The sequence below is a fragment of the Myotis nattereri genome (assembly GCF_964212035.1).
Source record: "Myotis nattereri genome assembly, chromosome: 2".
Lineage (NCBI taxonomy): Eukaryota > Metazoa > Chordata > Mammalia > Chiroptera > Vespertilionidae > Myotis > Myotis nattereri.
This window is the reverse complement of record NC_138076.1, coordinates 8,182,544-8,243,491: the sequence shown is the minus strand read 5'-3', so window position 1 is coordinate 8,243,491 and position 60,948 is coordinate 8,182,544. Positions and strand designations below refer to the sequence as shown.

At 43.4% G+C, this 60,948-nt stretch overlaps 3 protein-coding genes across 5 annotated transcripts in view; 2 read left to right on the top strand and 1 right to left on the bottom strand.

The window, feature by feature from the left end:
• Nucleotides 1–2,156: 2,156 nt before the first annotated feature.
• On the top strand, nucleotides 2,157–19,143 carry CENPU (centromere protein U). The gene is made up of 11 exons (XM_081084083.1): nucleotides 2,157–2,268; nucleotides 3,658–3,763; nucleotides 6,439–6,499; nucleotides 6,995–7,141; nucleotides 9,022–9,088; nucleotides 11,477–11,585; nucleotides 13,324–13,402; nucleotides 13,601–13,648; nucleotides 14,678–14,739; nucleotides 15,680–15,836; nucleotides 17,844–19,143. The coding sequence occupies exons 1-11, from the start codon at nucleotides 2,226–2,228 to the stop codon at nucleotides 17,955–17,957; spliced, it is 993 nt and encodes a 330-aa protein (XP_080940209.1). The 5' UTR covers nucleotides 2,157–2,225; the 3' UTR covers nucleotides 17,958–19,143.
• Nucleotides 18,259–53,129, bottom strand: PRIMPOL (primase and DNA directed polymerase). 3 transcript variants are annotated; one of them, XM_081084080.1, is made up of 12 exons: nucleotides 52,683–53,129; nucleotides 49,944–50,041; nucleotides 49,143–49,272; nucleotides 46,856–47,003; nucleotides 41,372–41,668; nucleotides 32,338–32,500; nucleotides 29,818–29,906; nucleotides 27,508–27,597; nucleotides 27,322–27,430; nucleotides 21,905–21,987; nucleotides 21,777–21,823; nucleotides 18,259–18,652 (listed from the first exon to the last, which is right to left on the bottom strand). In XM_081084080.1, the coding sequence occupies exons 1-12, from the start codon at nucleotides 52,944–52,946 to the stop codon at nucleotides 18,401–18,403; spliced, it is 1,770 nt and encodes a 589-aa protein (XP_080940206.1). In that variant the 5' UTR covers nucleotides 52,947–53,129; the 3' UTR covers nucleotides 18,259–18,400. The 3 variants fall into 3 exon arrangements, with proteins under 3 accessions (XP_080940206.1, XP_080940207.1, XP_080940208.1); XM_081084081.1 differs by having other exon boundaries at nucleotides 18,336–18,652; nucleotides 27,508–27,594; XM_081084082.1 differs by lacking the exons at nucleotides 29,818–29,906; nucleotides 32,338–32,500 and having other exon boundaries at nucleotides 18,336–18,652.
• A 5,118-nt stretch (nucleotides 53,130–58,247) lies between these two features.
• CASP3 (caspase 3) overlaps nucleotides 58,248–60,948 on the top strand; it is a 16,963-nt gene continuing 14,262 nt past the window's right edge. Inside the window, exon 1 of the mRNA XM_081083837.1 lies at nucleotides 58,248–58,340. The gene's annotated coding sequence lies outside the window, so the exon portion shown is untranslated. The remainder of the gene's footprint in view (nucleotides 58,341–60,948) is intronic.

Sequence of the window (60,948 nt, the reverse complement as noted above, 5' to 3'; positions counted from 1 at the left end):
AAACCTCAGCCCCCAGCCCAGACTTAGGGACTCGGACCCTGTGGGGCGGGCCTGCGGTCGGGTCCAGCAGGCCCTCCAGGTGAGTCTGACGCCCGGCTGTGAGAGCCACAGGTGTGAGCAGTTTTCCCTGCTACTTCGCCTGTCAGTAACATCACAGCTAGTGCGCACGCGTGTTCATACGTAACCCGGGGTTTAGGCACGCACTGTCCGGTGCGGCCTTTGGCTCTCTTTATGTCCTTTTAGCAGTGCTGGTGAGACAGGGGCTCTGCTTTCTAAACGATTTTGTCAGAACCTGAGCTTCACTGGGTGCACGCTGTTGATGCAGGGAACGGGAAATGGGGTTTGGAAAGGGTTGCAAGTTAATGGTGTTTTCCCAGTTGTTTTAAAAATCTTTCCTAACTTTTGTGTGTGTGTGTGTGTGTTTTTGCCGTTAAATAGTGCGAGATATTCCAAGAACACTGTAGGAAGAACACGTTCCACGGGAGGTGTAAGTTATCTTTTTCTGTTTTCATGTGATTTTTCTCTTTTTTGACGACACGAATAACTGACATTTGGGGGGCGCCTCGGAGCCACGGAGCGGTCACTGGGCGAGCTCGTGTTTTGTTGTGGTGACGGGGTGTTTTCCTCTTCCTACGGCTTCTTCCACGTAATGGAGAGAAGGGTTTGGGCTTTGAATCTTTTTCCCGGACCGAGCCTGGTTTTATTTTCACTCGGCTAACTGGCGCTGTTTAAAAGTATACAACTTTCTGTGTGTTGCTGTTTTCATTTGTGGCCATTTCTCCCTGTATTATCGTTTTAAACAGCTGTGTATGGTTTCACGGCATCCCACTTACCCACATTACAGCTTCACTGTAAGGGAGGGTCTTAGACATTTCTTTAGCACTCTGGGTAGCCAGTTTCAAATTACTCTCCGGGGTTGCCCGTTTGGCATTGGCAGTGGACACTAGGACGTAGGGACGGTGTAGGCGGGTGCCTGCTTGCAGGGCGCCGGTCAGGGAGCCGCTCTGCTCTCTGCCCCGCCCTGGCTGGCTGGCTGGCTGGCTTGTGTGGTGTCCTGCCTGCTGCCCGAAGGCCCCCAGAGGGGTGCTCCTGCAGGGGCCCCTCAGCTCTCCACTCCCCCAGCCCTAGGTGCTCGTTCTGTGCATGGATTTCTCTCTGCCCGAAGTCCGGTGTGCGGGCGGGATTTCTCTGAGTGCTGCCAGCCCCCTTAGCTAAGTCCCGAGAGCCTGGGACGGGTTTCTTCAGCTCTCCTGCCCTCCCCTCCTGTGGAAGGCAGCTTCGCCTCAGGAGGATGGCGGGTCTGCCTCTTCTGGGCATCCCACCCCAAACACTCCTTGAATAATTTCCGGCGGGGGGGGGGGGGGGGGCGGGGAGCTGTCAGTGATCAAGTTTTTGTTCTGCCAGCTTTCCTCCATCTTGTTTGTATCTTCCAGAATTTCCTCGTCTGTTTTCCAGAGCTACTACGGGCGTTTTTCTCATTTTCTCTGATTTGGTCTTTCGTGAGGGTTTTGGGTAGCAAAGTTCATGGGGCTTATCTATTGAACTGCAAGCCCTGGACTCTGCCTCGATCAGGGTTCTAACCCTGGGTATCCTCAGAACTGCTGATGGCCCTTCAGACCTGTGGGGCTGTTCTGGGTCGAGGCCCATCGCTTTCTGTAGGTCAGGGGTTGGCAGACTGCGGACCGTGGGCCCCTGCTTGTGTCCAGCGCTGCAAGCTACGGAGGGCTTTCACGTTGCCAAACGGTTGGAATAAAGGAGGAAGTATCCCATGACCTGAGAACATGCTGTGAGTTCAGGTGTCAGGGTCCATAGTGAAGTTTATCCAGCACAGCCACGCTCCCCCTCTGCACCGTCCCCGAGCTCGCACGCTGATGGCTGAGCTGAGTCACTGTCGCAGGGCCCTGTGGCCTGCCGAGCCTCAGGTCACTACTGTCTCGTCTTTTATGGAAAAGTGCGCCTGCTCCTGCTGCAGATGATCAGAGGGGTCTGTGTGCGTCTCCCCCCTGCACCCCCGACCCCGCTCCCAGAAGTGTGAAGGGCGCTTCTGTCGGCCGCAGCGCCAGCAGGGGTGTCCTTGCTGACAAGTCCATCGGATTTGTGCTGTTCTTGTTCGTAAAGCCAATTCCGTGACTGACTTCATTCACTTTCAGAAAGCCGGCCAACCCCACAAGCCCACTGACGTGTATGATTTTTCTGAGAATTCTGGAATCTCGAGCGTGGGCAGGATGAGTGAAAATGAGAAAGATGAAGAACCTTATGAATCCTTCGGTGAGTATTTCAAACCTTCATCCTAAACGCTTTAGAGTAGTTGAAGCAATAACATTCAGGCTAGTTAGTAATGAAAAGATAGAAGTATCTTCAAATATAAAACTCAGTTGCCTGCGTATGAATAGAGTGTTCGGGGCAGTTCTTGGTGATTTGAATTAATTTTTCTCACTTCTGAGTCGATTGGAACTCAGAACTCCACTAAACATTACCAAAGTAGAACTCTTCTAGGAGCATCGGTCCAGCCAGTCATAACCAGTTCACCTCGTATAGTGTCTGTAAAGGGCCTGGGTTTAGGGAGAAGAGGGGGGTAAGTTCCCCTTTTCTTAAACACAGCGAGGCAGAGGATGCACCAGAGAGCCAGGGAGAGCTTCCCTGTCCTGGTGGGAGAAACCGGCTGGTGCCTGGCTGCCCCGCAGTGTGTCCGGAGGGACGGCTTCTGTCCGCATCACTGCCCACTGCAGAGGCCAGAAATGGTACAGAAAGTGGGGTTATCTTTTCACTGTTGAGTTCTAAGAGTCCAGCTTGTATGACTGGTTACATAGGGAGATTCAGGATTGATCTGTTCCTCTTGTTTTCCTTGTTATCCCCAGCAGTGAATCAATCCCTTTGCCTGGTGGAGGCCAATACAGAGTATATTGCTAACTTTAAAATGGTGCAGTTGGTGAGAAGTTCATTATTTAAGCAGCTGTTTGAAAAGATGTGTAAATTGGCACTGCCGTGCTAAAGTTTGAGCGTGAAGAAATGGTTGTTTGGCTCCCATCAGCATCCTTCTGCCGCCATTCAGCGCCGCCACCACGGCCACCAGCTTCCTTCCCCGGGACCGCCACCGGCCCTGAGCCCCACCCTGCCAGCTCTCCTGTTGGCCCTCTAACAGCATCTCCGTCTGCGCCTTTCCACCGCGGCCACTCGGCCTCCTCTTAGGTCTTCCCTATTCGGGTTAACTTTTCATGTGAGCTCAAGGCTCTAGCGAAGGGGGGGGCGGGGGGAGGGAGGACTGGAGTCCGTCACGAACACTCAGTGCCCACCCTGAGCGGCCCGGGCCTTGGAGTTGATAGTGCGGTGAGCGTGGCTCCTTCAGGGGAGGAGAGAGATGTCAGGCTTCCTGTTCGTAGTTACCTTTCCTCTCACGGAGACATTTTCATGCAGGTACAGAGATACAGGCGATCATGGGTAAAGGCCCTCTGATGGCTAATCCGATGTGTATTTGTGAGTGAGATGGTCTGCATTTTTCATTGTCGAGATGTGAGATCAAAAGCATTTGGGAAGTAGGTGGTGTGATTGATTATTTTGTTAGCCATTTAAACAAAATCACTTCGTGCTCCATTGTAAAGGAACAACCTTAAACCCGCCCAGGCAGACTTTAACGTTGCATCTTAAAACCTTTTGTAGAGCCTCCTCTGCACAGCACTGCTATCTACAGCGAGGAGGCTGAGCTCTCCCAGCACTGCGGGTCCTTTATCCCTTCACCCCCGCGAGGACAAGAAGCAAGAAGGAGGTACGCTCGTATTCCAGCACCTGTTTATTTCATTCATGGCTAATGGGATTTCTGAGCTCTTTAGATGGGGACCACCCTCCCACCCCCCCCCCCCACCTCCACCCCACCCCAAGATTCATCCGTCTGCTCCATGCTTCCATGTCTCTGGAGAATTATGTGTTCTTTTATGTTTTTTACTCATTTGACCAATATGAATAGATTTACTATAGTAAACCATCTTTGCATTCTGGGATAACCTATTGGTTTGACCTCCTTGCTGATCTTAGTATTTTTTTTTTTCTGTCCTGCGTTTTTAAACTTTGTCATTTTGTTTGGGATGTATCTTTGTTTGAAGTAATGTTGTTTGGCTTCTTTTTTAAAAAAGTTATTTTTTAAAAATCTTATTTTCATAAGAACACTTAACATGAGATCTACCCTCTTAACACATCTGTAAGTGTCCAGTGCAGTGGGTTAGCTATCGGTGCAGTGCTGTTCAGCCGATCTGTAGGACTTCACTGAAACTTCATGCCACTTCATGTCCCCAGCCCCTGGCAACCACCATCCCCTTCTCTGGTTCTGCGGGTCTCCCTATTTCGGATCCCTCCTCTAGGTGAAGTCATGCAGTGGCTGTCTTTCTGTGGCTGGCTTATTTCACTCTGGATCACGTCAACTTCAAATTCTTACATATGCTCCACCTCAGGGCCTTTTCGTATGCCAGTTCCTGCGCCTGATGGCTCTTCCTCTGTGATCTGCATGGCTTGCTCCTGCGCTTCCTTTTAGATTTCAGGTGTCAGCACAGCGCTCTACTTGGATAAAATTCATAGAGAATACCACCTTTCTTCACCAGCACATCTTTGCTGCTCTTTTTCTTACGGCATTATCTCTACCCGACCAATGTTTTATGTTCATTTTTAAATGTGTTCATTACGTCTCCCCAGTAGGAGCATCTTTTTTAAAAAGCAGGACTTCGTTCTGTCTGTTCACTGCTGTTCTCCGGGTGCCTAGAACGTGACCCTGGCACACGATAGGCATTCAGTGAATATTTGAATTCATTCCTGTTCACAGTGTCGTGGTTAAGGTGACGGGGCCTCAGCCCGTTGTGCTGGTTCAGATCCGTATTCTGCCACTGTCAAGTGCTCGGCCTGGGTCCGACATAAGACATTAACTTCTAGGCTCCCTCATCGGGAAATGGGATGATAATACAACCTGCCTCATGATTGTTTCAAGATCAGTTTATACTCTCAGGCTCTAAATCGGGTTGGCATCTAGTAAACTTTGAAATGGTAGCTTTTTATTTGGCATTTTTCCAACAAGCATTTATTGAGCACTAAGTACCAGGCACTGTATTAATAACTCAAAATGGGCGTAATCCTGTCTTCATGGAGCTTATGGAATAGGAGGTACTCACAAGGAGTCACTGGCAAATCACTCGGGGGGGCGTGGCCTCTGAGTTGGAATTAGGTGGGTGAGCGGTGGGGAGAGGAGTGGATGCAGGTGGGTCCCGATGGCACAGCCGCTGCCGGCTGTTGACCAGCTGAGGGCGCTCTGGCTGCGTGGCCAGCTCCCCGGTCCCATGTTGTTCTCCCCCAGCATTGCCGTCTCTGTCACAGCATATTCCAGGTACATGCCGTTGTTTCACACCACCGTGCCTTACACTTACTTTTCCTTCTACCTGACATACCCTTTCCTGTTTCTTTTTTTTTTTTTTCGTGTAGATTTTTTTTTAAAATATATTTTATTGATTTTTTACAGAGAGGAAGGGAGAGGGATAGAGAGTTAGAAACATCGATGAGAGAAACATCGATCGGCTGCCTCCTGCACACCTCCCACTGGGGATGTGCCCGCAACCAAGGTACATGCCCTTGGCCGGAATCGAACCTGGGACCCTTCAGTCCACAGGTCTACGCTCTATCCACTGAGCCAAACCAGTTAGGGCATTCGGTGTAGATTTTGTCTTTATTCAATGATCTTAAACAAGCGACTGTGAAACATTAAAGAAAGAACCGGCCATTGTTCTTTCCTGTGTTTCTTTGCCTGGAAAAGTATTTTTAAAAGTCAACTCAGGTGTCAGAGCTATGCTGTCTTTTCTCATCCCCAGCCACCTGTCCTCGTCTTCTCTGGCCATTGCTTGCCAAGTCATCGCTTGGCATTATCTTTCATCTTCCTGCCACACAGGGAACCTTCAAAGGAAGACTCTGAATTTTTAAAGTAATTTTATTCACTGTACTCTGCATTTTGAGATTGGTGTTAAATGTTTGTTGTATTGAATTGAATGCAGAAGATGAAAGAACTCATCTATCACCGGAGGTTCAGGGTTACTTTTTCTAAGGACAAAAGGAGTATTCCCACTTATTCCACCTAATGATGGGCCTGGTGTGTGCAGGTCTGCTTTTAGTACACGTGGTAGACCTGGGCGTGGTGACTCGGAGGAGGGTGCAGTTCTCAGATGTGACCACAAGGTGCTGCTGTAATGGGACGCTCAGCAGTACTTCCTACCAAGGATAAACGGATGTGGCCTGGGGGTGACAGGGGTGACGGGGGAGACGACCAGCGCATCTTGGCAGGTGGCAGCCCCCCCCATGACAGGCGGGAAATTTCACTCAGTGGTGCTTATTCTCCTGTTGGGCAAGCAACTTAAAACATGTGAATGAAAATGAAATGTGTGCAAGATGTTGACGGCTCATTCTTTGGCACAGTTCGAACGCTTCTGAAACTGAAGACAGTGAAAACGAGCCTGTGAAAGTTAGTGCGAAAAAGGTATGTCGGGGTGTTCTCTACCTTAATTTTTAGGGATAGTTCATATCCTGCTTAGATTGGCTGACAATAGAGAAAATGTTCCATAAAATATTCCATATCCTGTTTAGATTAGATGCAGATTTAAAACAGTTCTGTGGCAATGTTTTCCATAGAGGAAGAGTATTATATTTTAGAAGGTACTTTTTAGATAAGTGAAATGTTTTTATGTCTGAAGTGTTTTCCATGACAGAGGTCTCATATCTCCGTGTACCTTGTCAGTTGTAACGTTCGCGTACTGTGTTTAGATTGTGGTTTACAAAGACAGACTGGTGTACTGGGAGTATGTGGAGCTTTCTTTACTCTGGGTTGCCTGTCCTACCCCCTAATCTTGTCATCTCCCTGTTCCATCTTGAAGTTTAGAAATGGGAAGTGTGGGCTTGATGGTCAGCTACTGTTACGATAAGAGTGATAAGCATTTGTATTTTCTAAAGCAGTAATGCTGTTTTCTTGGCATAGCGAGGAAGAAAACTCAAGCCCATTAGTGATGAATCTGAAAGCTGCAATGAAAGGGATAAACCAGAGAAAATAGGTAGCCAGCGACCTGAAGCTGTGTCGCCTTCAGAACTTTCGGAGAAGTCAGCTGAACTTGGCACTTCTGAAAAGGTAGGACCTCCTGGTGCCAGCTCCTCTGTTGAGAAAGAGACCCGGCAACAGAGAGTCTACTGGTACAAGTGTCTGCCATTTCCTTGGCGCGAGAGAGAAGTTGATTGGAAATGTTTAAGAGGGTCCTAGCTGGTTTGGCTCAGGAGATAGAGCATCGGCCCAAGGACTAAAGGGTCCTGGCTGGAATAGATTCCAGTCAGGGTGTGTACAGGGAGGCAACCAATCGATGTGCCTCTCTCACATCTCTGTCTCTCTCCCACCCTACCATTTTTGCCAAAAATCAATGGAAAAATATCCTCAGGTGAGGATTAACAACAACAACAAATGTTTAGGAGGAGAATAAAACATGTTTCTCTTTCCTCCAGTTTTTAAGAGACTTTTTATATCTTTTATTATAAAATACTAGAGGCCCGGTGCACAAAAATTTGTGCACTCGGGGGGGGGGAGGTGCCTCAGCCCAGCCTGTGCCCTCTCACATTTGGGACCCCTCAGGGGATGACCACCTGTTGGCTTAGGCCCGCTCCCCGGGGGGGGGATTGGGCCTAAGCTGGCAGTCAGACATCCCTCTGGCAGCCCAGGAGCCCTCAGGGGATGTCCACTTGCCAGCAGGGTGCAGGCCTAAGCTGCAGTTGGACATCCTTAGCGCTGCTGAGGAGGCAGGAGAGGCTCCCACCACCACTGCTGTGCTGGCAGCCGTCAGCCTGGCTTGTGGCTGAGCAGAGCTCGTGGGAGCGCACTGACCACCAGGGAGCAGCTCCTGCATTGAGCATCTGCCCCCTGGTGGTCAGTATGTGTCATAGTGACCAGTCATTCCCAGTGGTTCTGCTGTTAGGGTCAATTTGCATATTACCCCTTTATTATATAGGATAGAGTCCTGGTGCATGGGTGGGGGCCGGCTGGTTTGCCCTGAAGGGTGTCCCGGATCAGGGTGGGGCTCCTGTTGGGTGCCTGGCCAGCCTGGGTGAGGGGCTGAGGGCTGTTTTCAGGCTAGCCATGGCCCCCAGCCACCCAAGCTCCCAGTGGAGGCTGGCTGGAAGCAGGTATCTGGGATTTATTTATCTTCTATAATTGAAACTTTGTTCCCTTGAGCGGAGGCCACAGCTGGCCAGAGCAGGTGGGAGGCTTGGCTTCCTCCATCGCCAAGGCAACCAAGCCTCCTGCTTGCTCCGGCTCTGTGGCTGCCGGCCGCCATCTTGGTTGGGTTAATTTGCATATAGTTGCTGTGATTGGCTGGTGGGCATGGCTTGGGGAGTAGCGGAGGTGCAGTCAATTTGCATGTTTCTCTTTTATTAGATTAGATTTTTATTTTAGAGTATTTGTAAAGTATGGAAAAAAAGATAAACTATCGTACAATTCTATCACCCAAATTTGGCCTTTAGTTTTTTTACTAATTTTTTTCTCATTCTAAATAGGACCAACTGCTTTCAGAGTTGTTTATGGCAAGAGCTGTTACTCCATCGTAACCTGAAAGCAGCTGATTCCACACATTATCTTAAATAATAAAAGTTCAACTTCCTCCAAGGCAACCGTTGTTAAGTATCCGCTGGAAGGTTGTTTTGGGGGTTGGGGGAGACAGTTTAATTTCTTTCAGTGTTTCCTTATATCAATTTAGATAATTTGTAGAATTCACTAATATTAACTTAGAAGTAAATAAGAATTATGGCTATAATAGTAGCTGACAGTGTCTGATAATACTGTCTTAATCCTTTTAAGAAAAAGAAAACAGCATTTGTGAACTTGCTTCCCAGCAATTGTCATGAGCTTGGCTCAAATAAATCTTACACTCACCACCCCCCCCCCGCCCCACCCCCCCAACCCCCGCAAAAAAAAAAAGAAGATGAAAAACTTAAGTAAAATTCTTTGCTGTATTATTTTTATAGAAAACTCAGAAAAAGAAGGCGTATCGTGGCAAAAGAAAGAAATCAAGAAGCGAAGCCATGGACTCAGGTACAGAAGAGTGGGTTATGTTTGACAGCTACTCAATGATTCCATTTAAAAATCCTTAGTTCCTTATAGGAGTTAAAAACATGTGACTTTGGAGTAACTTTTTTCCCCAGCATCTATCATGAAAATTTTGAACAAACAGCAAAGGTGAAATATTTTACAATATATATATATTCAGCACCTAGATTTTTCTATTAAAATTTATTCTCTTTGCTTTGTCAACTATCCATTAATCTATTTTAATTTTTCATCATATAGAATATACTCATTTTAGACATAATTTAGCATGTGATTTTTTTCTATAAGACTTCCTTCATTTAGCATAACTGTTCTCAGACTCATCCATTTATTTTGCATCATTTTTATTCACCCAAAAAGCTTATTGAAAAATGTTTCAGAGGAAAATAAAGCATTTTCTATTTACTTCAGTTTTTTTAAAGGAAAAGTTATATATTTTTGTTATAAAAATGATTATTTTAGAAAATTTACAATATATAAGGAAAATAAAACCATCTAATTCCATCACCCCAAAATAAATACCATGTTTTTTGTCTGTATTTTTTAATACTTTTATTGAGCTTTCTCATCTGAAATGGGATCATATTCTCATCATATTTCACTATATCCTAAGTATTCTACAATGCCATTTTAGAAGATATTTTGTTCAAGAATATGCTGTAGTTTTGTTAGAGATTGACATCTATGCTAATAAAGGGTAATATGCTAATTAGATCAGGACACCTTCCGGGAGACCTTCCGGACATCCTTCTGGACAAAGCCGTGGTGGCAGGGTAGAGGCCATTAGGGGTGATCAGGCCAGGGGAGGGCAGTTGGGGGTGATCAGGCCGGTGGTGGGGGGAGAGCAGTTGGGGCAAGCAGGCCAGCAGGAGGGGCCAGTTGGGGGTGAGCAGGCTGGCAGGCAGAGTGGTTAGGGGCAATCAGGCAGGCAGGTAGGTGAGCAGTTAGGAGCCAGCGGTCCCAGATTGTGAGAGGGGTGTCCGACTGCCGGTTTGGGATCGGGCCTAAACCGGCAGTCAGACATCCCCGAAGGGTCCCAGATTGGAGAGGGCTGAGGGACACCCCCCCCCCGCATGAATTTCATGCACTGGGCCACTAGTTCTATATAATAAAAGCATAATATGCAAATCGGCCGAATGGCTGAAGAGCAGAACGACCATCCAAGTGACCATGTTATGACACCCACTGGCGCCAGGCCAGCCAAGGCAGGTGCGATGTGATTGGTCGGGGGCCTGGCCATCGCCCCATGATCGCCCCACAGAGGGAGGCCCAGGCCACCAGCTGGCAGGGTGATCAATCGGGGGGCTCCACGATTGCCCCAAAGGGAGGTCCAGGCCACTAACTGGCAGACTATGGCGGGTGGGTGGGGCTTCCCTCTGTGAGGGAAGTCCACGTGCTGGTGGCCAGAGGGAAGCCTGGGTCCTGGGTGCCAGAGTGAAGCCGGTGCCAGCAGCTGGGGAAAGGAAGGCCTACTCTTGCACGAATTTTGTGCATCGGGCCTCTAGTGTATATATAACTACAAGTGTCTAAATCGGTACACTGAGCATCTGTTTGAGATCTAGAGGTGGCCTATTAAGTAGAGTAAAAAAGAAAGTATGGCTACAGAGAAGAGCTCTGGACCAGTGGTGCTAGACCAGCCGTGGGCAAACTACGGCCCGCGGGCCGGATCCGGCCCGTTTGAAATGAATAAAACTACTGAAAAAAAAGACCGTACCCTTTTATGTAATGATGTTTACTTTGAATGTATATTAGTTCACACAAACACTCCATCCATGCTTTTGTTCCGGCCCTCCGGTCCAGTTTAAGAACCCATTGTGGCCCTCGAGTCAAAAAGTTTGCCCACCCCTGTGCTAGACGATTAAATAAAGGCACAGCACAGTGATGAACAGGCAGCGGTGCTTCGGGCTGCTTTATCGGAAGTGAATATGGGAACCACTGAGACAGCAGTTAGGGCAGTGGTTCTCAACCTGGGGGCCGTGACCCCTGTGGGGGGTGGAACGACCCTTTCACAGGGGTCGCCTAAGACCATCGGAAAACACATGTATAATTACATATTGTTTTTGTGATGAATCACTATGCTTTAATTATGTTCAATTTGTAACAATGAAATTGGGGGTCACCACAACATGAGGAACTGTATTAAAGGGCCGCGACTCAGGAAGGTTGAGAACCACTGAGTTAGGGTGACGGTATAGACGGGCTTTGGGGCCTGCGCTGGAGCAGGAGCAGTGAGCATGTCTCCTCCATCTGCTGCTTCAACTGCCGCTAGTGAGCAGTTGGTGGGATGATTTTTGTTGTAGGCTTGCAGAGCCCTGGACTAGAGCCAAAGTATTGATAACCCACATATGACATTGGTTTATCTTAATGTTCTAGGTATGCCTGACTGTGCACATATTTGGTGTCTACAAGGAAAGCAAAGCAGTGACATCATGGACTTAGATGTTGTTTTGTCAGCATTTGAGGAAACCCTCCCCGAGTATAAGTAAGTGTTGATGGCATGTATGTACCCGATTTCCCCTGAAACACCACTTTTGCTTATCCCACAGCTTTTGATATGTAGTATTTTCATTATTCAGTTTTACAGATTTTTACACTTCCATGATAATTTTTCTTTAACCCTGTGAATTACTTAGTAGTATGTTTATATCCAAATATGTGACTTTTTAGTCTATATTTTTGTATTAACCTTCTATTTTATTTCAAATATGTTGTCAAATCTCATGAACTGGTGATACCCATCTTTTTAAATAGTGAGGCTTTCTTTCTTTCTGTTTTTTTTTTTGTTAATCTTCACCTGAGGATATTTTCCCATTGATCTTTAGAGAGAGTGGAAGAGAGGGGGAGAGACACAGAGAGAAACATCGATGTGAAAGAGACACATGGATTGGTTGCTTCCTGCACACACCCCGACCAGAGCCGGGGAACAAGCCTGAAACCGAGGTATATGCCCTTGACCGGAATCAAACCCAGGACCCTCAGTCTGCCAGCCAACACTCTATCCACTGAACCAAACTGGCTATGGCTGTGTCAAGATATTTTTAAATTTCCCTTGATATTTCTTTGACCCATTAATTGTTCAAGACTGTGTTGTTTAATTTCCATATATTTTTAAATATTCCTTTTGCTAATGATTTCTAGTTTTATTCCATTGTGGTCTGAAAAGGTACTTGTATGATTTTCATCTTGTTAAACTGGTGGCTTATTTTGTCTCCTCACATGTGGGATGTCGTGGGCGTGTTCTGTGCGCTGCGAAGGACGTGTGTTCTGCCGCTTTGGGTGGAGTGTTTGTAAAGGTTTCTCAGTTCCCGTCGGGTCAGTGTTCAAGTCCTGGCTACTGTGTGGTTACGTCCTTATTGACAGTGTTTCCGTGTGGCTGTTCCTGCACTTGCCTGGCAGGCTGCAGCTCTTTACGTGGTTTTGGGAACGCACATAAAGGCTTTGGGCCCGATTCAGCTGCTAAGTTGGTTTCCCTGTGGGGAATGAGGTCTGGGGCTTCCTCTTTCACTGTCTTGCTGATGCCACTAGAAATACTAGTTAACACGCATTTCATGAGAACTTTGATACAAAGGTCTGTACTGAAAGATGCAGCCGGCTCTTGTGCACTCGTCGCTTCTGAAGCATCACAAGGGCACTGGACAGTGTCCTGTGTGCCCAGGCCGAGCAGGGAGCCAGCCGCAGCCTGGCCGTGTCTGCTGCTGACTTGGTCCCTGTGCGTCTGCCACTCGCCATGAGGAAGCCAGGCTGGGAGACCGCGCTCTTCTCTCTCGTCCCAGGTCCTGAGTCAGTGTCTTTTTCAGGGTCCGCTTTATAGTTTTCCAAGAATGGGCAGCTGGCTTTTGGCTCCTTACTTGTTGGTCAGTCCAGACGTGTTACACAAGTACTCCTCCAGCTGTTAGCAGGCAGGAGCTGAAGTCTGCTGGTCATTGATCGGGGGCAGGAAGACCGCATGTCCACATCACGTGGCATCACCTGCAGACATGGCCAGGGTCAGGATGTGCAGCTGACCGCATACCCGCGGGTTTTCGGAAAAGTGTTTCCTGTTCTTTTTCTTTTGTTGAGACATTTCCAGTATTTTTAAGCCTGCGAAGGACTGATCATGCCGTCCTAGGTATTCAGATGCTCTATGGAAATTGTGTTGATGTGATAAGCAGAGGAAACACACGCTTTCCAACCCTTTTTTTGATACCTAGTGTGATCCTTTTTTTAAAATTCTGTTACAGACAAAGCATAGAATCTAAAATTTGCCAGGAAGCAGTCGGCACATTCCATTCTAGGATGAAAGAAGAACTCATCAGAATGGTAAGTTCACTGACACACATTTTCTGGTCTAAATCTTTTTTACTAGTCCCGAGGCAGCATACAGATATCGTGGAAGGACTGCATGTGCTGGCAGTGTGGGAATTAGCAGTATTTCACATGTGTTAAAATAAATGTGATTATATTATAGACTAACATTTAATTTTGGAAAATGTCATGCGGATATTTTGTTTCGTGTAGCTTGCGGAAGTCCAGATGTTGAAAACTCTGAGGAGGAGGAATGCTAAGGTAAATCACTTGTGATTAGAAGCTCATGTCGCCGAGTAGAGACTTGCCGGGGTTTTATGCCCTTCTGTTTGTGTAAGGTGTTTATCTTTTTAGTCTGGCTTTTATCTGGTTGGTCTTGTGGTTGAGAACGGTTAGTGCACGCTAAGGAAGGGAAATGGCTATGAAGCCCCAAATGGGTAAGGCCTGAGTAATGCATGTTTATCACTTTCGTGGATGTAAACAAGCAAAGCCTTTAGAGTAAAGAGCTGTCCCACGTCCCAGGTGACGGACAGCCTGGGAGAACACGGGTTGAGGGTGAGGAGAGCTCATTTCCTGTCCTGGCTCGGCTGCTCGAGTGTTGCACTGCCTGAAAACTGTCCGCCAGCAGGTGTGCCAGGAGGAAAGCCAGGAGCCTAGGCCCCGTCTGCTTATGGACCCAATGACCCCGAGGTTCTGGCTGTAAACTTGCATGAATCGGGAGTGGGAGAGCAGCTGCCCCTCTGCCTTTACGGTAGAAATGGGCTGGAAACATACACCTTTGCCTGCCAGTGACGACAAGGCTTTGCTCCTGTTTTATCCTATCATTTTAATCTCTGGTCAACTCTGCATTGCCTGTACGTGGGAACAGTCTGAATGCCCAGCCGTGGAGTATTACGTAGTGACTCCAAGTGCTGGCTACAGGAATAAAATTGATTATACTGAAATGTTCTAAAAGTGCACCCCGACCCTGCCAACCCGTTCCAATGTTTCCGAGTGTGTCAGGGTAAAATCGAAACTTCTCTGTGTCTCAGTGAAGCTCTGGCCCCACGTCTTTAAAGCCCTGGAGTAAATAGCCGTGCTCTTCTCCCGGAGTTCCCTGCTTCCCTTCAGAGCACATGGTCAGAAGTTGTAGTCACACACTGTTTGTGTGTAATGTCTCTTTCCCGAAAAGTTCCATGACGGAGAGAATGGGGTCTTGTTTCCCACTTACTTCCACTGTACCACAGTGTACTCGGTGGCACTCAGATATTTGTGAACTTAATCTAACAAAGGAATTTCTGTGTCACTTAGACGATTTCAGATATTGAAAAGAAAAGGCAGCGTTTGGTTGAAGTCCAGGATGAACTGCTTTGGTAAGAGAACGTCAGAGGCCTGAGGACTTCCCTGGAGGGACTGGGACGTGCCCATGGGCTAGAGGATCTGCTGCTGGGCTGTGAGAACCCAGGTTTGCCCGGAGCTCAGGAGCAGCTTTTAGCAAAGGAGAGTCGGCACTGCTCTCTGCCATCAGAGCTCAGCCTGGGCTGCGCAGACTCCAGAACCAAACTGCCTGGGTTTGAATCCAGGCTCTGCCACTTACGGGCTGCACAACCGTGGGCAGGTTCCTTAACCTCCCAGGGCCTCGCGCCTTCATTTGTAAATAAGCGTAAGACCTTCCCCTCACAGAGTTATGAGAACCGAATGGATAGATATACAGGAAGTGCTGTGTGTTCACGGTTGTTGACGTTACTGTCGCAGCGTGTGCCTTGGCGACACTCGTGCAGATCCATTCCCCAGCTTTGGGAAGCCAGCCGCCGAGAGAAAGCCGTTTCCCCAGGCACGGGGCAGTTCCCCCCGCCCCCTGGGTATTTTTGGACCTTGGAAATGGACAAGATTGTGATAGGGCAAAAAGAAGGCTTTTTGTCCATGCTTTTGCTGTTGCCTGTCTATTCCTGCCTGAGGCTTTTAATCCCATAGTCCCCAAGACCCTAAAATGAGTTTTAGGCTATATAGGCAGGTCGCCAACCTTTCGGACCTCACGGACCACACGTTGGCAACTGCTGACATAGGGCATATTCTTCTGTGGACTTCATCGTGCATCATATTTCAGAGTTTTAAACAGAAAATTAGAATCTTTCACACATTCATAATTTCAGAGCCAAACATGCCTTGAACTCTCCAGTCCATCATCCCTGTTTTTTCTAACTTCGCTCAGTATATCTACAACCCAGACTCATACACTTTATGTAGACTGTTACTATTCTATGTCATTTATTTTTAGGGAAACTTTGTGTGTGTGTGTTTGTTTTGCTTTAGTTTAGAACCACAGCTGAAACAACTACAAACAAAATATGATGAACTTAAGGAGAGAAAATCTTCTCTGAAGGATGCAGCATGCTTCTTATCTAATTTAAAGCAGCTTCATCACGATTATTCAGATATTCAGGAGAGACAGCCAAATGTAAAGGAAACGGTAAGTTCTCTTTACTTGTCACTGTGCTTCGTACCAGAAGCTACGAGGACTTGAGAAATGTAGATGCAACATAACAGTCTACTCAAAACCGCATCGCTCTAAATCCTTGGAAATGTGTTTGATCATTGCTGCTTTAGCTATTTAATTAAGGCTAGAGGAGTAGAGAAGGCTCCTGAAACACCTATTTTATAAAGGTACTAGAGGCCTAGTGCACGAAATTTGTACACAGGTAGGGTCCCTAAGAGGCTGCCAGTTGCAGTGCCGGCCAGGGCCTGCCTTTGTTCCACGCCACCCCCTGATGGTCAGCGCACATCATAGCAAGTGGTCAAACTCCTGAGGGGACACTGCATATTAGGCTTTTATATAGAGAGATTTACATTTCAGAGAACCAAATCCCATTCAGGGAAGTAACCTGTTTGTACAAATTTCAAATGAACAACTAGGCTTTATTGTAATTGTTATCATATAAGACCACCCAGACATGTTTTAAAGACAGGCCTGTTTGTAGGATTTTTTTTATTTGAAAAACAAGTCATTATCCCATAAAATGGTAGGTGTAATATTAGAAGTTGAAAAACATAAAAAGGAAATGTAGAAGAAAGTGTGATAAATTGTTTTAATAAATTTTATAGTTGCTTCTGGATTTTTGCTGCAGACTGCTACTGTTAGGAGAATCAGCTCATATTAGGAATATTTAAGTTTCAGAAAGAAAATTTATATGTATCATGTACATATAGCTTATGACCATATTTTATTCTTCACTTCTAAATCCAATTTTAAGGTTTTAGTTTTTTTAAATTCTCATTCGAGGACATATTCATTGATTTTTAGAGAGAAAGGGAGAGAGAGAAACATCAATCAACTGCCTCCCTTACGTGTCCCAACTGGAGATTGAACCTGCAACTTTTTGGTGTATGGAACAACACTCCAAGCAACTGAGCCACCCAGCCAGGTCCAATTTTAGGTTTTGACACTGGTCTAAAAGTTAATCCTCCTACAATAAGGTTTATTTGTAGGTTAAAGATCTGGAAATAGAACATTTTTATGTTATTTTTTTCCTGTGACAGTACCCAGCTAGTCTAAAGGTTGTCCTTGGAGATTTAGCTACTAAATGTGGAGAAATTGAAACTGAGATAGTGACTCTACCTTGTTTGAATACATTACTCTGTTTCTGTTGTAGCACCTGTCCTTGTTTATAGAGTATAGTTACTTGGGTATATATCTTACCTCTTTTCCTAAACTAAAGCTCTAGTATAAATGTTAGTTCTTCCCCTTCACCCCTCCCTGAGAGCAGGTGCCTCCTGGTAGCTCGAATACCTTAGGTTCTCAAATATGTAACTTAATTCCATTATTATGTGAATGGAACAGTCTGGCAGCTTTTCTGCTCAATTTTCATGTCTCAGAAAATCACAATCATAATTATAAAATTCTGTAAGGGGAATTTAATTCCTCTTCCATAGATACAGTTTACAACATGAAGTTTGGCTTTGTTAATTATTTTAAAATCAAGAGTTGGGGTTTTTTTAATTTTATTTTGGGTTTGTATTCTAATTTTTTTAATCATTAAGAAATTTGGATTGGCAACTTTTAAGACATTCAGTTGATCTTCCCAGTAAGTAATTTCTCCAGGTGATGGCTTTTTTCCTTTCATGAACTTTAACTTTTATGAGCCTGGAGTGCTCATTCCTTCGGTTCTTACAGTGAAAGTAAATCTGCCTTACACAGGACGAGATCTAGCAACTTGTTTCCATAATTCAAAGGCCACAGTTCTTGGAACAACTGGTCTGGTATGAGGTCAACTCAAGCCTTGCAGAACAGTTCCCTTGAAACCTATTTATCAATTATGTCCTAAGAAAATGGGTTAAAACAAAAGGAACGATCCTACCTCAAAAGATGAGTAGTTAATGGCTAGCTCTATTAAAATCGGCATTGACCTGTGTGGAACAAATAGGGTTATAATATAAAAGTTATTAGTATTTGTTCATCTAAATGATTTTCCTTCAACAGTATGACTCATCCAGCCTCCCAGCGCTGTTATTCAAAGAAAGAACTCTCTTAGGAGCTGAAAGCCATCTGCAAAATATCAACCATCAATTGGAGAAACTCCTTGCCCAGAAATGAGACCAGTCTGCTAAAACGTGCGGCCTGGGTACAGATGAGTCCCACGCTCCTGCTTATCGCTGAAGCAGCACTCTTGATAGATGTAAGAAAGTAAACGTGTCTAGGTGTTCAGGCTGATGTGCGGCCGTGTCACCAGTTTGACTGTACAGTAGCTCGAGAGGACATAATTAACTTGCCAGGTTAGTGTCCTGAGTGATAAGTTAACCTAGAAATACGCAAAATTAGCTGATGTGCATACAAACTAACTTTGGTTAATCAATAAGAGATTTCTACTGAATTTAAGTACACTGAATCTAATTTTCAATAAAACTGGTTTACTCCAGTAAAAACCAAGAATTGGAATGCAAAATGATAAAATTAATTGATATTAACAGATTTAACAAGATACTGTAATTTAATCTGTCTTCAGGCAAATTACAACCTGGTTATAAGTGCATAGTTAATTAGCTATTCTGTAATACTTCCACAATTACTTCGTCAGGAATTTCATCCACTCCACCATTATAACTGGGAAGGCTGTTCTCTGCAGCTTCTGCTAATTCAGCATCCTCAGTAGCTTCCAAGAAATAAGTATCATCAGGACCACTGTCCCAGTCAGGGTCAGAGCACACACCTCCTGACGATGCGCTGGATGATGGCACATGAAGGCTCTGGGTCCCAGCGTTCATGGTTTCCTGTGTTGCAAGCTCTTCTTCCTTTAGTTCCAAAGAGAAGGACGGGATAGGAGAAAACACTGTATTCATTCAGAGTATGTGACGATTTCATGGAGCAACCTGTGTTGGATTAAGGTATAAGACCAGTACAGCAGATATCCAAGTGACTATGCTACATGGTGGTGCGTTTGATACCGTCACCTTGAGAGTGAACTCTTGTTCAAATATTGCTGCCACTGTCGCCAGAACACTCTGGAAATGCCTGCAGTTCCTACGATATATCCTGTTCCAAAAAAAAAAACACCAAAAAAACAGGCGGCCTAGAGCAGGGCTAGGTTAATTTTTTTTTTAAAAGTGGATAGCCCAGCTGAAGGCAAACTGGAAAGTAGATCTATCTGAACAGACTTAAAGAAACAGTTTAGACAATTGTCAAAATGTGACTGGATTGTATATTATATAATTGTATTGTGTCAACATTAAATTTTCTGAATTTAATAAAATGCTCTTATTCTCCAGCTACATGCTTAAATATTAAGAGATGAAGGGTTTGAAGTTTGCAGCCTTCTTTCAAGAGATTTGTTAAAATTGACTGTTAAATCCTAACACCCCACATGATGGTATTTGGAAGTGAGGCATTTGGGATTGGATACATCATGAGGGTAGAGCCCTCATTAATAGGATTAGTGCCCTTAAGAGACCCTCAAGAACCCTCCCTTCTGTCACGTGGGACGTAGAAGCAGGTGCAACATAACAGCTGCATCTCTCTGACCGGGAAGCTGGCTCTCATCAGGCAGCACCTTGATCTGAGATTTCCCAGCCTCCAAAACTGAGCAGTAACGTCTGCTGTTTAGAAGCCACCTGGTCTGTGGTTATAGAAGCCCCACATGACAGAGACATAACTTTAAAACCGAAACCATTTATATAGTGACTAGGGGCCCGGTGCACGAAATTCGTGCACTGGGTGTGCGGGGGGGGGGGGGGGGCGGGGAGTGTCCCTCAGCCCAGCCTGACCCCTCTCACATACTGGGAGCCCTCAGGCGTTGACCCCCATCACCCTCTGATCGCCTGATCGGCCCCTTGCCCAGGCCTGACGCCTCCGCCAGAGGTGTCAGGCTTGGACAGGGGACCCCCATCTCCCCCTGATCACTGGCTCTGGCCCCCGCCCAGGCCTGAGGCCTCTGGCCCAGGAATCATGCCTGGGCAGGGGACCCCCATCTCCCTCTGATCGCTTGCTCCACCCCCCGCCCAAGCCTGATGCCTCTGACCCAGGCTTCAGGCCTGGGCAAGGGGACCATCATATCCCCCCAATCCCCGGCTCCGCCCCCCACCCAGGCCTGATGCCTCAGCCAGAGGAGTTGACCCTCATGACCCTCCGATCACCAATCACCGGATCAGCCCCTTGACCAGGCCTGAGGCCTCCGGCAGAGGTGTCAGGCCTGGGCAGGGGACCCCCAGCTCCCCGCGGTTGCAGGCTCCGCCCCTGCCCAGGCCTAACGCCTCTGGCCTAGGCGTCCGGCCCAGGCAGCGGGGACCTGCAGTGGCAGCGGGGGGCGCCGCGATCGTGGGCTTCGCTTTAGGCCCAGGCAAGGGACCCCTAGCTCCTGGGACTGCCAGCTTCGACCGTGCCCAGCTCCCATCGCTGGCTCCACCCCTACTTCCTGCTATCACTGGCCAGGGCGGCAAAGGCGCCTGATTCTCCGATCATGGCTGGGGGGGCAGGGCAAAGGCGGCCCCACGGCCGCCTTTGCTCTGCCCCCCAGCTCTTAGCTCCCCCCTGGGTTTCTGATCACTGTCAGTGGCAGGGGGCTTCTTCCTGCTTTCCCTTTGGCCTCCCTGCATTGTGCCTACATATGCAAATTAGCCGCCATCTTGTTGGCAGTTAACTGCCAATCTTAGTTGGCAGTTAATTTGCATATAGCCCTGATTAGCCAATGAAAAAGGTATCGCTGTACGCCAATTACCATTTTTCTCTTTTATTAGTGTAGATAACACTATACCAAGAGTACTTCCATCTGGCATTTTTGAGGGCTGACTAGATAAGCAGACCCACTGAAACCATAAACATGCTCAAAATAATACTCCAGGTAAAACAAGGATGCTATTCTTCCTCTTAGAGGCAGTTTATTTTTTTATTTTTTAAAAATTCATTTATCAGAGACTCTGACACCAGCTATTTAGCCCAGCTGCTAGAGACCAGGAATGAGGCCACATTCTAAGCGCTCACTTCGCTGACGCTGGCTGACCTTTGTTCTGACCGCGGCACTCAAGGACAGGCTGACGGAGGGTGGTGGGAAACCACCAACACCAAGTCTGCAAGGTAACGTGGCGCAAGAGTACTTAAGGCCACAGAGAAGAAAAGTGGACAGTTCTAGGCAATCTATTAAATCTGAAAAAAGTTCAACTTCATTATTAAATTAAGAAATGTAAAGTAAAACAACTAAAATACCACTTTTTTGCATAGTAGGTTGGTAAACATTAGAAAGCAAAATGTAGGGTAGCAGGTGCTCTCATAAACTGAAGTGGAGAGCAATTTGGTAATATTGAAAATATTTCTGATAGTTTAGAAATAAAAGCTTACAAAACTGTGTGTGTGTGTGTGTGTGTGTGTGTGTATGAGTGCATATGTATATGTCTATTGTATACATATATACACACACATACGTATATGCATACTCAGATACAAATTCTGCAAGATACATACCAAAACATTTACATCAGCTATATGCTATATATATAAGTGAGGATGATTTTCCCCCCTTTTAATTTTTATGTATTTTCTATTTTTTACAATGAATGTAAATTATTTTGGGTAAGAAAGTTTTAAAAGGAAAAATGCTGGTTTGGCAATCTACCACAATTTAAAATGTGTACATTCCCTTTGACATAATTCTACTTCTAGAAATTCTTCCTGCAGATTTATTTGGTTTAAAGAAACACAAAGATGAGTATTTTTGTATACTTTGTGGAGCAAAACTTTGCTAACACTTGGGACTGGTTAACAGATATGGAGCAGCGCAAAAGGATGCGGTGCGCTAATATGAACAGCGCTATACCTCGTTTCCCACAGTGTGTGTAAAAACTGGGCACATTTGGGTGAACACTACTCATAGCTTTTATACGTTGTACCAAGGACTAAGTCAGGAGAGAAACTAAAATCTGCACTTACCTCTTTGAGAAGAAACGGGAGGCATATTTCAGCAGGTAAAGGAAAACCTGTGTCGGAAAGAGAGTGGAACTGTTTTACACAGACATCTAATCTTCAGTTTGTGGTAAATGTAAAATTTAATAACTCACGGTCAGATTTGAAGTTTTCCGCTTTACATATGGGGTCATGACATTTTTGATACCAAACTTCATTTTTCAGATCAACCAAAATCCTTTATGTTAAAAAAAAAGTTATTTAATAGCCAGAATAGATAGAAAATTCAGCTACATGCTCTCTATAAGAGCTATGCTAACTCTTAAAGATGGAGAAAACAAAAATTTAAAAAGTAAAAAATATACACCAAGCAAAAGAAAACTGATTGCCAAAAATATACAAAATACATCTCCCCAAGAAAAAATACATTTCCTACTCTGTACCCAATTAAAATAGCTTCAAAGTACAGGTGGGGCAAAAGTAGGTTTACAGTTTTCATATGGAAAATAATACAATAGTAAACTCGGTTTTTCACATACTCAACTGTAAACCTACTTTTGCCCCATCCTGCTTGTGAGCAAAATTGACAATTTTAAGAATAAACCTTTTACCATAAGTTGAGATTTAAAAAAAAAACATTATTTTGATAAGTGACAACAAATAACCAATCAGTAAGGATATAGGAAATTTGAATTACATAATTAAAAAGCAATTAACGGCTCGGCCAGTGTGGGTCAGTGATTGAGCGTCAACCCATGAACCAGGAAGTCACAGTCTGATTCCCAGTCAGGGTGCACAACGCCCAGGTTTCAGGCTCAGTACCCAGTAGGGGGCGTGCAGGAGCCAGCTGAGCAATGACTCTATCATCATTGATGTTTCTATCTCTTCCCTCTCCCTTCCTCTCTCTGAAATTTAAAAAAGCAATTAACAGATTTGATGTAATAGTTATATATGAATACTGCTTCAAATAATTAAAAGCAGCTCTTTATAAAACATTTATAAAAATTGACTGCTAAAAAATTTATTTAAAAATTGCTAGGTACAGTGTGAATTTTACTAAATTTAAAAGTATTCATTCATACATGTTCCCTCTTCACAAAGCAAGTTTAGAAATAAAAAGATAGCTACTAAAATCCTGTAATTAGAAATTAAAAAACTTGTAAATAACCAGTTGACCCAAGAAAGAAATCATGGTAGAAATTAGTAAATGGTTAGAACTGAATGGAATTGAAAAGACATACTCAAATATGTGAAATGGATCTAAAGTTATCACAGAGGGACTTCAGATCTTCAAAGCTTATTTACAAAAATTATCGGCTAAAACAAATGAGTAACAATGGAAAATGAACAATAGGATAAATCCTAATAAGAGAAAAGGCAGGAAGTAATAACAAAATTTTTTAAAAATCAACAAAGGGCCAAAATGCGAAAATTGGTAAATTTCTTGTGAGATTAATTTAAAAAAAAAATAAGGTATACACACAAATGTTACTAGAAATTGCAGTAACTACAAATGTAAGTTATACTAAAAATATAAGAATATTATGAACTTTTGCCAGTTACATTGAAAATTTTGGTAAAGTAGGCAAAATACTAGATAGAAATATACCAAACTAAGCAAACTAAAGCAATCCTATAACCACTAAATTTAAGTAGTGTAAAATCGTCCCACACTTCATAAAAAATGAAACACAGCCCTGGCTGGTTTGGCTCAGTGGATAGAGCGTCGGCCTGCGGACTGAAGGGTCCCAGGTTCGATTCCAGTCAAGGGCATGTACCTTGGTTGCAGGCACAGCCCCAGTAGGGAGTGTGCAGGAGGCAGCTGATCAATGTTTCTTTCTCATTGATGTTTCTAACTCTATCCCTTTTCCTTCCTATGAAAAATCAATAAAATATAATTTTTAAAATAATGAAACATAAATGGCTAATATTCCACCACAGGGTAGTGAGACATGAACCCAGGAGAGAAAAATGCAGGCCAGCCATTCTCACTGCCTCATAGACAGTCCAGTGACAGACTTCCTAGGAACAACCAATGCTGCAGTTCCCAGGGACCAGAGCCCGCGGCAAACAGGACATTTACATCTTTCTAGGGAAATGGTGCCTGGATATCTGCTTGCAGTTTGGGGCTTTAATATTGCATCACCCTTCATCCCTTTCCCTGGTGTCGGTGTTTGGAGAGCTGGAGTTTGTGGTGTGGCTGTGATAAAAGAACCATAAACATCAACGTGGAAGGAGACAATGGTGGGGGTGGCAGTGTTTAAGAGGTTATGCGATGCTCAGGACACGCATCCCCTTAACAGTGATTGTATTAAAGAAGGGTCAAAGCTACAAACGCCCAGGTACAGGTTAGTCATGGGGATATAACATAGAGCATAGACTATGGTTAAGAATGATGTCTTGCCTATTGGAAAGTTGCTAAGAGAGTAAATCTTAAAGGCTTTCCTCATAAAAAATTTTTGTAACTATGGTGACACATTGATTTACTGTGGTGATCATTCCACTATGTGTACAAATACAAATTGATGAATTGTTTTTGGTAGCTCTTTGAAAAAACAAATTGTTTTTTTCAAAGAGCTACCGAACTGTTAGGGCAAATACTGGAAGCTGTTTGAAACTATTTCATGAACAGAACTTAGATATTTCTTAGGCCTCGGATCAATGTGAAGAAATTACCAAGAATCTAAGGGCACCTTGATCCAAGTCTGGGAACCTCTGGACCAATGCTGTCTGCTAGGCAGAGTCCTTATCCACAGAATGCTCTTGCAAGACGTTTCCGATTTCTGCATATAGCAACTAAACCTAGTCCACGGATATGAGGCACCGTTCCCTGAGAATGTCACATGCTATGTAACTAAGTATAACATGTAGATGTTTCACCACCTCAGTGCTCCCTGCTGTGTGCGGTGACTGCTCACTTCTGGTTCAGCTTGCTTTTTAAAAAAAATATATTTTTATTGATTTCAGAGAGGAAGGGAGAGAGAGAGAATCATCAATGAGGAGAGAGAATCATTGGTCGGCTGCCTCCTGCAGACCCCACACTGGGGATCGAGCCACAACCTGGGCATGTGCCTGACCGGGAATCGAACCATGACCTCCTGGTTCATAGGTCTATGCTCAACCACTGAGCCACACTGGCTGGGCTCTGCCTCAGCTTTTAACCTGAGTCAGAGAGCATCAGTGCAGGAAGAACCCAGGAGACCTGCCAGGTGTCCCCGGCCTCAGTCTGCTGCCTGTGCCTCTGACTCCTTGTCTGTTTCAGTAAAGCCTGACACTGGGTAGGAACCTCAGATTCCTGAGTGTGGTTTGACAGTGCACTCCTCAAATTCACTAGGAACCAGGGAAATTCATATGAAGCTACAATATTTTACACCCACCAGATCAGCCAACCAAATGTTTTAAACCTAACAAAGTTTTGGTGAGAATATGGAGCAGTAGGAAATCTGAAAACACTGCTGGTGGGAGTATAATTAGCATGGCCAGTAGGGAAAATAATTACCTAGTAAAATTAAGTACGTGCATATTCTATGACAGCAGCTATTTTCAGATACATATTTTGAGAAACTCATGTGCATTAGGCAATATGCACAAGCACATGGGTAGCTTCATTATTCATCACAGAAAGCGACATGTCCATAGGGCAGGTAAGCTGGCGTGTTTATACAGTGACCTCACACACAATCATACAGAGTGCACAACAGCTACATGCAGAATGGATGAACCTCACTAATGCAATGCTGACGAAAAAGTAAGTCAAAGCATGCAATTTACATAACGTTAAAAATAGTCTAAGATGAAATGATATACTGCTTGGGCATACAAACACATATGGGAAAAGTTCAGAAAGCGAGGGAAAAACTAAGACAAAACTCAGGATAATAGCTATTGTCTCTGAGGTCCAGAGAAGAGGAATAAATTGGGGTTGGGCCCACAAGCTGCTTCTGAGGTTTGACCAAGTTCTGCTCGTCCCGTGGGGGCAGCAGTGGCAAGTATCAGTCTGTAGAATGCACAGGTCCGGCACACTTTTCTGTGTGTACTGCACAGTTAAGGAAAAGTAGATTATGGACACATAATACTGGTAATTCTTCAGAAAGAAAGATAGCAACCCAACAATTTCAGAAAGTTAAAAGATGGTCATATACTGTATATGGATGATAACTTTCTGGTAAACTTAAATGCATAGAAAAAGACTAGAAAGATACACCAAAACCATAGCCATAGTCATCACTGGTTCAGGGACTAGGGGTGGTATCTTCCTTTGTGTTTTGCTATGTTACAGTGTTGTGTGTTGAGCATAGTTCTGAAATTGTTTAATGAATTAAGCTAGTGTGCAGTACAGCACAGAATCACACTCCCAGAATGCCTTCTAGTTTTCCAGCAGCTGCTGTGTGACATGTTCTCACGTCTGGTACATGTGCTGTATGTGCTGGACATACAGATGTCTCAGCTCTGACGGTAAATAGATAAACAGCACAATTTCTTATATAACATAACTACTGGGCTTCTACTCTATCCCTATTCTAACCATATCCTTTTATTGTTTAAAATTCTGTTTCTGGCCAAAACCGGTTTGGCTCAGTGGATAGAGTGTCGGCCTGCGGACTGAAAGGTCCCAGGTTCGATTCCGGTCAAGGGCATGTACCTGGGTTGCGGGCACATCCCCAGTAGGAGATGTGCAGGAGGCAGCTGATCGATGTTTCTCTCTCATCGATGTTTCTAACTATCTCTCTCCCTTCCTCTCTGTAAAAAATCAATAAAATATATTTTAAAAAAATAATAAAAAAAATAAGATAAAATTCTGTTTCTGGTTTTACTTCATCCTTTACTTCCTCTCCTTTGCCAGGGGATTAAAAAGAAACTAAAACTAAAGCAGGGCCTGGCATGGACAGCAAGCATTCAGTAAACAGCGGTTTCCTCCTGTGCCATTCTGTGTCTTGAACACATAAACATAACCTGCACTCCAACTCCTAACACTGAGAAGTTTCCTTCTTGTCCAACTTGTTCCATTGAGCTTTAGCCTCCGTAAGGTGTCAGGGGCCACCGGCAATAGGAGAGAGACCTTCCACCATTGTTCATCATCTACTGTCTCGTTTCTTTTAGCCCCACTGCATCCTACCTTAGTCCTCTAAAGGTTATACTATCTACGAGATTATTTTACCAAATAAAGTACAAATGAAGATGATAGGTGCTAGGTGGAAGGTTGTAATTAAAATATTCAAATTAAATGTTATAACACAAACTAAATATAAATTGAATTATAACTAAACTAGTGGCCTGGTGCACAAATTTGTGCACATTGAAAGGAAACAAATTAGAAGAAATATTTTAATATCGCTATTCTATTCACCCTTTCTCTATAATAGAAGTGTCAACCGAATTCACGATCAACAATGACAGATCGAACCACATGCGTGTGACTGGCGCCACGGAGAACTTTATTGTATCGCGTATGCGCAGATCAACTTAGCCTTTTACATATATAGATTATAAAAACAATTTTTAACTTTAAAAATTATAAATATTAAAAATATTGGTTAAAATGTAGAACTTATTAATAAACAATATTACTTACATGATATTATTACTCTTGTGGGCTCTTCCAATGTTTCCACACCAGCGATATTTACAAATGTCATAAACCAATAATTCTTCTGGAAAAAAGTAGTTCCAACGCCGAATCCCTAAAATGCAAATAATGTTTCTAAAGGCATTTTTACTCTATCATAAAACAGTCAATAAAAAATAAGATTGTCTTTACCTCCTTTAATGCCATTTTTATTCACCAAAGAAAGAACAAATTGATCAATTTCAGGGTAGGGCGAGGCCTGAAAACCTTCAATGTTTTCTACTGCAACAGAGAGAAAAATTAGTTATAAATGATAATGGTTAAAGTTGAGAAGTTTTGATTTAAGTTGTTTAGTATAATTTTGGGTTACCTCCTCCCCCTTGGTTCCCAAATCTCCCCTTTTTGCAATGTTCCTTTTAATCGGTCATGGATTTTTATTATCCTACAAGCAGGTAAAATTCAAACCTCTCGATTAAGCCAAATGTCAACTAATTATTACCAAAAGCATGTATAATCATATCAATTGCTTTCTTCACTCTAATAAGGAAGCACAGTCCCTTACACCCAGGAGCTGCCTGGTCCTATGAGGTGGGCTTGGGTGTGGCTACCAGGTGGCTGGGCACCACAGCTCAGCCCTCATGTTCTGTTCATCATAAACTATTTCACAGAACTTCAGCATCAGATGAGGTCATTCTGTGGCGATGATGATTCAAGACAAAAATGAACACATGTCTGAACACAGACAAAACGAACGGACATTTTCCAAGCCAAAGAAATGATCAAATACACCCTTATCTTGTCTAACATAATTAACTGCTATTTCTTACCTGGTTACAGCTTTAGTCTCCCTGAAGTCTGCCTTCTTTCTAGGTAAGATTTCTCGATATTCATCATAGAACTTTCCCTGATGGGCCCTCCTCAAAAGCCCCTAACTCAAGCCCGAATCCTAACACCCTTTACTGAGAGGCCCCGTGGCTCCCTATGGTGTGCACTCTCCATCGCTGTGACCAGTAATACACTTGGCTTGCTCAACACAGTGTGTTCTCTGGTGGTCTTTAGATGCAGGGCACTGACATTCAGCTACATTTTGTATCTAAGTGTCTACTGGAATAATTTAGAATAATATATTTACAATCTCATTCAACATTTAAAGATAGAATAATCTACTTTTCTAAAAATAAAGCCTGTATATTTCACTTACAAAAGTAATATACGCGATTGGATAAAATCTGGAAATATATTAAAGCATAAATAAGAGAAATTCCAAAACAATGTCTCAAAATAACTGTTAGTCATATAATAGGTTATTCATATTTTTTAAAAAACTTGTGATCATACCTCAACATATAATTTGAGTCTACTTTTTCTCTTAACATCATAAGTGGATATTTTCCATATTATATTAGACTTTGTAAGTTTTAATTAAATGACTTCAGAGAATTTTATACTACGGAACCAATCCCATTTTGTTGTACACTTAGATTGTTTTCAATTTTCACTATTATAAATAATAATAGCCCAAAGTCTATACTAATAAAAGGGTAATATGCTAATTAGACCGGATAGATTAGTTGTCCTTCTGGAGAAAGCAACGATGGCAGGGGTGGTTAGGGGCGATCAGGCAGGCAGGGAGGCAGGCAGGGGAGCAGTTAGGGACAATTAGACAGGCAGGCAAAGGTGGTTAAGGGCAATCAGGCAGGCAGGGGAGCAGTTAGGGGCATCAGGCAGACAGGGCAGAGTGGTTAGGGGCGATCAGGCAGGCAGGCAGGTGAGTGGTTAGGAGCCAGCGGTCCCAGATTGCGAGAAGAATGTCCTACTGCTGTGGGATCGAGCATCAGGCCTAAACCGGCAGTCAGACATCCCCCAAGGGGTCCCAGATTGGAGAGGGTGCAGGCTGGGCTGATGGACATCCCCCCTTTCTGACCCCCTCCCCCGCATGAATTTCGTGCACTGGGCCTCTAGTGTGTGTGTGTATACATATACATATACATATGTGTGTGTGTGTGTGTGTGTGTGTGTATACATATATATATAAATGTTCACTGGAGAGTTTATGTAGGAAATCTTAGGAAAAAAACCCTGTATGTTCTTCAGTATAGGAATGAAGAATATATACTTTTCATGAGAAACTGCAGCCATTAAAAGAATGAGATGCTCTCCAGTTACTGGAAATACAGGAAAAACCCTCCTGGTTAAATACAAAGCTACTGACAGTGGCCATCCCTTTGTGGACAGAGGATGAAGAGAACTCTTAGGTGTCTTATTTTAATATGTGTTCATTTTATATAAACAATGTATTACTTAGGTAGGGGTTTTTTCAAAATGGTATAAATGAAAATTAGTGAATAAGCTTTTTAAAATATCTCTTTAATTTTCATTTTGGATAGAAACTTAGTTATTTTAAAATATCAGTAGATATGAATACATAAGATTTAAGATTTTAAAGGCAAAACAGATTTAACATCCTTAAATTTTCATAGAAAATTATTTTTGTATAATTACCTGAAGTGCTGGTACTATTAAAATGCCCAGCCTGTTTTTGTTTATCCTCGGATGCGTCACATCTAAGTACTCGTAAAGTATCTGAGAATCTGAAGAAAATATGTTCAAGAAACAAAATAATATTAGAATTAAAGAGACATAGCTACAGAAAAGAAACAACCTCAAAGAATTCCATATTAAAATCCTCTGTTCAACAGCTATTATTCCAGGACCTTTATGCCACAGTTGCCTATAGAAGCACCAATCCTACCCACATAAAAACGAGTCTGGTGACCATTTAAAACACGGTCCCGCAGAGTGAGCCGAGGACTCCAAGACTGAGGAAGGGACGGAAGGGAGTGTAATCCCACTCCCCAAACAGAGTCTCTGAAATGTTACAATGATTTAAAAGTGTGAATAATGGGAAGAAAAGAGAAGGAAAAGGCTGGTGAGAGCAAAGGGAAAAATGGATTGAAATTAATGGAAATAAAAGAGGCATTCATAACCGTAAAGAATTTTGCCTTTAATTTCAAAAAGAAATCCTCTACTTGGATACACAAAAGACAACAAAGGAGGCTCTAATTCAGTAGAACTCTGCATTTCTGTGAAATTAATACTGAAGCTACAAAAGAAATGGGGGACTTCAGGCTGTATCTATCATAGGCCCCCTATGCTGCTTTTCCATACATGATAGGATGTGATCTTATTCTGGGGCCAACAACTGGGGGCAGCCATTGTCAAACAATTTTTCCCTGCTCCCATACTACTTCTAGATCTCAGAAACTGCTACCACTACTACAATACTTACTGAGCAGATACTATGCGCCAGGCACTGCATATATGTTTTTTTCAAAAAAAATATGTTATTATACCACTTTTATTTATTTTAAAAAATATATTTTATTGATTTTTTACAGAGAGGAAGGGAGAGGGATAGAGAGTTAGAAACATCGATGGGAGAGAAACATCGATCAGCTGCCTCCTGCACACTCCCTACTGGGGATGTGCCCGCAACCAAGGTACATGCCCTTGACTGGAATCAAACCCGGGACCCTTCAGTCCGCAGGCCGACACTCTATCCACTGAGCCAAACCGGTTAGGGCTGCATATATGTTTTAAATATAGTTTTAACTTATTTAATCCTAACAACTCCCTAAGACAGATGTATTATTTCCATTTTAAGGTAAGGGAACTAATACTTTGACATTACTTCTGAGATATGTTATGGAAGAACTCAAACAGCTCAGAAACATCTGAAGAAAAGCAACCATCTCCCACCTTCCTTGGGACTGCTGTACATTAACAATCCAGACACAATTTTCCCCACAGCAAATATTTTAAACAGTTTTATTAAAATTCATTTCTGTGGAGTTTCTCTTTAAGATTATATCTGGGGAAAGTAACAGAAGAGCAAGTTAACAAGGTAATTTAGTGCTTTGGACTAACAAAAACTGCAAGCCTAGAATCAAGGGGATTAAAGGCAAATATATTTATGTATATATTTTTTCATTTATTTCAGAAAGAGGAAGGGACGGGGGAGAGAGATAGAAACATCAATAACGAGAGAGAATCATTGATTGGCTGCCTCCTGCACACCCGCTACTGGGGACTGAGCTTGCAACCCAGACACAAGCCCTGACCAGGAATCAAACCGTGATCTCCTGGTTCATGGGTTGACGCTCAACCACTGAGCCACACCGACTGGGCTAAAGGCAAGAATTTCTGTTGAAAGAAGTCTTTCACACTTTTTTAAATGACCAAAATATGTAAAATCAAATGTTCAACAATAGAACAACTAATCAGAGTATATAAATACAATGGAAAATTATATAGGTATTAAAAGTTTTACTTATAATTAACTGCTGGCAAATTATTAACTTGGCAAATATTCAGAATATGTTGAGTGGATAAAACAGGTGACATACATATACCAGGGGTCCTCAAACTACGGCCCGCGGGCCACATGCAAATAAAAATACTGTATTTGTTCTCGTTTTGTTTTTTTACTTCAAAATAAGATATGTGCAGTGTGCATAGGAATTTGTTCATAGTTTTTTTTAAAACTATAGTCTGGCCGTCCAATGGTCTGAGGGACAGTAAACTGGCCCCCTGTTTAAAAAGTTTGAGAACCGCTGCCATATATTCTCAACAAATATTTTTTTAAATGATGGAGTTACATAAATTATATATGTATGGGCATATATGAAAAAATGAAATGTTAATAGTAATTATATTTCTAAATGCAATAAAACTATTTTTATTTTCTTCTTTATAGAAATGTTAATCATTTTAGAAAAACTTGAAAAATATGTAATATGTAATTATAAAAAGACATAAAGAGAATACTATGTGGTTAGAAAATAAATTTTACTATTATATTTCACTTAATAGACAAAAGAAAACAGTAATCTAGAATTTTAAGAACTGACTTTCTTGTTTAAGGTAGCATGAATTTACACAATTTACATTTTAGTGCTGTGCAATGCCATTCACTGTGCAATATTCACGAACACACAATGGTTTACTTCTGATCCTACATACCTGACATTGCTGACCAAAGAAGAGAGGAAACACTGTTCCTCTTCAGAAGTATTCTCTGACCGTGTAAGAGAAAATCTGTTATCTTCAGCGACCTCCAACACCACAGGCTTCCCCTTCTTTGATGACTTATACAGCCGAAAGTTCCTATTTCTTGTATAAACTCCTATACAAAAAATTAACAAAACAGTATGAACGCACATTTTCAGTTACTTGTTTTTATAGTCAGCAAGTGTGAAATTAATTTGTGTAGCATTTTTAGAAGAAACAACAGTTCTGATTCACCTTAGCAACCTAAAAAGATCCTGAGCTCCCCTCTTCCTGTGGTCACAATGAACCTAAGCTATAGATAGAAAAACGTCCTCTGGAAAAAACCTAGAATCTGGTGGAAGTCCCCCTTCACAGAGAGAAAATGAAAGGAAGCCACATCAAAACAGAGAGGAAGGGCTGAGACACATTCACGTTAAACCCCACCCCTGGCAGGGCAACCCATCACATGGCTGGGGTTAGGGGGGGAGGGAATGGAACCCTGAAATTCTCCTGGGGAACCCCAACTTTTAAGACCAGCAATTGAGAAACAGAACCTCCCAGACACCTGGCTCTGAAGATCACCTGCGTGGCTGTGGCAAACAGGCACGGCTCTTAAAGGGCTCACATGCAGATGCACCCACCTGGGCCCAGAAGCAGCCCTTTGAAAAGCGCCAGACTTTATGTGCAAGAAACCCATTTGTGGATTTTAAAGTGTTGGTTTGCATGGCTGCCCTGGCCTGTTCGGCTCAGTGGATAGAGCCTGTGGGAATGCAAGTGTTTCAGGCAGAGAACAAGTGCTCACACACCCTTTGGGGATGCAGGCTGGTGGGTACCATCTTCCCGCTCTCCCTCTGCCTTGTTAACGCCACCGGCACCATCTTTTCTTCTTTCTTCAGCAGGCGCCAGCTGGGCACGCCCTGTCTCACTCCTCTGTGCTCTCAGGCTGTGTCCAGAGCACCACTATCTCCCAGCGGGGCGCTTCTACACTCTGGTGCCCCACTTGTCACTCAGGGGGCACCCCATGATTGCTTTGCATTCGTGGGTCCCATAGGACTGTACCAATTGGAGAGGCAGTTCTTGGCAGGCTACCACCCCCAGGGCACTGCACAGACAACAGACTGAACACAGCTTTTCTGTGAAAGAGTCTTAATTGCTTGTCTTAGGTGCAGGTTTCAGGTTGGGCACACAATTTTGTGCACACAGAGCTACTCTCAGAGAATGTAAGCCAGGGGACCCTATCTCTGCCCTCTTCCTCTGCCTCGCAACAGCTCGCTGGCATGCCCCCCGATAAAGGAGCGTATACACTTGTCTGGCACCTGGTCTTTGTGACTCCTGCTCAGGAAACACCTCCAGATGGCCTGGCTCTGGTGGCCTTGGGGCTTACCCTTCCGGTCCCCAGGACAGGACTGTGTATATTTGCATTCTTTAAAAGCTGCAGCCTGAGGGTCTGGCTTCTAATCAGAATAATCGGGGTGCTGAGATGCTCCCTTTTGAGACACAGACTGTTTCTGGCACAGCCTCAACTACTGGGAGTTAATAGGGATTTTTAAAAAGCCTGCTTGGACAATCACAAAGGCTTGATAGACGAGAGCCAGGGCAGAGCAGGATTAACCAGACGTTCATCTCCTACACAAAGCCAACCCTTCAAGCCTGGGAGAAGTGGCTGTTTCATCTAATGCATAGAAACCAACAGAGAATTAAGAAAAACGAGGAGACAAAGGAATATGTTCCAAATGAAAGAACCAGATAAAACTGAAGAAAGAAAAAAAAACCTTAATGAAATTAACTAATTTACCCAATATAGAGTTCAAAGTAATGATCATGAAGATGCTCAACAAACTCAGAGAATGGATAAACAGCGAGAATTTTAACAAAGAGATAGAAAATATAAGAAAGTATCAGACATAATCACAGGGCAGAGGAACACAATAAATAAACTGAAAAAGACACTAGAAGGGTTCAATAGTAGAGTAGGTGAAGCAGAAGAGAGAATCAGTGAATTAGAGACAGGGCAGAGAATCAAATCACTCAGAGAATAAAAAAGAGAAAAGAATGTAAAAGGTGAAGACAGTTTAAGGGACTATGGAACCACATCAAGCAGACTACATTTTCATTACAGGAGTCGCAGAAGGGGAAAGGGATAGAGAGAGGAAGAGGGAGGAAAAGAGAGGAGGAGGAGGAGAGGAGGGAGTGATACATTGTTCTCTTGGGAGGTTTATACAACCACCCATCATCTGGTTTTGCATTAACTCCTTTAAAAAATGAACTCTGGCCCTGACCGGTTTGGCTCAGTGGATAGAGCGTCGGCCTGCGGACTGAAGGGTCCCAGGTTCGATTCCAGTCAAGGGCATGTACCTCAGTTGTGGGCACATCCCCAATAGGGGCTGTGCAGGAGGCAGCTGACTGATGTTTCTCTCTTATCGATGTTTCTAACTCTCTATTCCTCTCCCTTCCTCTCTGTAAAAAAATCAATAAAATATATTAAAAAAAAAAAAATGAACTCTGGCCTGGCCGGTGTGAATCAGTGGTTGAGTGTCAACCTATGAACCAGGAGGTCACAGTTCCATTCCCTGTCAGGGCTCATGCCAGGGTTGTGGGCTCGATCTCCAGTAGGGGTCGTGCAGGAGGCAGCCGATCAAGATCAATGATTCTCTCTCATCATTGATGTTTCTCTCTCTCTCCCTCTCCCTTCCTCCCTAAAATCAATAAAAGCCCGGCTGGCGTGGCTCAGTGGTTGAGTGTCAACCTATGAATCAGAGTTCAATTCCCAGTCAGGGCACTAAATAAATAAATAAATAAATAAATAAATAAAAAGATATTTTTTAAAAAAGGAACTCTGTCTTGGGAGGGGTGTGGATTTCTCCCAGCCCACCACCACTGGGAGCTGCTGCTTTGCCCCTGTATATGTTTCTCCTATTAAAGCTTTTATGAATTTGAATAAGGCCACATGTCAGTTCTTCAGAATCCATCCTGAATCTAGACTTTTGGGGCTTTCCCCAACACTGGAGAAGTCATTCATATTAAAGGATAGTTTTCCAGACAAGCAAAAGTTAAGGAGTTCATCACCACTAAACCACCCTTCCAAGAAATTTTCAAGGGACTCTCCGAGCTGACCAAAGAGCACTAACTCATAATAGGAAAACATATGAAAGTATAAATTATACTTGCAAAGGTATATGTGTAGTGAAAGTAGTGGATTAGTCACTTATGAAGCAAGTATGAAAAACAGCTAACTCTAATAATTAGTTAAGGGATCCAAAAATAAAAAATGTAAATTATGATATCAAAAACATAGATAGTAAAAATATAGAACTTTAGAATGCATTCATAGTTAAGTTACCAATTTTCTATATATTGTTATAAGTTGTTATATGTAAGCCTCATAGTAATCACAATGCACAAATCTAGAGTAGATACACAGAAGATAATGAGAAAGAAATCTAAACATACCATTAAAGAAAATCATCAAGCCACAAAGAAAAAGAGCGAGAGTAGAAAGGAACAGAGGAACAGCCAGGAAACAACAAAATGGCAATATGTATATATTCATCAATAATACTTTAAAAGTGAGTGGACTAAAAACTCCAATCAAAAGAGAGAGAGCACAAAATGGATTCAAAAACAAAATCCATCAAAGATTATGGTGAAACAAAGCAAGGCATTACATAATAATTAAGGGGTCAATCCAAAAAGAAGTTAAACATTTGTAAATATTTATGCAACCAACAAAGGAGCACATAAGTATATAATGGAAATATTAATAAACCTAAAAGAAGAAATATACAGCACAACAATAATAGTATGGAACATTGATACCCTCTTACATAAAGGGATAGACCATCCCGAAGAGGATCACTAGGAAAGCATCGGACTGGAATGACATGTTAGATCAGATCAACATAATAGACATACACAAAACATTGCATCCTAAAGCAACCTAATACACATTTCTTCTCAAGTTGCACATGGAACATTGTCCTGGACAGATCATGCATTAAAAACAAGTCTTAACAAATTTAAGAAGACTGAACTCATATCAAGCATCTTTTTCAACCACAATGATATGAAATAGAAATCAATTACAAAAAGAAAACTAGACAACTCACAAATATGTAGAGATTAAACAACATGCTATTTGAACAACCAAAGGGTCAACAAAGAACTCAAAAGAGAGATCAAAAAATACCTCGAGACAAAAGAAAATGGAAACGCAACACACCAAAACTTACTAGTATGAGATGCAGCAAATGCAGTGCAAGAAGTGTAGCATAAATGCCTACACCTCAAGAAACAAAAATCTCACCCAGCCAATGTGGCTCAGTGGTTGAGTGTCGACCTGTGAACCTGGAAGTCATGGTTCAATTCCCGGTTAGGGCATGTGCCCGGGTTGTGGCCTGGGATCCCCAGTTCGGGGGGACATGTAGGAGGCAGCCAATTGATGATTCTCTCTCATAATTTATGTTTATCAATCCCTCTCCCTCTCTGAAATCAATAAAAATATAAAATAAAACAGCATCAGAAATCTCAAACAACCTAACTTTACACCTCAAAGAACTAAAAAAGGAAGAAAAAGCAAAGCCCAAAGTTAGTAGAAGGAAATACCAAAGATCAGAGCAGATATAAATGAAATAGAGACTTAAAAAGATAATAGACAAGATCAATGAAACCAAGAACCAGTTCTTTGAATAAAGACGACCTTTAGCTAGACTCATGGGTTGGCTGGGGGGTGGGGGGTGGGGGGTGGGGGGGGGAGACTTAAATAAATAAAGTCAGAAACAAAAGAGATATTATAACTGATACTACAGAAATATAAAGGATCATAAGAAACTACAACAATCACATGCCAACAAATTGTACAACCTAGAATCTTACCTAATAATAGACAAACATGTAAATTGACCATCCCTCCACTACACTCACCAGGCAATCAGGAGAGCATGCAAATTAACCCAACAAAGATGGCGGTTAATTTGCATATGTAGGCATGAAGTGGCAGAGCCAAGACTGAAGGCTCTGTCTGGAGCAGCAAAGACTGAAGGCTCCAGCCGGAGCGAAGGCCTGGGTCCCGGGTGCCAGAGGAAAACCGGTGCCGGCAGCCAGGGAAAGGGAAGGCCTATTGCGCGAATCTCTTCGTGCCACGGGCCTCTGGTAAATAGACAAATTCCTAGGAACACTCTTCTAATACTGAATCACGAAGAAACAGAAAATGTGAATGGTTAATTACTAGTAAAGAGATTGAATCAATAATCCAAAACCTCCCCACAAAGTCCAGGATCAAATGACTTTAAATGTGAATTCTACCAAATATTCAAAGAAAAATCAATATCAATAGTTCTCAAAATCTCCCCCAAAAATAAAAGAGAACACTTACAAATTCATTTTACAAGGCTAGCATCATCCTGATAGCAAAACCAGACAAGGACTCCACAAGAAAACAAAATTACAGGCTAATATATCTGATAACATAGATATAAAAATCTTCAAAGTAATATTAGCAAACCAAATTCAACAATGCATTATAAGAATCATACCCCATGATCAAATGAGATTTATTCCAGGGATGCAAGGATGCGTCAGTATCCAAAAAACAAGCCATATGATATACCACATTACCAATATGAAAGATAAAAACCGTATGACTATCTCAATAAATGCAAAACCACAACTGACAATATTCAACATCTGCTTATGGTTAAAACTCTCAACAAGGTGAATATAGAGGGAATGTACTTCCACATAATAAAGGCCACATACGGCAAGGCCACAGCACACATCATACACAGGAAGCGCTAAAAATTTTTCCTCTGGGATCAGAAATTAGACAAGGATGCCCACTCTCACCACCCATTCAACAAAGTGTTGAAAGTCCTACCCAGAGTAATTAGTCAAGAAAAAGAAAAAAAGGAATATAAATTCGAAAGAAAGAAGAACTCTATTTGCAGATGATGTGATACTATATTATGTGTAAAAAGCTTTAAAGTCTCGAACAAACTACATATATATATACTAACTACCCCTCATCTGAGGTTTTGCTTTCTGCAGTTTCAGTTACCTGTGGTCAACCATGTTCTGAGAATATTAAATGGAAAATTCCTGAAATAAACAATTCATAAATTTTAAATTGTGTCCTGTTCTGAGTTTATGATGCAATCCCACGCCATCCTGCTTCAGCCTGCAAGGGGCATGAGTCATCCCTTTCACTTCTCACCCATTAGTCATTTATAACCATCTTTCAGATCATCTTTCAGAGTTGCAGTGCTTGTGTTCAACTGACCCTTATTTTATACTAGAGGCCCGGTGAATGAAAATTCATGCACTCGGGGGCAGGGGAGGGGCTCCCTCAGCCCAGCCTGCACCCTCTCACAGTCTGGGACCCCTCGGGGGATGTCCGCCTGCTGGCTTAGGCCCTCTTCCGGTGGGAAGTGGGCCTAAGCCGGCAGTCAGACATCTGTCTTGCAGTCAGGGAGCCCTCACTCCTTACCACGTCTGCTCGCTGCTCCTTAGCGCTGCCTCGGAGGCAGGAGAGGCTCCTGCCACTGCTGCTGCGCTCACCCAGCTTCTGACTGAGTGGTGCTCCCCGAATGAGAGCGCACTGACCACCATGGGGCAGCTCCTGCATTGAGCATCTGAACCCTGGTGGTCAATGCACGTCATAGCGGCCAGTCGTTCCCCAGGTCAGTCGATTTGCATATTAGCCTTTTATTATATAGGACAGTGATGGCGAACCTGTGACACGTGAACTCATTTTTTTGGTTGATTTTTCTTTGTTAAATGGCATTTAAATACATAAAATAAATATCAAAAATATAAATCTTTGTTTTACTATGGTTGCAAATATCAAAAAATTTCTATATGTGACACGGCACCAGAGTTAAGTTAGGGTTTTTCAAAATGCTGACACGCCGAGCTCAAAAGGTTCGCCATCACTGATATAGGAGGATGATAATGACCCCGAGAAGAAGAGCAGTGATGCTGGCAAAGAAAAGCCAGACAGCGCTTCATTTAAGTGGAAAGGTCAGTACAGTAAAATATTTTGAGAGAAAAACTACATTCACATAACTTTAGTATATTGTTATAATTGTCCTATTTTGTTAATTATTGTTGCTAATCTTTTACTGTGCCTAATTTATGAATTAAACTTGATCATAGGTATGTATGTATAGGAAAAAACCATAATATATATAGGGTCCAGTATTATCTACAGTTTCAGGCATCTACTGGGGTCTTAGAACATATCCCTATCGGATAAGGAGGGACTATTGTACAATGGAATTTTATTCAGCTAAAATAAACAAAGAAATACTATCATTTGTGACAATAGATATAGACTTCAGGGCATTATGCTAAATAAAATAAGTCAGACAAAAACAAATACCAAATGATCTTATTTATATTGTGGAATCTAAAAAAAGCCCAAACCAAAACCAAGCTCACAGAGAACTGCCACCACTGGTGGTTGCCTTGGTTGGGAAGAGGGCCAAGTGGGTAAAAGGAAGTCAAAAGATAAACACTTCGGCTCTAAAATAAATAAGTCCTGGGGATTCAAGTACCGCATGGCAACTATAGTTAATAATACTGTATCGTGCCCTCACTGGTTTGGGTCAGTAGTTAGAGCGTCAGCCTGCGGACTGAAGGGTCCCGGGTTCAGTTCCGGTCAGGGGCACATGCCCAGGTTGCGGGCTCAATCCCTAGTAGGGGGCGTGCAGGAGGCCGAATGATGATTCTCTCTCCCTCTCCCTTCCTCTCTGAATCAATAAAAATATATTTTTTAAAAATGCTGTATCGCATATTTGAAAGCTGCTAAGACAGTAGATCTTAAAAGTTCTCATCACACGAAAGAAAAATTTCTGTAACTATGTCCAGAAACGGATGTCAACTAGACTCACTGTGGTGATTATTTTGCAATATGTACAAATCAAATCATTATGCTATATACTTCAAATTAATGTTGTATACTTCAAACTAATGTTGTAAGTCAATTATACCTTAATTCAAATAAATAATAAAATGAAGGTGAATAAAATCACCTTCAAGGACAAAAATACATACAAAAATATACTTTTTAAAAATACATTTTACATTTTACCAGATGTAAGCAAAAGCAACACATAAATTAAAGTAAATTGGAGATGGCAAGAAAGAATGTCACATCCAGAAATAGCAAACTAGAGTATTTTGGAGGCAATCCTCCTCAATAAATAAGTAGAAAAGCTGGATAAATGTGTTAGGGGAAAACGTCTGAGGCTATGGGAGAGCTTTCAAGACGGTGATGATCTGTCACACCAAATCTCAGAAAAGAGAGAGGCATCAAAACATCCAGCATAGCCCTGACCATTTGGGCTCAGTGGATAGAGCGTCAGCCTGTGGACTCATGGGTCTCAGGTTCAATTCCAGTCAAGGGCATGTACCTTGGTTGCTGGCACATCCCCAGTGGGGAGTATACAGGAGGCAGCTGATCGATGTTTCTCTCTCATTGATGTTTCTAACTCTCTATCCCTCTCCCTTCCTCTCTGTAAAAAAATCAATATATTTTTAAAAAAATAAAAATCATCATTCTCCCCTTCAAAAAAAAACAACAAACATCCAGCATATCTCTCTCTCTCTCTCTCTCTCTGGTATTAAAGGGTAGATTAGAGATTACCTCTGCAGAGGAGGGGGTAATGCCTGGAAGGGGAAGGAGGTGCTGGGGTCCTGGCCACCTTCTATTTCTTGTCTTGGGTGGTGTGGTGACAGGATGTGTTCATTTTGTGGTAGCTCACTGACCTGTACACTCACAAACTATGCATGTTTCTGTCTGAATGTTATACTTCAATAGAAATGTTTTCTAAAAAAATTTTGCCCTGTACTATTAAGCCTGGCGCTTCTGTCCTACAGGGACCTGAGATCTCTGAACAGCAACCCGAGCTCCTGACTACATTCTGCTGGTGACCCCACGGTCCCTGTGGTGGCAGTAGGCACGGACAGAAGTGCACAAGGACAGTCCCACAGAGCTGTTGATGTGACTCACCTAGATCTACAAAAAGACGCTTTTTCCCTGCAGGATCCTTCACAACTAAGAAGGAAAGGTCAGGGCCGCTCCGCTCGGCGGACCCCAGCCGCTCCGGGGCCTTGGAAGTCAACGTCCAGCTCTCTCCTATCTCCTCATCTGTGGACATTTCACGGAAGGAAATTCCTCGTTTAATTGGTGGTTCAGAAAAATGGGAAAATGCTTGGCTGGTTGTCCCTGGAATCCCACTATCATCTTCATCATCTCCACTGGCAATCAAATGAAAAGCAGGCTGCAAAATCTTTCTCACAAAATTACCTAAAGAAAAAAAATTATGATTAATCTAATTCTTCCTTTTCACAAACTGTAACTTAAGATCTAGGTCCAAATCTACCCACTTTGACACTGTCAGGCTCCTTTTTACTTTTGGTTTTAGCACTGAGCTGTTACTACAAACTGGAACATGCCTCTCCTGTTACTTTCTTCCTCTTGTGTAATCTTGAACTTTTCTTCTTCTTTTTTTTTTGAATCTTGAACTTTTTCAGTCCCCGTTGACCCGGCACCTGGTGTCACTTGTAAAAACCATCTTACAGGAGAAGGTTAAGGTGAGATGTGTCAATGTTGCCAATACAGGACTGAGCCTATATTCACCAAAACACTCAACTTTTATTAATACAAATTGAGTAAAGTGTATCTTCACAATCCATGATTAAAGAATGGAAGTTTTTATTTTTCTTTTCAAAAAGAATGAAATCTTATCCCCCAAAAAGAATGAAGAGTTTCTCTGAGTAAGTGGTGCCACCAAGGTCATGCACAGAAACACCGGAGGACTGCCATCCTCTCCCGGGCCGGGCATCAGCCCGGTTCCCTGCACGGCAGGCCCGAGGACGCCGACACGCACTCAGCAGCCCACCGATGCTCTCCCGCCTCTCCCTGTACCTGGCCATTGATGATCGTGGCCTCAGAACCAAGGTCCAGAACTAAAACACTTAAATACATTCAGTATATTTCCACGTTTAGTCTAAGAGCTCTAAATATCAGCGGTACTATCTGTACCAAGAATAGACAGTATGACAAGCTGGAACTTTTTAAAAAAATTTATCTTTATTGTTGAACATATTACAGATGTCCCCCCCCCCCTTTTTCCCCATTGGCCCCATCAACCCTGCTCCCCCCTCAAGCCTTCACTATTGTCTGTGTCCATGGGCTATATACATGTATATAAATTCCCCAGTTAATCTCCCCCTATACCCCCCTGCCCCTCTGAGATTCGTCCATCTGAAGCTGGAACTTCTTTAAACTGTCATTTATTATTTATTATACCATAAAATCAAGTAATTTGGTAAAGCTGCTTCATGTAAATTAGATTAGAGAATACAATGCTGTAAACATTTTTTAATTTTAATCTTTAAAACTGGTATAGTCTGAGTTTGTCACTTTAGTTACCAGATAGCGTGAACCTTAAGTTATATAAGATATACATGCTTTAAATTAAAAAATCTTTCTCCAAATTAGACTTAATTACCTCCCTACTCAAAGAAACAAATCCACTGTCTTATAAACACTAAACATCACAAATGAAAGCAAAAGCATTTGATCCTTGCAATCATAAATAGACATGGTTATTTCTGGATTAGGGGAGATTAGGTAAACACTGAGTGAGGAGAAAGCATGATATGCCAAAGTTCAACAGAGCAATCTATCCTATCTAATAAGGAGGGAATATGCTAATTGACTGCCAAGCCCTCAAAGATTAGGGCGCCCACAGCCACAAGATGGCAGGGCCCAGTCACCTCAGCCCCACTGGGGCGGCAGGCGCGTGGTGGGCCCAGCCACTCTGCGCGCCTGCCTCCAGAGTGCCCCAGTCCCCTCAGCCTCCCAGCCCCCCAGGGCCGGCCCGAGGTGCAGGCAAGCCTCAGATGGCGCCTGCCCAGCCGCCAGGGCCGCCTGAGGCTCAGGTAACCAGGGCCGGCCGAGGCTTGCACTGCCGGCAGTGGCAGCAGCAGAGGTGTGATGGGGGCGTTGCCTTCCCCTGATCGCCAGGTTGCTTCCCACCCCTGAGGGCTCCCGGACTGTGAGAGGGGGCAGGCCGGGCTGAGGGATCCCTCCCTCAAGTGCATGAATTTTCATGCACTGGGCCTCTAGTCTATATATATAAAAAGCCAGCAACTGGAACGCTGTAACAACTGGAACGACCAATCCCTATGACACCCATTGCGGCCAGCGAACGAGCCCAATTGGGGGGTGGGGCCGGCCAGCCAACACCCCTACAGCCCCTCCCCCCAGCCGGCACCGCCCCTGATCGGCCTCTCCCACCCTGTTCGAGGGTAGGGCAGCTGGCCAACCCTCCCAAAGGCCCCTCCCCATAGCCCGCCCCACCTCCAATCGGTCCCTCCACCCCAATCAGGAGTGGGGCCTGCCAGCCAATTGCCTGCAGCCCCTCCCCTGAGCCAGCCCAGGCCTGATCTGCCCCGATCGGGGCAGGCCAGCTGGCCAACCTCCCACCTTTTCCTCCTCCCAACAGGCCTGGCCCTGATCCACTGATTGAGGCCGGGCCAGCCGGACCCCACCCATGCACGAATTTGTGCACTGGGCCTCTAGTGCAAATATAAAAGGAAAGAGTTAATTTTTCTGGAAATGCAGATTGACATCCCCCTGATAGTGAGCAGCACTAAGAGCAGTGGAGCCATGGCTAAGAACCAGGTGCAAGGGCAGCGCTCAGGAGGCCCTGCAGACCTTTGACCTTTGGCAGGGAGCTAACAGGGCCAGGAAGTGACAGTGTAACTGATATAAATACTAACACGGGATCCCAGGAAACTACTCTGCTTTAGACTTCCCTTCCCCAATAGTATCACCTCACCTCATCATTCATACAGGAACAATTTTATGGCTGGAAATAACTCAAAAGAACGTATCAATCACAGAAATTTCAAGGTCCTATGCCATGCAGGCAAGAGATCCAATGTATACATGTTGTGAGCATTTTGTGATCTCTTACATTACCCTAATTCCCCTTTCTGAAAAGCTAACAACAGGAACTAGAAATGTCACCAAGAGATACACTGGAGAAGGGAACTGAAGGGGAGATGTGGACTAATCCACAATCCCTGCATCCCTGGTGCTGGCGGTCCGTCACTTCACAGGAGAGAACCCTGTGGTCTGACTAGGCCTCTCCAGCCACACTAGACTCCCGGTGCTCCCCACACCAGGCACAGATGCCCATCTCTACCCCTCTGCTTATGCTGTCTGACAGCAAAGCCCTTCTTCCCTTCGTCCACAGCTGACATTTTTAAGCCCAGCTTGAATGCACCTGCTTTCAGAAGAGACATGCAGTAGAGACTGCTAATCATGTCACACTTCTGTTCTCCCTTCCTCCCTAGCAACACCTCTCAATTTAGCCTGTGGCAGAGTCACAGTCGGCTATGAGGAGCAAACAGGCATCAAGGAAATATCTTCTTAGGACTCTCTCCATGCCTGACAGCAGAGCCCACTTAATATTGTCATCCATTCAACAAGTTTATTAAATGCTTGCTAGTACTTATTATTGTTGCTTCTGCTACTATCCCATTATTGTTATTGATAAAGATATTATGTAATAAGCTCTAAAAATACAATAGTGAACAGTATCCCTGCCCTCAAGTAGCATTAGGTGGAATAGACAAAAAACCACCAGGAAACTGCCTCAGGAAGTGGTGATTGCTCTGACGCAACAAGCGCTGGGCAGTCCTGCGACCCAGAGGAACACGAGCCTAAGTCTTAGGGCTCCACAGAAATGGCTTCTCAGGTGAGGATTTCTACGCTGTCTTGACACACCAGGCTGGAGGCAGGCCCACGCAGACAGCAGCATCAGAGACCGCAGAGGCCCGGGACCGGAGAAGACATGGCCCAGCAAGAGCCCAGGAGAGCGAGAAGAGCCAGGTTTCAGAGAGGAGGCTAAAGCACAGGGGTCTCACTGTGCAAACTAAGATGGGGGCTTTTTCCGGAGGCAGCGTATTATGCTTCAAGGGCCTGAGGCACTCCAGTGGCATAAACAGGTCACTGTAGCTAGCTGACTGACCAGGACTGAACAGGGTGCTAGCTGGAACGCATCTAGAGGTCAAAGATGACACCACTGCTACTTGGGTAAGTGGATGGATGGTGACGCCACTCGCCGATATACATACCACAGGAGAAACAGCAAGTTTTAGGGGAAAGGTGAGGTGTTCGGTCATGGGGAGTTTGAAGCTGACCGTAGGGGTCTGGTGTCAAGAACAATAATCTTGACTGAAGAAAAAGTTTTGAGAGTCATCAACACAGAGATGGTAACTGGAGACATGACAGTGAATGACCATCAAGGTTCACAGGGGACAAGGATGGATTCTACAGTTACTACCACCTGAGGAATGAGAGAGCAGAGAATCACTGTACAACTAAGCTAACAACACAGGAGGATAATAAGGAGCCCTGGGCACACAGTACACTAGGTCCCGACTTACATTCCGGTGCTTATGTTCATGTCTTTTACCCTGGAAATTGTCAGGCACCTGTCCATCTGAAATGGGTTACCAGTTCCTTGAACTTCAGTGAATGGTCTCTGTTTGGACTCAGGAACACCTGCCTGCTCTGCCCTGTCCGATAAACACTCAGACTGTGACTTCTACTTAGACCTTGGTTTTCTGTGTCCCCATTCTGCCACTTGTTCCCCTTTGGACTGACTTCGGTTTATACCTGGAACTCTATTTCTAGGTTTACAACCCTGAATCAAGTACGCTGGTTACATTTTCAGGTTTATACATCTAGATTCCTCATGAACCCTAAGGTGTGGTCTGGAAAATAAACCGGACTTCGAGATGTAACCTGGAAACCAAGCCCCAGTTCTCAGGCACTAAAAGCTAAGGCGGAAGCGAAGATCAGAAATCCAGATCTGAGGCCTCATGGGTCAGACCTGAATTAGGACTCTCATGTATCAACCAGAAAACTTCTGCATGACTCCTGTTGCAGCAGAAACCAGTACCAGGGCATGAACGGCCATCCCAGTATCTACACCCAAAGACACCAATACCAAGAATATCCTGGGCAGGCTAATGTGTCCAAAATGTGTCAAGAAAAGGAAAACAGGTCTAGAATTAAAGGCAAAGCCTAAAAACGTGAAAAATCCTGTTTCATTTTTTTAGGATAGGTTAACACCCATAAAAACTGATAAATACTTACATAACTTAAGAAAAAAAGGGAAATATGAACTTTTACTATTGCTCCATGACTTAAAAAAATAGTATACTTGACTGGCTGGTCAGTGTTGCTCAGTCATTGAACATCACCTATGAACCAGGAGCTCATGGTTCAATTCCCAGTCAGGGCACATGCCAGAGTTGCAGGCTTGATCCCCAGTAGGTGTGCAGGAGGCAACCAAACAATGATTCTCTCTCATCATCATATATCTTTCTCCCTCTCCCTTCCTCTCTGAAATCAATACAAATATATAAACAAACAAACAAATAAATATAAAATAAAAAACAGTATATTTACCGACATGAATGTTATCTTTAAATGCCACATCATGGAGTTGAAATATTAAATGGCGGCTAAATTTCTCGTCAGTGCTAGAATCTAAGTTTAAAACATCTTCAGCTGAACAGTTAGCTCTGTATAACTCTTGAAGTGCTTTACAAACATGCTAAAAACACAAGAAACATATAAATATTTTTAAATGTTTTTCATGAGCAAAATTAAAATATCTTGGTACAAATATAATTTTTTTTAACTCACTTTTTATTTTGATTCACTATCAGAATATATTATACAATATTACCAAATTACTTATGTATTAAATTATATATTTTTAAATTATACATATTTATATTTACAAATTCATAGACTCTCAGGATTAAAGTCCTCCTAGAAGTTGAATAATTTAACTTACACATCTATCTCCTTTAAAATCACAATAAAAGCCGAAACCGGTTTGGCTCAGTGGATAGAGCGTCGGCCTGCGGACTGGGAGGTCCCAGGTTCGATTCCGGTCAGGGGCATGTGCCTGGGTTGCGGGCATATCCCCAGTAGGGGATGTGCAGGAGGCAGCTGATCGATGATTCTCTCTCATCGATGTTTCTGACTCTCTATCTCTCTCCCTTCCTCTCTGTAGAAAATCAATAAAATATATTTTAAAAAAATCACAATAAAAATATTTATTTTTAAGCATCTCTTTAAATATCATCTATGAGTTAAAAAGTCACTAATCCTGTTGTTTATCATTTTAGTTTTCAGAAAGTTCCTCAAGCAGATTGAGCCCAAACCCACCTCTAAGAACAGAGTTCTCCGAGACTAGAAGACGCTGACTGAAGGCCGTTATGCATTATAGTGAGGCAACGGCGTGGGTCAAGAACACCAGACTTGGACTCGGAAAGATCCAGGTTTGAGTTCTGGCTTTGCCACTTAACAGCTCTGTGATTCTGGTCAAGTGCAAACCTTACATTCCTCAACTGCAAAATGGGATATACTAGACCCTAACTTTCGGATTGTTTTAGGGAGGAAAAGAGAAAACGAGGGTAAATAGTTAGTGCAGTGCCTGGCACGCAGAACTGTTCCAAGCATTAGCCATGTAGCCATAGGACCAGTCGCTTCTCCTGAAGCGTCAGTCTTCTCATTTGCTAAACACAGTCACTAAAACACGCAGGGTTAAAATGTTTGTAAACTGCCAAGCACCCAGCTACCTAAGAGTCGTGCAACAAATTGTATTTATTAATGCTGTTTTGGCATTATTATAGCACCCCCCCCTCGCTCTCTGATCCTACCCTCTTCAGTAAATTCTCACTTTGCCTCATCTTTACCAGAGCCAACTACTTATAATGTAAGCCAGAGAATTAATTTTTTAAAAAATCCAGAAAATTCCTCAACTGCCACTTTGTTCTCAATGCTTCTTCTTTTTTACTGGATATAGTAATGTTAAAAAATATATGAACATAAACTGAACTTCCTCCTTTTTAGAAGTTTACTCAGAGAAGCAATACTAAGAGATAAACGTCAAAAGGAAGAGTAGCAAGAAACAGGAGGAGAAACATGGAACCTACACAGGGTGTCCTAAAAAAAAGTATACAGCCCTAGCCGGTTTGGCTCAGTGGACAGAGCGTCAGCCTGCGAACTGAAAGGTCCCAGGTTCGATTCCGGTCAAGGGCATATGTCCAGGTTGTGGGCTCGATCCCCAGTGGGGGACACGCAGGAGGCAACTGATCCATGATTCTCTCTCATCATGGATGTTTCTACCTCTCTCTCCCTCATCCTTCCTCTCTGAAATCAATAAAAAAATTAAAAAAAGTATACACTTGGAATGATTATAAAATCAGTGTTTATTAACATACAGTTCATTTGAAAACTTTAAAAGAACGTACAGAAATGAATAATTTTTTTGTCAATGCCTGTTTTCAAACTGATGACTGTTCTGGTCCAGGCACTGCTGATAACATGAAGCAATGGAATCATAAACATCAAAAATAATTTTGTTTGGTATTTGTGCATCTTCAATTCATCGGCTGTTGCCAGGTTTTGTACGGTAAACTTTATCTTTTATGTATCCCCATAAAAAAAAATGTCTAGTGGTCCTATAGGATAAATTTTCTTTGTTCAAAGCTTTGTCTGGCTTCACTCATTATTTCAAATCAGTTAAACCTGAAAATGAGTGAAAATTAAGTTAGTTATCAGCTGTTAGAGTGTGCATATATTTTTTGGAATATATATTACATAGGCTAGAGTCGCTTAATGAATAAAAATAAAGAGAGACAGATGGATTTAAGGAAAAAAACCTGAGTCTGTAAATTACCTCAATGAGTAATGCAACCATCTTTTTTCCATCGGCTCCAGGATTGGCAAGTTTGTTAAATTCCAGATCAAAATAGAGCTTGCAAACAGCATTTTCAGGAATGACTTCATAGCAGTGTAAGAGATGTTTTCTAAATTGAATAGTTCATGATTGTTAGGTTTGAATCTTATACTTTTTAAATCACAGAACTTGATCTTATATCTCAAGATACTATATTAGCTGTTTTAATTACATATAACTAAATATCTATATATATAAAAGCCTGGGTTGCAGGCTCAATCCCCAGTGGGGAAAATGCAGGAGACAGTCGATGGATGATTTTATCATTGACATTTCTTTCTCTTTCTCTCTCTCTCTCTCTCTCTCCCTCTCCCTTCCTCTCTGAAATCAATAAAAAATAACTTTTAAAAATAATAATAATAGATGTTGACTTGATAAAGAAAGGATAACTTGTGCTAAATGAAGAGTGGATGGTTTCACCACAAATATAAAGTTTGTAGTAACCTGAACAAGGAAAAATGATGAGGGAATTGTGTCATCAAGGGGCACATGTAGTACAGAACCTACACACACACACACACACACACACACACACACACACTTTCTTCTCCCAGCACCTGGTGAGATAATTCAATGTTGTGACAAGGAGGAAGCTCCAGAATTCAGTTCTAATAGTAAAAGGATAGTAACTAATTATGTGATTGAGAACCATCAAAGCTAATTCAGTCTGAATTCATTTCACATACATTACTAGATGAAGAAAATGTAACTTTAATGTGCTGTCCTTTACAAACTACTTACCGGGATTTATAATGAAACCAAAGCTGAACGTAGCTTGTTACAAGGTAAATACGTTGTCCATCGCCCACTTCGCATTCCAAAGCAAATACATGGACATCCTTTGTAAAATTAAAAAAATTCAAAAACTAATAAAATGAAAATCTAAAGTCTACTATAGCTATTAAATGTTCATAAAGAGTTTTACTATTCAAATTGTCAAACATGGAATTTGAACATTTTATTAAACATATTATTAAAAAAAAGAAAAATAATCTCTAGATCTATGCCAATCAAAATCTAGTTATTTGTATTTATTTTAGTCACTCAAGTAATGCATATGTAAGGCAGAAATTCAAATATTCAAGTTAAAAAGAGAAAGAAAAAAATCAGTTTTCAATCAGTCTAGCTTGACTTCCTATTATAATTGTATTTGCTAATTTATGAAATTAAACTTATTTTTTAAAATTAAACATCATAAATGATTTGGGATAAATTAATAATTCTTTAGTACATATAAAACATGTGGAAAACAATTTTTAAATGAAATATTCATAAGTTAATCTTAAAAGCTTAAAGGAAGTTTTAAAATGCTTAATTTTAACAAGCAACTATAAATTGTCTTTTCTATGAGAAACCAATCTTCTTTAAGTTAATTGCTGTGGCACGTGGTATAACTGTGTCTGCTGCCATAGAGAGTTTCTCCCAACAAAGGAAAACTCGATTCCTCTGTCCCCTTTTAGCGAAAGGCAGCTGTTGAGCCTAAAGAAACTAACTTCCATTTTCATGAGTGAGAAATGCTAGGAGCACGAAGTGGCCTGGTCTATGAACATCTTCCTGAAATAAACGTTATAGGCTGCTGATCGTTTAAGTGCAGCCACCATACTCCTCTGTGTTTTAATTCAAGATCAAATGAATCTGCCAGTATTTAAACTTCTGATACCTGAATGTGGTTTACACAGAATAAGCATGAAAAGTGTTCCTTATGTTTCCCAAACTATATGATAAGATCTGAGTGAGCCTCTCCTTACACAGCAAAGAAGGGGCCTTGTCTTAAACTTTCAGCACTGAGTTTTTGTACAGCATCAATGATCAGAACCACAATATATTGATGCTAGATTGCATAGATGCATCTTTTCATTACACAGCTGACCTTTAAACAATGCAGGGGTTAGGGCACCAACACCCATACAGTCAAAAATCTGTGTCTAGCCGAAACCGATTTGGCTCAGTGGATACAGCGTCCGCCTGCGGACTGAAGGGTCCCGGGTTCGATTCCGGTCAAGGGCATGTGCCTGGGTTGTGGGCACATCCCCGGTAGGAGATGTGCAGGAGGCAGCTGATCGATGTTTCTTTCTCATCGATGTTTCTAGCTCTCTATCTCTCTCCCTTCCTCTCTGTAAAAAATCAATAAAATATATTTTTAAAAAAAAATCTGTGTCTAACTTTTGACTCCCCAAAAACTTTACTAATAGACGAATGGTGACCAGAAGTCTTACCAATAACAAAAACAGTCGATTAACACAGATTCTGTACACGTACAGGCACAGCTTATTTTATTGCCCTGCAGATGTGTGTCATACAAGTTGAAGGCAACACCCGACAGCAGCAAAAAGATTATGATCAGCTTTACTGAGAGAAACTCACTTTAGTGCGGGGGTCTAGGACCAAACCTGTAATATCTGAGGTATGCCGGTACTATATTCCATATTCTTACCATAAAGTAAGCTAGCAAAAAGAAAATGTTATCAGGAACATTATAAAGGTGAGAAAGTGCATTCACAGTGTATACTGAAGAAATCCAGGAACAAGTGAACCCACACAATTCAAACCTGTTATTCAAGGGTCACCTGCGCTTCTTTATATTCCCCACAATGCCCCTGGAACAAATGTGTGCAAAACACATCTGATTTGCCCTAACCGGTTTGGCTCAGTGGATAGAGCGTCAGCCTGCGGACTGAAAGGTCCCAGGTTCCATTCTGGCCAAGGGCATATACCTTGGTTGCAGGCACATCCCCAGTAGGAGGTGTGCAAGAGGCAGCTGATCGATGTTTCTAACTCTCTATCCCTCTCCCTTCCTCTCTATAAAAAATCAATAAAATACATATTTTTAAAAAACCCAACACATCTGATTTGGGTTATTTTTGAGCATCACATCCTTTGTGAGGCCAGCTGCTCTTCTCGTCCCACTTGCCCAATGTGTTGGAAACTGTTGTGATAAACACACCCTATGACTCCCAAGCACAAAAGGAGATAGTAAAAAGAAACACATGTGTGCGTTGGCACTATGATTTAAGTTCCGGAGCTTATTAAATGTAAGCTATAATATTTGAGACATTTTCATTTCCTACTGTTTAAATTCAATTCTCCTTTCCCTAATTTTGTCCTTAAAAAAAATCTCATATGCCACTCATTCATTTTCTTGAATTTCTGTATTGTTTTAGTTTTACTCTTAAAAACTCATTCTATTACTTTTCAGTCTACAAACATGGCCACTCTTCCTCTAAGCACTGCTTCATTTACATGTCATTACAATTTTTAAAAATTAATTGGCACTAGACATGTCATTCTTTTTCATTATTAATATAAAGGAAATGGCTAATGACTCGTAGGGATGTTTTTCCCAAATCATGTGATATTAAGATCACAATTAAATTCTTTTGGTTGCTATATGGCCTGAAATAAAGACACACTTGATTTTTTTTTTCTTTTAGAAATCATTAAGTTACAGTAGCTCTAAAAACAAGGAGATGAAAACATTACCTCTTTGCAGCTTTTAACAAAATTAAAAGCCTGAGTTTGGCGAGGAAATAGTTTCCAAATAGAGGGCGGCTCTTCTGGCTTGGACAGCCTGGGCCTGTACACTGAGGACAAGGGCTTCCTTTCGTAACGGGATGCTCGCTCTTCAATTTGCTTCAGTTTTGCTTCCCATCTTCTCTTCATGGGGTCAGAAGTGTGGGGAGACCAAGTCCTATCCCATGTAAGATGGCTGCCAACTACACCGAAAACAAACACACACAGGGACATCAGTGTCTTTGTTTAGGATGAATTGTTTGGTAAAACTTCAAAACGCATTTCCGACTCTGCTTTCTATTGTATGTTTTATCTTTTTTTTTTTTAAATATATTTTATTGATTTTTCACAGAGAGGAAGGGAGAGAGATAGAGAGTCAGAAACATCGATGAGAGAGAAACATCGATCAGCCGCCTCCTGCACATCTCCCAGTGGGGATGTGCCCGCAACCCAGGTACATGCCCTTGACCGGAATCGAACCTGGGACCTTTCAGTCCGCAGGCCGACGCTCTATCCACTGAGCCAAACCGGTTTCAGCTGTATGTTTTGCATGAAGTTTTCATGTGAACGAGAACGGAGCTTGTTACCAGAAACTGTTAGATCCAGATCTCACATCTAACAATTTGTGGTTTTGGACAAGCTCCCTGAATCTTCCTCACCTGCAGAATGGGAACCAATCTCTTTTTTAATACTTTACGTAGTTACCTTGAGGATAAATACATAAGACTTATGAAAACGTTTTGTAAATTTCAAGGCCTCATGTAGATGTTTTTGTATCATTACGGTTTCCATTATGACCATTTTATCGCATCAGGTGCTCTCCACCTTCCCCAGCTGGTGCTCCTACCTTGGCCATCACTCTTGTGCTATGGTGAGTGTAGAGCTCATTTCTAGCCTCCGCTGTGCAGTTCATAGCTCCCTTTTCTTCTGTTTCTCTTCAATGCTCTCAACACAGCTGTTCGTTGGGAGGATAACTCAGTGTACACTATTAATGTGAAGTACAATATTGGCTAGCTTTGCTTTGCAATGTCTATAGTAATCATAAGGATGATTTTAAAAAGGAATAAATAAATCTTCTGTCTGTTAATTTAATGACTGTGTGAATGACTGCATTTTAACTCTTGTTTATTAGTGACATTTGTTTTTGTTTGCATACAATACTTTCATGTTAGCCACACCAAGGTAAGAAATCAGGCAATACTTTTCCAATTTGGGATTATGGTTTACTTACAAAGGAAAAGGGATATGTTTTTAGAAGGGTTATGAGTGTGTATGAGTTTGTGTGTGCACACGGGGGCGGGGGGGGGGGGGGGCGGGGGGAGTGCTGTAGATTGAAAATGGCCACAAATTCTTTGCCATTCCTCTCATCAAGAGATGCCATCTAAGCCCATTCCCATACTGACTCGGCTTGGACATGTGACTTGCTTAGGCCACATTACATCAACGAATGTAAAGCAAACAGAGGGTTAATAAGTGCATGGCATTGAATGTGGCGATCTTGGCGTCCCTTCCTTGAGACTGTCATGCTATAACTCTAGCCTCAGGGAGGATAAAAGCCACCTGGAGGAGAACCAAGGTACCCCAGCTAACAGCCAGCACCAACTCTCAGATGATATGAGTTAAGCCATTTTGGATTATACAACCATCATCAGAATTCAATGCATGAGTGAGCCCAAGTAAATTCAGGTGAGACCTGCTAAAGAACTGCCCAGGCAACCCACAGAACTGTAAAAAAAAAAATCTGTTGTTTTTTTAAAGCCAGTAAGTTTTGGCCTGGTTTTCATACAGAAATACATAACTGATAATAGTTTCCCTCTTCATTAATAACATTTATATCATAATTTGTCTATGTTGAAAACCTGGATATTAGTTTAAGTGAAATAATAATATATACTAAAGTATTTGAGGGTAAAATTCCTATTTACCTTTGGCACTGTCTTTCTGGTACTTGTACTTATCAAGTTGATAAATAGTCTCTTGAATTTTAGCAGAAAACTCTGAGACAACACAAACTCACAGTATTCCCTGGAAGAAAAAAATAATGACCCTAAAAGATTAAGAGAGGGTAGGAATGAATGTCATGACATGGTTAAAAAAAGAAAAAAGTTATTATCCATAGATTCCAATCTGACTTCAAACATAGCAGACCTTAGATTCTTCTCTCCAAGTTACAGCTAATCCACATGAAAATTATAAACCAAGAAGCAGAAATATAGTTCTAAAGGTATCAACATAAATTTCATAACCGATATGCGTAGGAAAGTAATGTAATTTCATTGGATTGAAGAAATGGGGCAATTTTTAATAAAACTGCTTTAGTTTTTGTTTTTTTTCAATACAAAGAGGTGTGACTCCTTATTGCTAGATTCTGAGTATTCAGTTCACTTTAATCTGCTTCACATACAGATAAAAATCCCCCACATTTAGACAACCTAATTGAGAAACCAACTTTTCTTCTGTGAAATCTGACTTTTAAGAAAGCCCACAGATTACTTAATGAAGAACATAAACACAGAATGCAATCAGATGCAAATTACAGCTCATGTACCTAGCCCATAACTGACAAGGAAAAACCACGTGGATATTCACACTTAGTGGGACACTGACATCACAAGAAACGGTTTTGATTTTGTGAAATTATTGGTATGACCATGGGACTGTGTCATACTTGCAAGTCATGGAGTCATAGTGGAAAACCAGTTTAGCACTTATTGGACTGAGAAAACCATGAATGTCAACAGAGAAAAAAGAGAAGTTCAATATATGTTACTAGAGGCGAGGTGCACAAAATTCGTGCAAGGGCCTTGGCCCTCGCAGCCCAGCCCACTGGTCGTTCAGGAAGGTCATTCCCCTGTCCAGTCTAATTAGCGTATTAGCTCTTTATTATACAGGATACCCTCATGTTCTTTGCACAGTTTGAAACTTTTAACAGCTGGGTTGCGGGCTAGAAGACAACTGGAGCTGGACTATTCCCGCAAGAGGGCTGGAGGACACAGCAGAGGCCATGCAGAACAGGAATGCGTCAGGCACGCTGGCGGTGGACTATCATATTCCTCATGCCTACCCTCTACGGGAACCATTTCAGAAACACCTGTAATTCCTGGTGGGGAAAGAGTTCTGTTTCACTTTTACATAATTGTACAGCAAAACTGCTTTTCACATAGGGACCGTAACTATTTTTATTTAAGTTTCCAAATTCCAAAGAAAAGTATTTGTGGTATTTTAAAACAGTAGGCTTTAAGAGCTCTATTATTTATTTCTAAACATTGCACCAGAGTTTTTATTTAATCATGTTTGATACTGATTTTATAACTAAAGGTGGTCAGGATAAAAGGCTAGCTTCTGCTAAAATGATTAGAGGAACTATAGGTTCTGGAGAAGGGGAAGTGGGGAGTGAGGTGGAGAGATGACAGACGAAAAAGCTAAACAGCCCGGTTTCCCTCGGTTTATGCCTAGACTTGCCTGCTGCGCCACTTGGCCTGGTACCCAGGCGCAGCTGGGCAAGGGGGCGAGTGCTTCCTGACAACTGGCTCCACGGGAGATCTGGGGCCTGCCTTGCCATGGTGTGCCCAGCCGTTTTCCTGCTTGTTTGTTTAATCACGAGCCAATTCTTATTCCCCAACTCCAACTTTTCCCTCTGCCCCAAGAATAGATACATCAGTATTTTGTGTTCTCTGGCATTTATGTTCTAGTTCTAGTATTTAGTAAGGTTCTAGTACTGGGCAATGTTTTCTTACTATAATCCTTTTATGGCCTTTTGGAATTCATTTATGTTATTTCTCCCACTGCTAAACTTTTCAAAATAAAGTATGTGATTAAAATTCACTCCCAGTAATAGTATTATAGAAATTTGCTTTCCCGATGAGTAACGCCTTAAGAAGTTAAGTAAAACCAATTCACTGACTTTTGGGTCTTCCCCACTTCAATTGCTTCACCTGCCTGTGCTTGAACAAAAGTAACTCCTATTTAAATTTCCCAAAAGTCTCCTATAAGGGATAGGACACACTGTCCTTTTCCAGTCCCTCCTTCCCACTATCTCCAGAGGGTCTCCCAGCCAAAAACCCTAACTCTGCCTGACTCATCACCCTGAAGTCCATTTTCATACCTCTGCATAGAAACTCACTCATGACTCGGAGCATCCCTCAATGCACTTTGCTTTACCGCAAGAGGACGCAGCTCCAGAATCCAGCCCTAAACCAGTTACCCAGTTTATGTCTTGTTGCCCAGCCTTCTCCCCTAATAAATAATGACCACTCACTGCCCGCACCTGGCCACTCCCAGGCCCACGTGCCTGTTGCACTCACGGGTCATGCCCACTTGCCTTTCCCACAGTCTTTCCCTTCACGGCTCAGGTCAAGTTCTGCCACCTGAGTTCTGCCACCTGCGGGGCCTTTTATAAAAAGAAATTGCTGTACTGACTCATCAGACAGTGCCTCCAGCCACAAGACCAAGTAAATTAGTGTAATTTAAGGGAAAACAGAAAACTGCTGCTGCTGTCTGATCGGGAGCATCGTTTTGGTAAGAAAGCTTAGCCCGGGGAGGGTCTGGGCATAGCAAAGGGCTGATATACCGGCGCCTTCCTTAGGAGCCACTGTATGCGAACGGTGGTTAGGAGTGGGAGTGGGTCCTGTTCTCCCGTTTTACTGCAGCAACAAGAAAAGGGCTGCCTGCACTGGTCCCCGCTCAATTTGGGAGAGATTAAGGAAGGCCTACATGTTATTCCTGGGGCCCGAGTTGAACTCCTGTAACAAAAAGCAAACCACTTCATCTTTTCTGAAGCCTGCGCGGGGATTGGAACGCACCCCTCCGGGGGTTGTTGAAAGAATAAAATAACGACCCAGATTCATGCACAAAACACAGGCCCCCGACTTGGGCCCGAATGGGCAGTAACAGTGCCGGGCCCGCGGGTTCTTCCCGCGAGAGCCCTGGTTTGTCAGAATGTCACGAACCCCTTGAATTTTGATTCTGAACTTGGTTGTCCAATGCGCGGGTACACTCTTCAACGAAAACAATTCCGAGTTTGCATCCAGGCCTGGAACGCCTAGACCCGAACGTGGCGGGAAACCAGGGGGGGCGGGGCAGAGGACGCCAGGGCGGGTCGGGGCCCGCTCCCTTCCTCCCCGAGTTCAGACCGGGCGTCAAGCCCGCCTTGCTCCCCTTCCCTCTGCCCCGGGGGCCCGACGCGGCCATCAGGTCACCCCCCTTTACCTCCAGAAACCCGCTTCCTGGGCGGAAGGCCCTGCCTCCACGGCGGCCGCCGCAACCCGGGGAGGCCGGATTGCGGTCTTCAAATTGCGCGCGGGGCTGGCATCCGGGGCAGGAAGGCGGGGGCGCGGCGCGCGCGGGCCAATGAGAGCGGCGGGGGCGGGGCGCGCGCGGGCCTATGAGAGCGGCGGGGGCGGGGCGCGCGCGGGCCAATGAGAGCGGCGGGGCGGGGCGCGCGGGCCTATGAGAGCGGCGGGGCCCGAGGGGCGGGACCCAGCCTGGTATCTGGACGCCGGCCTCTTGCCGCGTAATCTGAGCGGAGGCGGAGCCGGGAGGCGGCTCTGCGGAGGCCGGGCTGTGCGGAGGCTGGAGCTGTGCGGAGCCTGCGCGGAGGCTGTGCGGCGGCTGTGCGCGGGCTGTGCGGTGAGTGCTGCCCGCGGACCTTCTCGCGCGGGGCCGGCGGTCCCGGGCCCGCTCCCTCCATCCTCCCAAGCCCAGCGCCCCCGCGGGGACCAGCCCGGGCCTGCAGCTGCTCCAGGGTGGCGGAGGCGAAGGACTCGATCCGGGCCGCGGACCTTTTGTTTTGCCACGACGGGCGTTGCGAGGACTTGCACTGAGGCCCGCGGCGCGGGAGCCCCGGCCTGGGTGATGGGAGGTGGGAGGCCGGGCGGGCAGCGTGGAGGCCGGACAGCGGAGACCGGGCTGGAGATGCCGAGCCGGGGAGGACGGGAGGATCCAGAGGCCGGGACAGGAGCGTCCAGGCCGGTGGTGAGGGGCAGGGAGGCGGGCAGGAAGCAGGAGGCTGCACCCGAGGCGGGGTAGCGGGAGGCTGGGGCCGGGGCGGGAGGCAGCGGGCGCTTGGGGAGTGAGAGTGGCCAGCAGTGCGGGCTGAGACTTGGATCGGGAAGGTGCCGAGGAAGATCGGCGGCCAGAAACAATGGCCAGAGGGCAGGAAGGCCTCGGGCGGGAGGCGGGTGTGGTGCCGCCATCGATGGGGCGCTGGCCCTGCGGCTGCCCCTCCCTTTATTGGGCTGCGTTGTGGTCTCGGCTCTGTTCTGTCTCAGCTTCGATTTTCTCGCGTTAATTGTGTGACTCAGTTTCCCGGCGAAGTCATTGGAAGCCTTAAACTCCAATTCCTTCCGAGACCTCGTGAATCCTTGCAGCTCATTCATCCAGTGGCTTTGTATCCAAGGCCAAAGTCACCGGGGAGCTGCTTTGAACCCCACCCCCATCTACTCTCACCCCCCAGGCCACGTGGAAGAAGAGGGTCACTGTTTTCAGTGTGTCCTGTTCTCAAGGCATCTGCTGCTTTCCTTGTGACACCCAAACCAACAAACCAGGAACCAATCTCTCGACTCTTTCTCAGCTCCTTCCCCAGTTAGCCACCCAACCACCTTGACCTCCTGTATGTCCACTAGATCCGTCTGCTTCTTTCTATCACTGACTTAAGCCACCCTAGGCTCTCACCTGGTTACAGGTCTCCATGCTTCCAGACCTTCTGGCCGCCCCCATCCCCTCCCTACTCTTGATAGCACTGGCGGAGGGGTCTTTACAAAATAAAAACCTAGAACGCATTTCCTTTGCCCGAATGACAAACCCAGTCTCTTAATGCGTTTAACAAAGCCAAGCCCAGGTTGGCTCCTTGGTCCCCTCCCCCACCTTATCTTTTGTTATAGGGCCTTTTCACTTTCCTCATAGCCATGCATTTGTTTTGTTTTTGTTAATCCTCCCTTGAGGATATTTTTCCATTGACTTTTAGGGAGAGTAGAAAGGAGGGGGAAGAGACAGAGAGACACATCAATTGGTTGCCTCTCACAGCCCCAACCAGGGCGGGCAATCTAGCCTGCAATGGGTACATGCCCTTCAAGGGAATCGAACCCGCGACCCTTCTGTCCACAGGCGGTCGCTCTATCCACTGAGCCAAACAGGCCAGGGCAGCCATAGGGACCTTCATACTTGTTCTCTGCCTGAAACACTTGCATTCCCTCCCTCCATCACATCACATTTGCTTGAGGAACCCCGTGTATGTTTCTGCTCTTACTAAACACTCCACAGTTTTCCTATTATGTGTCCCTTTTGCATGTGTCACTTCCTGAAAAAAAAAGTCATATCCTTTGCAGTTGCTTGTTTACTGGTTTTTTCCATACCCAGGGCCTGGAACTGTCCACACTGCAGATTTGATTTATGCTTTCTTATTATTACGCCCTATCGAGGAAAGCTAAACTGTTTCAGGATTACTTAGCAAATTAGAAGATGTGGATCGGAAAGGAATGGTAGAGGTGAAATACGGAGTTGCTGGAACCATGTGAGTGTGCAGGATTGTAACAGGTGCTAGCACGGTGCTTAGCCCAGCCTGTATCAAAGTGTGCTCAGCCAGTTTGAGTGACGTGTTGTACATACGTGACCTCTAAGAATGAAACGTAAAGCTTAAGTCATTCCTGTCACAACCTGATTGTTGGGTGAGCTTTGGTTTTGTTCTGCTCTTTTGCAAAAGAAGGCTGTTGAAAGTTATAATGTATTTTAATGAATGGATGGACAGTTTATTGGAGTTTGGCAATAAAACCTGTTCATAGAAAAAAAAGAGAGAGAGAGATGAAACTCTGTACCTAATTAAATCAGGTTTTCTTTTACTATCCTGAAAAAAGGCCTTGCCTCTGAAAGACATTTACAATGCTTCTTTGCTGTTTTGCTTTCAAATTTAATTTAACACAATCTCTTACCGCTTCATCCCCCTTCTAATGCTAGAAAGCAGTCTTTATTTTCATGAATGGCATTAAATCCATTCTGGTGCCTACTTTTAGATAGTTTTTTTAAGCTCTGTTTCACAGATGAGAGCACTGACTGGTGTTTGTGGGGCTAGAAAAGATGTGGGAATTCTTAGACTGTTAGATACTGTTTTGTACACATTTAACAAATATGAATGTAATGGAGGGGGCTAGGGAATAGGTCCTCTGTAGTCAGAGGACCTGAGGCCTGGTCCCAAGGGCGGCACTCACTAGCTCATCCATAAATTAGGCATAAGTAATACACA

Bases quoted from the DNA above. Each gene is read 5' to 3' on its own strand.
- CENPU (XM_081084083.1), top strand. From the start codon at position 2,226: ATGAGTGAAAATGAGAAAGATGAAGAACCTTATGAATCCTTCG. The intron at 3,764-6,438 runs GTACGCTCGTAT...TCTTTGGCACAG, and splicing joins GGACAAGAAGCAAGAAGGAG to TTCGAACGCTTCTGAAACTG. The intron at 13,649-14,677 runs GTAAATCACTTG...TGTGTCACTTAG, and splicing joins TGAGGAGGAGGAATGCTAAG to ACGATTTCAGATATTGAAAA.
- PRIMPOL (XM_081084080.1), bottom strand. From the start codon at position 52,946: ATGTCCCTGTGTGTGTTTGTTTTCGGTGTAGTTGGCAGCCATCTTACA. The intron at 41,669-46,855 runs GTAAATATACTG...TTTTTTCTTTAG, and splicing joins TAAAGATAACATTCATGTCG to GTAATTTTGTGAGAAAGATT. The intron at 27,598-29,817 runs GTAATTATACAA...TCTCTGTTGCAG, and splicing joins TAATAGTACCAGCACTTCAG to TAGAAAACATTGAAGGTTTT.